General features: G+C 33.9%; 1 protein-coding gene and 1 pseudogene across 1 annotated transcript; both read left to right on the top strand.

The window, feature by feature from the left end:
* The first annotated feature begins 11,114 nt into the window (after window positions 1–11,114).
* On the top strand, window positions 11,115–12,081 carry LOC144254793 (olfactory receptor 6C2-like; annotated as a pseudogene).
* A 23,274-nt stretch (window positions 12,082–35,355) lies between these two features.
* LOC113189612 (olfactory receptor 6C6-like) lies at window positions 35,356–36,318 on the top strand. Its single transcript, XM_077799010.1, has one exon. It carries the CDS (start codon window positions 35,359–35,361, stop codon window positions 36,316–36,318), a length of 960 nt encoding a protein of 319 aa, XP_077655136.1. The 5' UTR covers window positions 35,356–35,358.
* Window positions 36,319–65,673: the final 29,355 nt, after the last annotated feature.

Here is a 65,673-nt window from a genome sequence, read left to right as displayed (position 1 = left end):
AATTAATGTCTGTCACAATCTATTTTCATGCTGTTTTCTGCATGTGTCCAATTATTTCCAGACACTAATGGACTTGGGCATTTGTTTTTCCCCTTAGAAGTAATTGGAATATATTCTGTATTTCCTAGTTATCCTGATAGTATATGTTCTATGCAGTTTTATATGTTCTCCTTTATATATTTGTTCTTCAAATCTGTATATAAAAAATGAATGTTTAAGTTGCCACCATTGCTCTTATGCAACATGCAAATCTGAGAGAAATTTATTTATTTTTTATTGTTGTTCCTTTTAGAAAAGTATTATTTATAAAGGAATTGCTATTTTACAAAACACACTATTTCATATCTTTTTTTGGACTATGTTTGTTCTGTATCATATCTTACTCAATCATCACAGTTATGTGGCAATTTAGAAGAGGTTATGTCCTTTTTATAAATATGAATATTGATGCTTTAAGAATTCAGTTACTTAAGATTATTGAGCAATAATAGCCAATAAAATAACCTGATTTAAAAACAAACAAATAAAAACAGTCTTTGCCATATTTTTATATTGTGTACTGTTATTTTTTGCTTTTATTCTATCATTTCATTTCTTTTAAATATGACTATTATTTCTTTTAAGCATTACTATATTACAGTTGTTTCAGAGAGGATACTAGTTTAAAATATTATACTTAACATATAAATTACAGCATTAATGAATCAAAAAAATCTTTAGTGCTAATGAGCAATCGAATAAACAAGAAAATATATAAATTATGAACATTATTATGATAGCTAAAATTATTAAATGAAGACAGACTAAAAATAATGAATATAATAAATACATTTAGTAAAATATAGCAGTTCCTCAATTTGAAAAGTGTCATGGACATTAAGTAGAGATCACAGTAGGAATTAAGATTCTGTATTTTGTTGCTATCTCTATCCCAGAAAATATCATCAAGGGAAAAAATTTTCCGACTTTGTGTTGTATTATTCTTATTTTTTGGTTGGGCTGGGGATTGAACCCAGGACCTTGTGCATGTGAAGCAAGCACCTTACCAACTGAGCTATATCCCAGCTCCCCTGACATTGTTATTTTCTTATTATCATTTTTCTCTCTGTCTCATTGGACACTGTTCCCCAGCTCCCTTTTTGAAATTCAGTTCTAATTTATATTATGCCTTACAGTCCTTTGAGTATGGTGCACATTCTTCTTCCGATTTTTACTCACTGAATGAGTCCCTTGAGCCAGTGGAGATAACATGGATAAAACATTAAGTAGCTCATGCTTCACACAATTTATATATAAAACATGCTAAATAATTTTAAAACACATTCTGATATTTTCTGTATTTTATATTTTTGCTTCTTAATCTCCAAAGCCAAAGAAATAGATGCACTCTGAATAAATGGAAAAAGAAAGATAAAAACATTGATGGCCAAAAGCATTGATGAAAGAGGGAACATTTTTTAGAACTTTAGAACTGCTAGTTTTACTAGATTACATTAATGGCATTGTTTAATATTTCTACTGTTCAATAGCCATTCTGAGTAATAGTGAAGTTACAAGAAAATCAGAGGTAAATTGAACATATAGAAGGCAGAAGAAGACTCAAATTTCAGCACTGTTGCAATAACATTCATTCAATCATATTACATTCAATCATATTAAATAGAATATATTTGGGTTATATTTTAAAATAATATATTAAAAATATATAAAATGATTAGTATATTTTATTATATTAGGTTATTCATTTTCCATTGATAAAACCTGGAAATCACTATCTGTATCTCTGTGTTTTTAATTAAATACAAACTTGTAATACTGTGCTTAAGAGTATATAGACTTTACTTTTGGATAGTCTGAGATTATATTTGACATTTGCTAGTTATATGAATTAAAGGAAATTACATATCTATGAAGTTCAATACTTTATTTAGCTTTAAGGACAACAATTTCATATTGTTTTATATGAATTGAGATAAAATATAAGTTTTCAGTCACTGGAATAAATAGTGCATTTAGTAAACCACAAGTATGACAAATTCACTTTCCAGAGTTGAGAATTATTTTTGGCTAAAAGAAAAATAAAATAATTAACACATCTACTCTTAGAATCTAAGTGTCACATGATTTATGGAGCACATTTGCTTATATAATTCATTTAATTATCAAAAATACTCCTAAAATTCCAACTACATTTTTCAAGAGAGAAACTAAAGCTTAATGAAATTGAGTAACTCAAAGTAACAAATCCATTGCATGGTACATTTGTATTTTAAATCTATGCCTCTCTAACAGAAAAGCACAAATACTTTCTATGAAAAAAAATGGCTTTATGTCACAAATGCGAAATTAAGCACATTTAGATATGATAATTTTATTATTATTTCCCCTTCCTTTCTTGTTTAAATTATAGATGGCTAATTAATGGAATAAAAGTATGATCCCTGACATATATGAGTGTTAATATATATGAAATAATCATCAAATGTTATTTGATAATCTATTTTTTTCCATGGGTTGTTTTTATATGCACTGCTACAAATGCACAGAATTAAACTTGCCCATCATTACCAAAATTAATAAATATAAATTATTTTTATTTATCTACAGAAAGTCACCTAAATTATTGTGATGAACAGTAAAAAATGGATTCTAATAAGTCTTCTAAATACCCAATCAGTGCTCCTGAGGAATTTTTGCTTTATTCATGCTGACAGACATTCTCAAAGGAACCAACTCCCATGGCATGGCCCAGAGCCTGGAATGCTTAAGCAATGCCAGGAGTGCATTTTAGTGTGGTTATAAAGATAATCTAGAGTTGCCCACACATTGTATTAAATAATTAGACTATTCTCTAATGAGTTAACCTAGACTCTGACAGTTTTTAAAAGTAGCATTTAAGTTATTGCATTGCTAAGAAAGATGTGAACCCCATGCAAAAACAAAAAAATTATTACAAACGAGAGAGAGAGAGAGAGAGAGAGAGAGAGAGAGAGAGAGAGAGAGATCAGAAATCAAATAGAACCAAAGTGTCTTATCACAGTCTCTAAAGATAAGGATAAAGAATGGGAGAGCAGAGCAGTGTCTGAGATTGGAGTCTCTGATGACCTCATGGCTGTGGCATGCTTAGTGCCTGGGAAAGTTTCTGTGCAAAAGTGCAGGATACCTAGCTGCTATGGTAATGTCCTCCATAAGGAGGCTCTGTGCTAGAGTCTTACTAGCCTCAACCTTCATGTCAGGCACACAACTCCTGGGAATAGAGGAACTTTCTTGCTAGACAATCACAATGTTTCACCAGCTCCACTGCTCCCGAACCTGCCTGCCTAACAGTAACTTCAGACAACAGACTTTCTTGAGAGCTACACAAGAGAGAGCACATTGCAACTGTAGAATGCAACATTGAGAAAGTTGCATGATGTTGCTAATGCTATAAATTTCCTAAATACAAAGAATAATACTGCAAAGTCTTAAATCTAATAATGGTACATATATAAATAAAAATTGCTGGCATAACTCTTTAAACCTGATTCTCCATCAGAGAGCAGCACTCCACCTGACCCCAGCTATTATCTCAAAATATGCATCTGTGAGTTTTTATTTTTCTTATCCCCCTTCATCCCTGCCCAGAACCTGCTAGATTGGTAGCTCTGATAGAGGCACTAAAACATAATGGATTCTTTAATGAAAATTTTTTTTTTCACATTGGGCATCAAATATATTGCCCACATATATTGGAGGACCATTGTTAATATTATTCTTGATGGTAAGCATTAAGAAGGAATTGGAAAGTCCTGACCATGTTTTGTTGCCTCTTATTTAACAAATATTAAATATCACTATTCATTTTCATTTTGAATAATTAAAGGGATCTGTCTGATCTTTGAAGGAGAAATAAGAAGCCATTCTGATGTAACTGGTTAAAGAAAATGGGATTGAAGTAAGTAATTGAAGTTTCTTCAATAGAAACCATAACTTGTTTCTTTAATGAAAATGTAGTTTGTGACTTCAGGGTGTTTTGCTTTTAATCTCTCTCTTAACTTCTAAAGGGTAAAACTAAGCACAGAGGACTATGTAGTTTTCTGACCTAGAAAATGCAATGGGTTCAAAGCTGTATGTTCTCATTCCTTTCTATGGAAATATGTATGGCAATACAATTTACCTTTCTTTCTTTCTTTCTTTCTTTCTTTCTTTCTTTCTTTCTTTCTTTCTTTCTTTCTTTCTTTCGCACTGTGGATGCAACTCAGGGGTGATTTAAGACTGAACTATCTCCAATAATTTATCTATCTATCATCTATCTATCTATCTATCTATCTATCTATCTATTTTGATAGCAGAGATTTAACACAGCCCATTTTATCTTTTATTTTGAGAAAGGGTCTCACTAAGTTGCTGAGGCTGGATTTGAACAAGTGAACATCCTCTGTGTCAGTCCCCTAAATTTATAGGATTACAGACATGTACAACTCACCTAGCCAAATCACTTTTCAAAGGATAAAAACTTACCATTTTAAAAAATAAATAAAGGCACAAAGGTCATAAAACAACACTTAGATCTACCAAACCATCATGAAATTTTACAAGAAGTTCACAGGATATAGAACTCAGACTCCAGCCTTCCAAGATATATTATTTTTCTACTTCTTTCTCCCTTACATCCCTGACACCTGAGGTTGTTTATGGCAATGCCTTTAGTATTTCTGACTTCCAATGGGTTAATAGTAAAGGTTGGAAAAGCTCATGAGTGGTAGTAAAAATTGATAGATTGCTAAAGAAAAAGCACTCACTTTATAAAAATAATGTATCTTTCCTATTTTTGATAATTCTCAAAGTAATTAATATATTTATTTTTATTAGTCATTATAGTTGTAAATAGGTTCATTTTGCTACAATCATACCTGCAGGGAATTTAATTTATTCCACTTCAGTCCCAAGTGCTCCCTCCCCCATTCCCTGCTCTCCTCCCTTTCCCTATTCTCCTTCTCCTTCCCTTCTGGTTTTACTTTCCCTAACTTATTTATTTATTATTGTTTTGTGCTTTATAGATATGCATAAAGGTGGAATTTACTGTGGTATATTTATACATGTACATTGTTGCAAGCCATCCATGGGTTGTGTGTGTGAGCTCTGCACATTTTAGTGTATGAGGGAACTGGACTGACATTGCTGCTTAATTGGGCTGTGCGACCTATGTGTGTCATTTCTCTCTGCCTTCCATCCAACACAACACCTGAGATGGGTGTGGCCTTCCAAGATGTCAGTCAAACTGCTGACCACAAGACATCACCAAGCAAGACTGCTTGCTTTGAAACCTTGCCTTATTTGGCTGGAACATTTTTGAATATCTTTTCCCCAATAAATAGAAGGTTTCAGGTGTGCTTGCTGTATTGCTTCTTCCAGCACTGGAGCTGACCCTTGGGGTCACTTAGCAGAGCTGAGCCATTCTGCCTTAGAAACTTAGGTTTGTGTGCTGTGTGGTTTCGTCACCCTTTTATTAGTTATTGATACAGCCAGCCCCTTTCAACCCAGGTCATATCGCCATTCAACATTTCCTCCCCTTTTCCTATCACTCCTCTCTCTCTCTTTCTTTCTTTCTCTCTCTCTCTCTCTCTCTCTCTCTCTCTCTCTCTCTCTCTCTCATCTTCCTCTCCTCCACTAAATTTTTCCCATACCTTTATGACTCCTTACATTTTTCTCTTATTTTTCTCTACCTTCTGCATATGAAAAATAAAAAATAAAAATCCAACCTTGATTGTCTGAGTCTGACTTATTTCACTTAGTATGATGTTATACAGCTACATCAGTTTACTAGAAAATTCCATAATTTCACTTTTTTTATGGCTCAGTAAAACTTATATATATATATCACATTTTCTTAGCATATTCATATGCACTGCTTTTGTACTTGGCTATTGCAAATTATATGCTATAAAAATGATAAAACTATATCATTATCATATGCTGATTTTAGTTATTTTGAATAAATACCAAGGAGTGGAATAGCTGGGTCATATGGTGGCCCACTCCTGATTTTTTGAGGAATCTGCATACTGCTTTCCAAAGTAGTTGTACTATTTTACAGTCCAATCAATATTATATGATTGTACCTTTTTCACCACATCCTCTCTAGTGTTTATATTATTTCACTTCTTGATATTGCCATTACAACAAGAGTAAGATAAAATCTTCTGGTAGTTTTGTTTTGCATTTTACTGATCACTAGAGTTTTTAAATACTTTTTCATATGTTGATCATTTGTGTTTTTTTCTTTTGAGAAATTTCTGTCTATCTTTTGCCCACTTATTGATTGATTATTTGGTTTTGGTGTTAAGCATTTTGAGTTCTTTATGTATTCTAGATATTAATCTCTTATCAGAGGAGAAGCTGACAATGACTTTCTCCCTTTATTTAGATTCTCTGTTCATGCTCTTAATCATTTCCTTTGCTATGTAGAAGCTTTTAATTTGAAGCCATTCCAAATATTGGCTCTTGGTTTTATTTTTTGAGTTCTGGTAGTTTTGTTAAGGAAATTGGAGGCTGTACCAATATGTTGGAGTGTTAACCCTTTGTTCTATTCTAACAGTTGCAGAAATTTTAATTTAATTCCAGAATTAGGTCTTTGATCCACTTTGATTTCACTTTTGTGCAGGGTGAAAGATTGAAATCTAATTTTATTCTTGTCCATATAGATGCTCAGTTTTCCCAGCACCATTTGTGAAATAGTCTGTCTTTTCTTCAACATGTATGTTTGGGCACCTTTGTCAAGTATCAGACAGCTCTAAGTATGTGGAATTTTTACTATGTCTTATGTTTTGCTGTGTCATATGCTTTAGGACATAGAAATTAACATGAAACCATACTGTTTAGAAAAATAGAAAAAAATCCAAAACATGAGTTTTTATACATCATAACAACATAAACAACAAATTTTTAAAAATGATAAACTGATGAAAAATTGTCACATTGTATGTGATCACGAGAGAGTCCTAAGTGTTAGATTAAGTGTGTTACATAGCTAGGTCATAAATAAAATTCAACTGTATAATTTGGTTTAACCTTTTTGAGGGCACTTTAGTAAATAAATATCAAAGCCTCAATATGTTAATATATTTTTATTCTGAAATTTATTTATTTAGTTTAGGGTTTAACAAATAAATGCAGATTTTAAAAGTGTAAAAAGCCTTCACCCCATCTAGAGACCACAATACCAATGCCTTGAAATCAAGAGAGGGAAATACTTGAAACAATATTTTATTTTCAATCCAAAGAGAACTAGAAAATATTTCCTAGGTAAAAATTGGACTAAAGTCATTGGTTAGAAAATCTTTCCAGTTTGTTGGAGATGAAAAACTTGAAGAAGCCAGGCATGGTGATGCACACATATAATCTCAGTGTCTCCAGAGGCTCAGGCAGGAGAACTGCAAGTTACCAGTCTTAGCAACTTAGCAAGAACCTAAAAAACTTAGTAAGACCCTAAGCAACTTAGTGAGACCCTGTCTCAAAATAAAAAAGGGGGGTGGCTACGTGGTTAAGTGCTGCTAAGTTCAATCACTTGTACAAAAACAATAGCAGTCAAGAATTCTAACATTTTCCAAGCACCAATCATAGGAAATGGGGACGGAGGACATACACTAAGACAAGAAAATCATTCATAAACTTTTGCTATTAGGTCATCTTCATCAAATTACCCATTAGGACTCTTGTTAAAGAATCAGTTCAAGCTATTGTTAAGTCTCAGAAGAATAAATACAATGGCTATTTTATTTCATTTAAGTTCATCTTTTATTAATTTGTATAATGATTTTATCTAAGAAGCTGGTTTGACATGATTTAACCAAATTACATGTGATTAGTTATTTGAATTATTATATAAAGATTCACAGGTCTTATTGGGTTGTCTTTTGGAATGCTGATTTTTATTGTTATGTAACAATAATATGAAATTATAGGTGATGGAACATTATTACTTTCACACCCTAACTTTCCTTTTTAAAGGAAAAAAATGAGTATCTACACTAAAAATATCCAATGTAACACTTTATTTGCTATTGAAAAAATTAATTATCCCTGCATTTTAAAATATAAAAATCTTTAAACTTACAACCATTTCCCTAGTCTTTGCCTCTTAAAAACAAGAAGTATTAATGAATGGAATAAGTAAGGGACATTTGGGGGAAAAGGGCTAACATGCAGGAAAGAGTTCAGGAAAGACCTTACTACCATATGATACCTCTAGGAGCAACTGGATTGAGAAGAAGGAAGCTGAAAAGAGTATCCTTCCCTTCAATAAAAATGATCCATTGTAGTTATTGTGTCCCATAGTTCTTCGGAATGACACAGGTCTTCAAAAAGTCTTTTTTGGCTTTTCTTCCCAATGGTGGTGTAACAGAACTTGAGATTTAATTGCAGTAACTGTTCATATAATTAAGAGGTTATCCACCGTGATCTCTTCAAATAGTGACTATTTTTTAAAAGAAATAACATTCACAATATATGCTTATTGAGTCTTAATAGAAAATGGTGGTTGGTGGGAGGCTGTTCCTGTTCATCTACATAAGATAAATACTGGAGATATTAATCTGAATATGGTAATAAAATTGTGTGACACCTGAGGAAAATCTCTAGAAAACTTGATTCAAGAACTGAAAATTTCTTAACTCTCATTTTGAAATAGTATTAAAATATTGATTGAAGAGGCATAAGTAAAAAATCTAGGGGAAAAATTTTTTGTAGAAGACAATGATGAAATCCTTAAATATAAACTGAATAGAGAATTAACCATGGTGTAATTGTATGAATTAAAACCAAATGTGACCAAAACCTGCATCAACTAAAGGTGTCAATAATTTTTCAAAAAGATCTACCATATGGTACAATGATTTGAGTGTTGCAACTATAACAGTCACATGTGAGTTGAAGAAAATTAGTGATAGGAACTTTATAGATGATGCCCTGGTAAATGTACACAAAAGTGTCATATATATATATTTTTTTCTTTGAAATTACATTCCTGAGAATCATGAAATTGTGCATTGTGCAAATCATAAAATGTTTATAAACATATGCTTATTTTAGACATCTTAACAATTGTGGAAAACAAAAAGATGTATAATATCTTGTTAGGAATTAGTTTAAAACTTGTGGTATATTCATAAGTTTATTTTAATATAGGTAAAATTTTGAAAAAATAAGAATTTGCAAAACTAAAAAAAATTTATAAACTGATAACAAACATACAATGGGCTGAAATTAGAATTAATTGCACTTATAGATATGTAAAAATATTCTTTTTAAGTATTTAAAACATTCATTTTAAGATGTCTAGCATGTAACATTGTGAATTCATATATGCAAATTTCTTGCCTTCTGGTTTGAGTACATTACTGACAGATGCCTTAAGAAAACAAAAATTCACCAAAGATACATTTTCTGTTCAAGAGCTAAAACAAGGAAGAGATGACAATCAACAGTTTTGTTGGCATGGAATATAACAACATAAGCACATGAGTGATTCTTTCACAGTATGATACTTTCACAGTAGCCAAGGAAAAAAAATGTCAAAAACAGGGACATATAAAATTTAAATAATTAAAATCAATGACAAAGTAATTTCAATATGAAGCCCAAATAGAACTTAAGCTAGCTTTGAATGTGTAGGCAAATTATATAGATATGTATCTATTCATATGATATTTCTTACACACTGCTCATAAATCTAGGATTGTGTTAGTTTGGGTAGATATACTAGTTTAAACAAAAAAGATAACATCCTAATTTCAACAATCTCAGTTTCTCAAGGGAAATGATAAAATTGAAATAAAAATTACTTGTCACAGGAAAAAAATGAACAATTAACATAGATTTTTAGAAGACTTTCCAATAGAGCAGATGCTGAAACTGAAAATCACAATAAGTAGATGTACGCAGGCAGACTGTGGAGAGTTTATTTAGCATTTGGAATTTGATGTTTTACTTGATCTTATTGTTATCAAGGGGTTAGAATATTTTTCATCCTTAACAGGCTGAAAGTATATAAGTAACTTTTTTCCAGCTGTATATCCTTGATCAAGCATTTCTTCATTTATAGCCACATTTGTATCCCAGTGGACACTGCAATAAATTACATACTAGCAGAGAAATGTAAGGAGAATCAAAGGAGTGAGCCAACAATGTGGCAGTTACATTTTAAAATACAAAACAAACTACATACACACAGGCTTTGTCATAGTTGGCAAAACATGAGATTTAGGTCATAGTGGACTGACAAACCTATTCATGAAGTCCAGATGAGATGTTAGATGTTTGCATTTTAGACCAAATATTCTAGGAAAGACTGGAAAAAAATAATTACATTTAAATATTCACCTTTAAAATACAGAAGATCTTAACCATAAAAAGAATTTACAATTTTATTGAATCACAAGAGATTGTGAGCCAAAGCCAACAATGCAGAATAATCCAGTTATATATAAATTACAAATGTAGAATAAAAGGAGTAGCCACGCCCATCAGGATATTGACAACATCAATTGCAACTTACAGAAGAAACTACATGTGTGCTGCAGTCTGGCTGGGCACAAATCACAAGCCACTCAAGGAGGAACAAACTTTATTTCCAAACTCACGTGAACGCCACCCACTCAGCCCTTCCAGGAACTCCACACACCAATCGGAACTCCCTCCACTGGCACTTTTCCAACCAACACAAACTCTCCAGGAATCCCCATGAGAGCTCAACTGGAACTCAAGGGTAACTTCCTGGAGAACTCAAAAGTAGCTGGCACCCAAGGCAGCAGGAGCCGCCCTATTGCCTGACAGCAGGGGTCTGTATACAACTGAATACATAGCCAGTTTCATTCCAGCATCATCCAGTTACAGCAATTATACACAGTTTAACTTAATTATCATCATCTTAATGGCTCTCTGGCATCACCTCTCAACCACTCCTTCTGGCAAAATGCTAGGCGCCATCCCAACTCGGCTGTGGCTCTCAACACATGTGCATTAATTTTCTGTCTCTAGTAGTGACTATTTCTTTCGGGCTTTCATGTCACTCTTGTCAGATAAAATAGCTCTAAATTTTACATGAAGATTGACTAAATAAACATCAGTAGTTAGTGATGAAAAACTACACAATAACAACTTTCTCTCTTTTGGGACTAACAGATGACCCTCAACTTCAGATTCCAATTTTTGCATTTCTATTTCTCACTTACATGTTGAGTATAACTGGGAATCTGAACATCATATCCCTCACTTTATTGGATCCCTACCTTAAAACACCTATTTAATTTTTCCTATGAAATTTTTCCCTATTAGAAATTTCATTTACATCTGCTTGTATCTCTAGATATTTGTACAACATAGTAATCAATGACAGGTCTATTACTTATAATATTTGTGTCGTTCAAGTGTTTTTTTATTGACATCTTTGGAGTAATAGAATTTTTTTCTTCTGGCCATCATGTCCTATGATCTCTATGTGGCCATCTGCAAACCCCTGCATTATGTCACTATCATGAGCCACAGAGTCTGCAGGAAGCTTGTCCTCTGCTGTTGGATGGATGGTTTGTTGACCATACTCCCACCACTTATTCTCTTCCTAAATCTGAAATATTGTGATTCAAATGTTATTGATTATTTTTTTTTGTGATGCATCTCCTATCTTGAAGATTTCATGCTTGGACACAAGGCTCATAGAGCAGTTCATGATTGTTTGTACTGTGCTGACCTTCATTCTGACCCTTGTGTATGTTGTTCTGTCCTATATATACATCATCAAGACCATTCTAGGATTCCCCTCTGCCCAGCAAAAAAAAAAAAAAAAAAGAGCCTTTTCCACTTGTTCTTCTCACATGATTGTGGTGTCTATCACCTTTAGAAGCTCTATCTTCATCCCTGTCAAACCTTCAGTAAAAAAAATCTGTGGCTATCAATAAGGATGTGGCAGTGCTAATGAGGTCCATTGCTCCCATGTAGAATCCATTCATTTACACTCTGAGAAACAAACAGGTAAGACAAGAGTTCAGTGATTCCTTCAAAAAACTTGCTTTGGTCTCAAAGAGGAAAGAAAATGCTAAAATATAGAAATAAAATATTAACTAAGGATAAACCATTAAATTCCATATCTATTTATCTCTGCTTGATCTGAACTCAATTCACATAAACCTTCTCAAATATTTTTTACACCCAGAACAAATAGTCTCCATCACATAAATTCACTCCTTTAGTCCCCATTTAAACAAACCCTTTTCAAGCTAAGTTCCCAATCTAAAGAAGTGATAATGTTTTTGTAATTAATGTAAACCTGCTTCACTACTTTTAATCTACCCCCCAAAAAATAAATAAATAAAAGAAAGAAGAAAGAAAACAAAGCAAGATAATACAAAAGCAAAACCCAACAAGGAAATAAATAGCTTAGCTTCTATGTACTTGTACTTCCAAGAAAATAATTCATATAGATTTCTCAGTACCTCTTCCACTCTAAATGATGCCATATGGTTTTAAAAATAATTTTTTTGAGCACCTAGCTCCTGATGTTACCGCTGTTGACTGGTGACGAGTTCTTGCTCCCTGATGTTGAAGAATAACACCAAAGAATCACGCCGAGGCAAGGTCAGAGTAGAAATTAGAAATTTATTAAAGGACAGAAGAAAAGACTTCTCCCAGAGGAAGAAGGGGACCCAAAAGGTGGAATCCATGGAAGTGCAGTTGTCTCCCCTTTCTATAGTTCTTTCAGTGATGGAATGTAGGTTGGAAGGCCTGAGGGGTGGGACACAGGTGGGCCAAAGAAGTAGTCTGAGCAGGAAGGACTTCATTATCACTTCTTGGTGATGGGCTATCTCTAAATCTGCTGGGGGCTATTCATTAATACTTCTTCCAGGTGGACTTCACTAACATTCCATGAATTGTCTTGTGTTTCCCTGAGTCATTCTCAGCATGGCCTCCATTTTAGATTTCACTCGGTATTAGACCCGATTTACCTAACTACACTGACTACCTAACTTTAAATCTGGCTTCACTGACACCCAAAAAGAAAAAAAAAAATTATAATATTCTTCAATTTTTTTAGCTCACTAATAATCCTCTATATCTAATTTTTTTTTTTTTAATTACCATTGAAAGGGTAAAGTTTCTAAGCTGGAAAGCTTGAATGTAAAAGATTAGGTATTATTAAGTTCCTCTGTTACACCCAGATTCCTGAGATAGTTAAGACAACACCCTACTGGCCATTTAGCCTAGGGCCCTGTGCAGTTCCTCACAGGGCCCGGACCAATCAGTTTGAATGTGTAACCCTCTTACAAATGACCAATCAACCCCCGCCCAATCTGTTCCCACCAATGAATGTGCCAATCACGTTTCAGAGTTGTTGTTCAATTTCCCCGCGCCTCATGATGATTTGTTCTGATGTATGCAAAGCCTCCCGCCCTCCCCAAAAAGTGTACTTAAGCTCTGTTTGAACCTCTGCTCGGGGCTCTGAGCTGCGCTCCCTTCTTGAGTGGGCACAGAGTCCCAGCGCGCTGGAATGGATCCCCAATAAATCCCCTTTGCCAATTGCATGGAGTAAGTCTCTTGTGTGGTCTCTCCCTCCGACGTTCCGCCGGATCCCCCCCTTACACCATTATCTATAAGGGACATGATATAATTAAAAAGTAAAGAAAATTAAAATAAATGCATATCCAAATAAACGTGTTTTAAATAAAATTAGATTTGATATTTAGGATCCTAAAGTTTATTGCTAAGTATGTAATATTTGCATACATATAAAATGCTAAAATTTTAAAATTAAAGATTCGTAAATTATACAGACTAATAATGCTCGGTGTGCTAATAGCCACCATTGTGTTGCTTCTTCACATGGTCATTCCTTTATGTTAGCATATCCCTGGTAGTATCTCTCATTGCAAATTAAAACAACATTGAGACCTTGGGCCTGCAGCATAGTGGAGTATACAGAAACTGAAACACAGATTTGTGAGTTAGCAGCTAAGTCTATGTGGGCCAAGCAATCCTGAAGAAAGGCAGATGCTGGCAGCATTTTACCCAGGGGAACACAGGTTAGAGAGGCTAAACACAGCAAGGCTCTCCCCGACAACACAAGTCATAAGGTGCAAAGGGATGGTTGCCTGTAGTGGGTTGGAAGGTTAGAAGAGGCTCTCAGCTCACCCATTCAGCTGGTCCAGCACAAACTGGTTTCCTGGGGCCCACTTTGGGCAGCACTCAATGGACCCTGACACTAGCCCAGTCCCCATCTTCCTCCCCAGCCCAACATCCACCAATCCCTTGGTCCTGCCAGGTTCAGCATCAGTCTGGCAACCAATCCTCAATCTCCCTAACCCTCCCGAGCCACCACCCCAGCCCAGTGCTTGCATCTACATGGCCAGCCTGCAGATTTCATCACCTCGTCTTTATCTACCCAATACTGACCAGCTCTCTGAGACAGGCACAGAAGTCCCAGTGCTCAGCCATCAGCACCACCTGGGAGAGTAGTGCCTAACTGGAAATTCAAAAGGGTGGGAGCAGGAAAGATTAAGTTCGTAGACTACATCCGGGACCAGGAATTGTGGGGTCCACAGATGATGCAAGGGCTAAGGTCAGGCTCTTACATCACATAAGTGGAACACAAAGGAGATTCCTGGGGAGCAGTCTTCTAACATGGAATGGCAAATGCTATACCCTACCTCCAGGAGTTCCACTTCCAGGACTAAACCTTCAACCCAAGCAACTTGAGGGTGGAGCTACCAGCAAAGTACAGACAACTCCACCTATTGGCTGAGAAGGGAAACTGAGAAACTTGAACTCCAATGGAAACAATTGTTTAATTTTCTGTTGAGATCCTGTTTTTCCCTTTCTCTCTCACATTTCAACTATTTTTGCAACCAAGTATTTTCATGCACCAGTTATTGAGGATGAGCGTGTCTGAATAATATATTAAGTTTTGTTATGTATTCTTTTATTTTTACTTTTTCTTTTAAATTTTTTTTTTTATATTTCTCATCTCACTTATCTGTCTCCCTGGATTCTGTTTCTCTCTTTTCTCCTGCTAACAGCCAATCTCTATTAATTCCTCTTCACTCTTTCTATAATTATTTACTTCTATCTTACCTTCTCCTTCTTAATACATCATAGCCTATACCACTTCGTTCTCTCTTTGTTCATCATTTGAAATCATATACCCACTTGCAAACATAGTATTTATATTGTAGAAAATAATTGAACATATTATTTCTGCTTATTGTGACAAAACTGTAGATGTTTAATATGATCTATTTGGTTTAAGGTTCTATGATGTTAGTATTGGGTGCAGTTAATATTGGTCTCCCCCTTAAAGATGAGGTACTGGAAAGTTTCAGGGACACTGCAAGTCTACAGAGTAAAAATCAGACTACCAAGTGCCCCAAATAAACCAAGATGCTCTAATCATAGAATCCATTAACAACATAGTAGAAGAAATGTTATTTTAAAATGTTCATAGTTAAACTGATCCATGACATAAAGGACAATGTAAGGAGTAAAATCAGAGATAAACTTCAGGAGGTGAAATATCACTTCAATAAACAGAAAGATTATAAACAGAAATCCTTGAAATGAAGGAATCAATAAACCAAATTAAAAATTCAATAGAAAGTATCACCACTTGGAAAACAGAACCCTAGACAATGAAGAAAAAATACACAGTCTTGAAAATAAAGTTGACCACACAGAGATGATGGTAAGAAATCATAAACAAAAATTCCAAGAATTATTTGATAGCATAAAAAGGCCAAATTTAATATTTATCAGGATAATCTGTAGAGATACAAACAAAAGATGCACAATATTTCTAATAAAATAATATCAGAAAATTTTCCAAACCTGAAAAATTAAATGGAAAATCCAATACAAGAGGCTTACAGAAACCCAAATGTACAAAATTACAACAGACCCACACCAAAGCATACTATAATGAGAATGACTAACATATGGAATAAGGATAGAGTTTTAAATGCTGCTAGATAGAACAACAGGTCACATTTAGAGGTAGACCAATCTGGATATTAGCTGATTTCTCAATCCAGAAGCTCAAGCTAGGAGATCTTGGAATAATATGTACCAAGCTCTGAAAGAAAATAGATGCCAGCCAAGAGCACTACACCCAGCAAAATTAAGCCTCACATTTATAGATGATATATAAAACTTCCATAATAAACAAAAGCTAAAAGAATTCACAACTATAAAGTCTGCACTACAAAGCATACACAATAAATTATTTCAGGAAGAAGAAACAACAAATAAAAATGAAAAACAACAGTTGGAAAAACTATACTAGAAGAATAGTCCATCAAGGGAAAACTATTACAAATTAAAAACAAGAAATAAATCAAAAAACAGGAAATAAAAGTCACTTACAATAATGAAAATGAATGTAAACAGCCTAAACTCAGCTGTCAAAAGACTTGGCTTGGCATATTTTATTAAAGAATAAGACTCATCAATATGTTGCCTACAAGAAACTCACCTCATAGGCAAAGACATCCACAGACTGAGGTAAAAATTGGAAAAAAAAACCCAAATATATCATTCACATGGATCTCAAAAACAAGCAGACTTTCTATTCTCATATAAGATGAAATGGACTTCAAGTTAAGTTAATCGGAAGAGACAAATAAAGTCACTTCATACCACTTAAGGGAATTTTATGTTAACAAGACATAACAATTGTAAATATTTATGCCCCAAACTATGGAGCACCTGTGTACATCAAACAAAACATTATTGATACCAAGGATCAAATAAATCACAACACAATTATACTGGGTGACTGTGCTTCTCTCAACACAGGACAGATCTTCCCAAAACAAAACAAACAAAGAAAAAAAAAAAAACTAAGAAGCTATAGCTGTAACACTAAAAAATACAATTTATAATTTAGACCTAATAGACACTATAGAATACTTCATCCATCAATGGTGCTTATACTTTCTTCCCAGCAGCATATGGATTATTTTCTAAAATAGATTATATGTTAGACAACAAAGTAACTCTTAACAAATCCCCCCGCCCCCAAAAAAAGATACAGATAATACCTTGTGTTCTGTGAGATTAAATAGAATAAAATTTGAAGTCAATGATAAAATTAAAAAATAGAAGCTACTGTAAAACCTGGAGACTAAAAATATGCTATTATATATTTATAGTGATAAATGCATAGCAGAAGAAGTCTGGGGCAAAATAAAAATACTTAGGTAAATAAGAATAGTGATACAACGTACCAAAATCTCTGGGACGCTATGATGGTGGTTCTAAGAGGAAAGTTCATATGTTCCATTGAGCTTATTCATTAAAAGAATTGAAAGACACTATATATACAATCCAATACTACATCTCAAGGCACTAGAAAAAGAAAAATTTCACTAAAATTAGTAGAAAACAAGAAATAATTAAAATCAGAGCCAGAATCAGTATATTTTGAATAAACAAATTCAAAACGCTATGAAACAAAATGTTGGCTCTTTGAAAACATAAATAAAATTTATAAACCCTTAGACAAGCTAAAAAAAAAAAAAGAAAGCAGGGGAAAACTCATTATTAAAATCAGTAATACAACAGGAAATATAAACACAGAATTTACTGAAATACAGAAGATACTCAGAAGAAATTTTGAAAATTTATACTCTAATAAATTAGAGAATCATTGATAAATTTACAAAGACATATGACCTACCTAAATTGAACCAAGATAATGTAGAAAACTGTAAATATCAATTTTAAGTAATGAAATTGAAGCCACCATCAAAAGTCCACCACCAACAACAACAAAAAAGCCTACAACCAGAATGGAATCACAGGTGAATTCTACAAGACCTTTAAAGAACTGATACCAGCACTCCTCATATTATTTCATGAAATAGAAAAGGAGGAAACTCTTTAAAATTCTTTCTATGAAGATAATATCACCCTAACACCCAAACCAAAAACACATCCAAAAAATAACACTTCACAACAATATGCCTCCATGATGAACATAGATGCAAAAATTCTTAATAAAATACTGGCAAATCACATATGAAAACATCTGCCTCCAGATGGTTCTCTGCTCTTGGCTTTGTGGCTTCCTGATCATCTTGTTCCCAGTCATCCTGACCAGTCATCTGGATTTCTGTGGGTCCAATGTGCTAAATCATTATTACTGTGACTATGGACCCCTCATAGAAATCTCTTGCTCAGACACTAGTCTACTGGAACTATTCGACTTTATCTTAGCACTTCTGACACTGGTAGTCACACTGGTGCTGGTGATCCTCTCCTACACAAACATCATCAGGACCATTCTGAAGATCCCTTCTGCTCAGCAAAGGAAAAAGGCCTTTTCCACATGTTCTTCTCACATGATTGTCATCTCCCTCTCTTATGGAAGCTGCATCTTCATGTACATAAAGCCTTCAGTGAAAGAAGGAGTTGCTTTCAATAAGGGAGTAGCTGTACTCAATAGCTCTGTTGCCCCTTTACTTAATCCATTCATTTACACTCAAAGGAATAAACAGGTAAAATAAGGCTTCAAGGATATGGCCAGAAAAATTGTGCATCATCATTTATTTTAGTGGCTTCAAAACAAATGAAAATTGTTAAAGATGTTCCTGAAGGTGCTCTTCATTTGTTAAAGTGATTTCTTAGATTAATTCAATGTAAGTACCTATTGAATTTTCAGATTAAATTTCCACCAAGAAAGGGTTAATTAAAGAAGGTTAATTCAAATTTGTCCAGGGGATAACTTTTAGATTTAAAAAAAAAAGAGGAAAGTATTTTTTAGACTATGCAAACACAGACAAAATGAACAAACAAAGAAACAAACAAAACCCAAAAAAAAAAACCTGCTTGAAAACTCTTTTGCTTATCATAAATATGAAAAGCTGAATGATCAACTCTCTATCCCCCAAGGAGCTCTAGGACTCATCACTAATTATCAGAGTGTTTATACAGGTCATAGTGATAGAACACTTCTCTAGAATGTTCAGAAGTAAAAAAAAAAAAAATAGTAATTATTTTGTTCTTATCAAAAAGTTGTAAATGTACTGTGTTAAATATGACTGGCTGTTTCTCAGAAGAGATTTTTCATTAACTATGCTCCAAAATACTCTACAATAACACTTTTTCTATGATTTTAAACAGCTTTATTTCTGAAGATACTCCTTTTTTTATTTTACTTTTTTTAGATGTACACGAACACAATAAGTTTCATTTATCTATCTATCTATTTATTTATGTCATGCTGAGGATTGAACCCAGTGCCTCATATGTATGAGGCAAGTGCTCTACCACGGAGCCACAATCCCAGCCCATGAAGCTACTCCTTTTGATGACTCCAAAAACTGCCTCTCTGCCACCACCTACAGATGGTGTTAGATGACATAAATATTTTTAAGGACATTTCTGGCTGTCTTATTTGAGTGCTGAAATTAGAATGAAGGGTGTTAAGTGGAATCATCTTGTTTCATTGAAAAGGAGACCCAGGCAAAGAGAAATCACAGGGAACTTGGCAATGATAAAAGTCCAACAAGGCAAGAGTGTAACAGGGCTGTGTCTGACATTTAGAGGACACATTTATAGATGATTCTGGTGTGGTTAGGGTGAATAATAAGGATGCTATGTCATGGTCTATTAACCCTCTCCAGAGCTCCTGCCTGAAGGTCCTTTGGATACCCCTTTGACCTTGCCCATCTTTGTGAGGATGGTAGACCCCTGGCTTCTCTGCTTAAGTGGAACCACCTGGCATCTGAAATCCTCAAGAATATTAACAATCACAACTCTATGGCTATTTATGTCCCCCACGACCACCTATCTCTTCCACCATCCCATGTGGTGTATGAAAGCCACTATTAAATATTAGCGATGTTTGTTCCCCTCTCAGAATCCTAGTCCTCATGCCCTTGGAGAATGTGGGACCTCCTCTGGAATGAATCTTTGTAGGGCCTTATAAGATATTTCCACATCAGTGAGCATTGCACATTGCTTTTTCCAGGCTCTATGGGACACCTTAGCATGAAATGAGGTCCTTGCCTAGATATTAAATTCCATGTCTTTAGAAAGTTTCCCGTGTCCATAAATTTTAGCTCAACACTCTTACATGCCTGACCCCGAAGCAGTATCTATATCTCTGACTCCACCCAGGACAAGTTGTCTGGTGATTACAACTATTTCAGTGTATAGATTTTTTTTCTACCCCTTAAGTCACCATGTCTCCACATACATGATATGGGATTTAATGCATTAGCTTAGCACCTAGGAAAGGAGATGAGAACAGCTCCAGAGGGAAGTCTTTCCTCTCTTGCATAGTGTAGACCCCTGAACCACCTGCTTACCACTTCTAACTAAGGAAGAATGCATCGCAGTTATAATTCCAATTGTTCATAGGGTTCAAAATGTGAAAATACTCAGGCCTATATATCCAAACATCCTTTTTCTCATATTTCTAGTCATGTTCCCCCCATCAGGGTCATTAGCTTTATAACACACCTGTGTTGTGAAAAATTCAGAGGTTTTTGGAACTCCATGACTAGAACAAGCAGATCAAGATGCCAATCACATGCTTGTTCTTACATGACAGAAAATACATCCTCCTTTGAAAGCTATCATGTAGATCCTCTGGCTCTCACAATTAGCTACTAACTAGTTATTACACTCTTGTGATTCATCTTTAGGGCATCAATATAACTTACCTTTAACTATTCATTACACATGCTCTCCAACATAAAATAAAATACTACATGTCAAAAAGAAGAAGAAGAAGAAGAAGAGGAGGAGGAGGAGGAGGAGGAGGAGGAGGAGGAGGAGGAGGAGAAGGAACCATTTTTGCTTTCTTATGCAAAACATAAAGCACTAAATATAACTATTCTCAGATATGAGAGATACTCACATTATCAGACAGGAACTTGGAAATTATTTTGATGACCATGCTAAGGATTTAGTGAACAAGGGGGCAAATATGTCTGAACAATTTGGAAACTTTGTGGAAGCACAAAGTATTTTTTAAGAATGTAATTGAATGTTAAAACTATAACACATAGTAACAGAATTAAAGAATTTCTAATTAACCTAGTGGACACAGTTCAAGAAAGAATTAGTATTTAGTTAAGAGAAAATATCCAAATTAAGTGCAAAGATAAAAAACTGAATTGAGGGACAGACTATTCCTGAATCATGGCACAATATCAAATACTATAAAATATGTGCAATATGTGTTCCAGAAGAAGAGAGCAAAAATAAGGGAAATGAAATATTTGCAGTGTTATGGTCACACAAACATTTTTAGAAAAAGGAAAAAGAAGACTTATTGCTTTGCTAGCAAAAGACAAGCACAGAGGACTATTGTCCCAGTGGCTGTGATTCTGCTTATCAAATTGAGCAGGAGATTTTAGCTTCTGAAGAGGTGGTTCAAAGGTTACATTCCACCTGATCTCCGTTGTAATTCACTTGTTAATTTGGGAGAGGTTCTTCTGCTATCTTCAATGAATTACTTCATTCCTATGATGGGTGTGTTCTCAAGGACAGATAACTCAGAATAGGATGCAGAAGAAAGATAATCCTATTTCCCTGAAATTAGGGAGGGGAATAGATTAGGAAGAAGAGGGGAGAGAGGAAGAGGAAAAACAATGTTCATTTAAAAAATAGGTTGCAGTGGCAGAGCAGATCTTCCAAACAAAACTTAAACAAAGAAACAATAGAACTAAATAATACAATCAATAATTGAGACTTAAGGGAGATATGTAGAATATTTCATCCATCCATCCATGACTGAATGTGCTTTCTTCTCAGCAGCCCATGGATACTTCTTTAAAATAGGTCCTTTCTCATGCCAGAAAGCAACTCAGAAAATGAAAAAAAAAAAAAATTGAGATACTACCCTGAACTCTATCAGATCATAATAGAATAAAATTAGAAATCAATGATAAAATTTAAAAAAAATAAGATACCCCTGAAAAACCTAAGAAACCTCATTTTACTAGGGAGCTCATTTTGCTCTGAAACTAAACCCCTGACCTACTGCAGTCCTAAAGTCAGGAAATACCACAGAGATCTCTGCACAAACAGTTCTTGGAAAAGCTGCAGATGATGATTGCCTAAGATAGGCCACCTGTTGAAATATTTGAAATTCTAGACACCCCCCCCCCCCAGGTTCCGTGACCAATATCTAAATCAGAAGCCCTGCAGCTTGGCACTTACCCCCCTTGCAACACCCTCATGGTTTAAACCAATCATTTTTAAGTGCATCAACTCCTTGAACTAACCAATAATTCTTTCCAGATTCTTTCTGGCCACTTGATATGCTAATCATGTTTTAGAGTTGTTTTATGATTTTCCAGTGGACTGTGATGATTTGCTAACAGATGCTATGATGTATGTGAAGTCCCTGCCCTCCCCAAAGAGTGTATAAAACTGCTGCAATCTCGGGACTTGGGGCCTCTCAGCGTCACAAATTTCTGTGTGCAAAAGACCAAGCTAGCTCGAATTAAACACCTCTTTGCTGCTTACATAGATCTTGGTCTCTGGTGGTCTTTTGGGGGTCCGGAACTCAAACATATCAACCCCAACACTTGGAGACTAAGCAAGACATTTTTGAATGACAAATAGATAACAGAAGAAATCAGGGATCAATAAAAAATACTTAAAACATATAAAAACCTCTGGGACTCCATGAAGGCAGTGCTAAGAGGAGAGTTCATGCAATGACTCATTCATTAAAAAATGGAAAGTCAATGAATAAATGACCTAACATTACACCTCAAAGTCCTAGAAAAAGAACAACCAACCAACACCAAAAGCAGTAAAAGACAGAAAATAATTAAAATTGGAACTGAAATCAATAAAATTGAAACAATTTAAAAAATTGACAAAACAAAAAGCTGGTTCTTTGAAAAAATAAAATTAACAAACCCTTAGCCACAGTAATAAAAAACCAAGTTACTGAATTCATGATGAAAAAATTAATATCACAATGACACTACTGAAATACAGAAGGTAATCAGAAAGTTCTTTGAAATTCATACTGAAAAAAAAAAAAAAAGAAAAGAAAAAAGAAAGAAAATCTTTGAAGCAAAAACAAAGGTCAGGCAGTTAGTGTAGGTAGATGAATCCAGTTGGGTAGGAAGATGGAAGCTGAATAGGGTTGGGAAGGTGGACACTGGTTCAAAGGGGAATGGAATGTTAATACCTTCAGGACACTTCACATTCCCCTAACAGATATCCAAACAATACCTGCCACCCAGGAGACTGGCCCTCCCAGCAGGGAATTATTAATGAGTATTTCCTGGCTCACTCCCCCTGAATTGCCTCTTTCCTGCTTTTTCACCACATGGTGGGATAAAAGGTAGGACATGAGAAGTAAAAAACACAGAAATTATAAGAAGGACATGACTCACCCCCTCACATAATTATGAGAAGAACATGACTCACCACGCCAGCTCTGTTCTCCTTCTCTGCTGAGAAGACTGCGTTACTATTCTTTAAATCAAACTTGTTGCTTCCATATTTTCCTGTTGTTCAATCTTCACATCTGGGGAGCAGAACTCATTATCACCAGTAACTGGCTATAATATCTTGATGACATCAACAAATTTCTAGAGACTTACAATTTACCCAAGCTGAGTCAGGAAGACCTACACAATTTAAACAGATCAATTTCAAGCAAGGAAATGTCAGGTTGATGGTGGTGACTTAGGAACAAAGCACCAAGCAGCCCACTGAGCCCAAAAGAAACATCAATCAGGCACCCACAGAACCCCCTGTCAATCAACAGGGTCTCCTGGCCAATCCTGGATCTTAGCCAGTTCCTCTGACCAACTCCACTGGGACAAGGGACTCTAAAAATCCTTTTTCCTGTTCCAAGCCTTTCTCTTCCTGCCATAAGCCCCATAAAATTCTAGTCCAGTGGAGCCTCCACTCAGTTTCTCCTCAGACCCTCTTCCTATCCTCTCTGTTGGTCTGATAGAGTTCTGCCAGGGAGTGGAGTCTCAATAAAGCCTCCTCAGCAGCCTTTTAAAATCTGCCTCCTATACAAAACATCTTTACACTGAAAACTAAAAATAAATAAATATTTTTAAAAAATAAAATAAAATAAAATAAAATCTGCCTCCTTTTGGTTGCCGCCCTTGCCTTACCTTATAGGAAATAGGAGACAGCATCAAAATTCTACCAAGAAAGAAAAGCCTAGGACCAGACATATTCTCAGCCAAGTTCTACAAGACCTTCAAAAAAGAATTAATACCAATACTCCTCAAATTATTCCATGAAATAGAAAAGGAGAGAACACTTCCAAACCTATTCTCATATATATATATATGAGAATATATATATTGTGGTTGGACACAATACCTTTGTTTTATTTATTTATTTTTATGTGGTGCTGAGGATCAAACCCAGCCCCTTGCACATGCTAGGTGAGCACTTAACTGCTGAGCCACAACCGAAGTCCCCCAAATCTATTCTATGAGGTTACTATCACCCTGATACCAAAACCAGACAAAGACACATTAAGGAAGAAAACTTCAGACCAATACCCATGATGAACATAGATGCAAAAATTCTTAATAAAATTCTGGAAAATCTCATACAAAAACATATTTAAAAGATAGTTCACCATGATCAAGTGGGGTTCATTCCAGGGATGCAAGGTTGATTCAACATATGGAAATCAATAAACATTATTAATCATATCAATAGACTAAAAGTTAAGAATCATATGATTATATCAATAGATGCAGAGAAAACATTTGACAAAATAAAACCCTTTTATGTTCAAACACTAAAAAACAAAAACTAGGGGTAGAACATTGTAAAAGCTATCTCTGCAAAACCCAAGGCCAATATCTTTCTAAATAAAGAGAAACTAGAAGCATTCTCTCTAAAAATTAGAGCAAGACAGGGATCCCCTCTTTTACCACTTCTATTCAACATAGTCCTTAAAACTCTAGCCAGAGAAATTAGACAGATGAAAGATATTAAACAGACATGAATAAGAAAATAAGAACTCAATGGGGCTGGAGTTATAGCTCAGTGGTGAAGCACTTGCTTCACAAGTGTGAGGCACTGGGTTTGATTCTAGCACCACATACAAAGAAATAAAGGCATTGAGTACATACATACATACATACACACACACACACACACACACACATATATATATATATATATATATATATATATATATATAATTTAAATAGATATACATACATATGTATTTCTGTATGTATTTAAAGAACTCAAACTATCACTATTTGCCAAAGACATGATTCTATACTACAGGATGAAAAAAATTCCACCATAGAACTTCTAGAATTAATAAATGGATTCAGCAAAATAGCAGTATATAAAATCAATACCCATAAATCAAATACATTTCTATACATCAGTGATGAATCCTCTGAAAAAGAAATTAGGAAAACTCTCCCATTCACAGTAGCCTCAGGGGAAAATAAAATACTTGGGGGAATCGATTTAACAAAAGAAGTGAAAGACCTCTACAGTGAAAACTATAGAACACTAAAGAAAGAAATTTAAGAAGACCCTAACAGATGGAATAGTCTACCATGCTATTGGATAGGTAGAATTAACATTGTCAAGATGGCCATCCTACCAAAACCATTATACAGATTTAATGCAATTTCTATTAAAATCCCAATTACATTTTTCATAGAACTAGAAAAAGCAATCATAAAATTTATTTGCAAAAATAAGAGAGGCAGAATAGTGAAAGTATTTCTTAGCAAGAGGCCTCACAATACCAGATCTTAAATTATACTACAAAGCCATTGTAACAAAACTGATATTGTATTGACACCAAAACAGACACATAGTCCAATGGCACAGAAGAGAAGATACAGAGACAAACCCATATAAATACAATTACTCCATACTAGACAAAGGCACCAAAAACATACATTGGAAAAAAGATAACCTTTTTAACAAATGGTGCTGGGAAAACTGGAAATCCATATGTAGCAAAATAAAATTAAACTCCTGTCTCTAACCCTGCATGAAACTTAACTCAAAGGAAATCCAAGTCTTAGGCTCTAGAACAGACACCCTGTACCCTGTACCTCATAGAAGAAAACTTAGGTCCAAATCTTACCATGTTGGCTTTGGAACTGACTTCATTAACAAGACTCCTAAAGCACAAGAAGTAAAATCAAGAATCAATAAATGAGATGTAATCAAATTAAAAAGCTTCTTTTCAGCAAAATGATCAAGAAGGTGAAGAGAAAGCCTACAGGGTAGAAGAAAATCTTTACCACATGCACCCCAGAGATAGTATTAATCTCCAGGATATATGAAAAAATTTTAAAAAAAAGAAAAGCTTAACAGGAAAAAAATAAACAACCCAATAAATAAATAGGTAGGGAAATGAACAGGCACTTCACAGAAGAAGATACACAATTGATCAACAAATATATTTTTAAAATGTTCAGCATCTTTAGCAGTTAGAACAGTGTAAATCAAAACTGCTCAAAGATTTTATCTCACTCCAGTCAGAATGGCAACTATTGAGAACCAAGAGACAATAAACGTTGACAAGGATATGGGGAAACAGGTACCCTCACACATTGCTGATGGGACTCCAAGTTGGTGTAACCACTATGGAAAGCAGTACGGGGATTCCTCAGAAAACTAGGAAGGGAACCACCATTTGACCCATCTATTCCACTCTTCAGTTTATACACACAGGATTTAAAATCAACATATTACAATGATGCAGCTACATCAATGTTTATAGCAGGTCAAAGCACAATAGCTAAACTATTGAACCAATCTAGATGCCATTCAACAGATGAATGGCTAAAGAAAAATGTGGTATATATGCCCAGTGGCATATTACTCAGCCTTGAATAATACTGAAAGTATAGCATTTGCCAGTAAATGGATGAATTTAAAGAACATCATGCTAAGCAAAATAAGCCAACACCCCCAAAACAAAGGCCAAATATTTTCTCTGATATGCAGATGCTAATCCTCAATAAGAGTGAAGCTGCTAGGGAAGAATAAGAGTACTTTGGATTAGGTAGAGAGGACTGAAGAGACAGAAGGGGATGTTGGGGAAGGAAGAATAGTAAAATTACTTGGACTTTAATGCCCTATGTGCATATGTGACTACATTACCAATGTATTTCTAAAACATATACAACCAGAAGAATGAGAAATTATACTCCATTTCTGTATGATGTGTCAAAATGCATTCTACTGTCATGTATAACTAATTAGACAACTTCTTAAAAAGAAAAATCAATAAATATGGTTTGTATTACTGTACAATAAAGACCTTTTAATACTAGAAGAAATTACCAATAAATTTTCAAAATTAGAATTATCTAAAAACATTTTGGAATAATGTCAAAGATAACCCCACGATAATAATATACATCCATGAAGTTTCATTAAAATATGTGCATGTCATATTTTTATGGAAAAATACAAAAGTTACAAAACAGATGGAAATGTATAGAAATAATAAATACAGCTTAGTAGTAGAGCACATGCCTAGACACATAAGGAACTGGGTTTGATCCTAGTATAGGAAATAATAATAACAATAGCAGCAGCAACAACAACATAATCAAAACTACACAAGATTAAAATAGGTGACATTGGATTTATGTACTTAAATTCTATTACAAGTCAATCATATTTCATTCAAAAATTTCAAATCCAAAGTGCCCTGAAATCTGAAACATTTTACACACCAACATGATGCCACAGGTGGAAAATACCATACCTGACTCTCACTCAGGCAAGGGAATGGGTTTTTCTCCAGAGGGATGGGCTAGTTGAGAAATAAAAACTAAGAAAATAGTGCTATGAAATAACCAAGGAACAAAGAACAGTAGTTTCAGAGTGGGGGCAGCAATAGGCAAGGCTGACCAGACAGGTCTAACAAAGAAAGGAGTCTGTGTTTGCTTTATTTGTATTGGGACACATCAAGGAAATTCTATGGAAAGTTCTTCACCAGAACAGGATAGAGGTGGGGGCAGGTAAGCTGCTGGGTTCTTAGGGGGTCACACCCATCTCCAGTGCTGCGTGAGACCTCTTAACAGAGCTGAGGGGAAGTTCACTTGCATTTAGGACTGCCACAGGGAGTTCCCAGTACCATATTTACCCCCTCACCTGCTATGATACTGAAAAATGTCCTCATGCATTTCACAGATGTCTTCTTGCACCTGCCCTGTATCACTGGCCACAGTCAAAACACAGGAACACTAAAAATACTGCCCCAAATTACCTTCACATTATGTGTGTAAGTTGTATTTGAAACATCAGTGGATTTCATGGTTGGACTTGGGTCACATCCTAAAAATATTTCATTAGGAACAAGCAAATATTTCAAAATCCAAGTAAATCTCAAAACTGTGCTTCTGGTCCCTAGCATTTCAGATAAGGGATGTTTTCAAACTATAATTTCCTGTATATTTTTTCTTCAGTCCTTAAGGATCCAGCTCATGACATGGGTTTGGGTGGAGGATGTGGGGCAGCACCAGCAGGTCTAAACTGGGGTAAGTCTCTTCTAACTGCACAAGGTAGATTTCTGCCTACCTTGATATGAATGGCATATTTCACACAGTAATGCAGCTTCACATAGAGCTTGGGAAGCCCATAAGCGCAGAAGACACTGGCTTTGGAAATGTCCAGGATGGCTGTAGCCTTTGTTTCAAATGAGTTACTTTTTGTTTCAATCTTTGCAGTAATACAAATGCATTGTATTTTAATTATTAACATACATTGTACAAATTGATGGGACTCATTGTGATTTTTTTCATACACATGTATGTGGGGGGGCAATCATCCCATTCACCCTTTTTTCCACCCTCTCTTCCTTCTCTTCACACCATTTCCATCCTTCCCATTTCCTCATGGTCCCTCTTTCTACTTTCATGTTTGATTTTGTTTGCTTGCTTGTTTGGTTTGGTTTCCACGTAAGAAAAAAAAAAAAAAAACATGCAATATTTGTTTTTCTGTCTTTGGCTTATTTTACTTAACATAATATCCTCCAATTCTATCCATTTGTTCACAAGTGATGGTATTTCATTCTTCTTTCTGGCTGAGCATTCATGTATGTGTGTGTGTGTGTGTGTGTGTGTGTGTGAGCGTGTGTGTGTGTTGTGTGATATTTTCTTTATTCATTAATCTGTTGATAGTCACCAACATTTATTCCATATCTTAGGTATTGTGAATAGCACTATCATCAACATGGGTATGTGGGTGGCTTTTTCCTATGGAACTTTGTTTTCTTTCAATATATACCCAGGAGTGGGATAAATGGATCATGTGGTAGTCATATTTTCAATTTTTTGAGGAACTTCCATGCTGTTTCCACAGAAATTATACTAATTTACAACCTCACCAGCAATGTAGAACAATTCCTTTTTGTCCACATCCTTGCCAGCATTTCATATTTTTGTTGTTTTGATAATAACCATTCTAACCATGGTAAGATAAAACCTTATAGTAGCTTTGATTTTCATGTACTTGGTTGCTAAAAAGATTGTGTAAGGGAAATAAAAAAGGGACACAGAGACAAGATGCAAAGGCAGGAGAGAAATATGGCAGAATGGCAGAATAGCCAAGCTCCCAGCTTTATTTATATCAAGAGGTAAGTCATTGGCATCATTAGTACACATTGTTCATTGTGTTACCAGGCAGGTTATAGACCTACCAACATTATGTGGTTTATTCCTCAGTTACATACTAAGTTGCAATGTGAAATGTTAGGAGCTTAGTGTAGCTCTCAAGAAAGTCCACTGTATAAATTTACTGTTATGAGGACAGGTTTAGGCTCAGTGAACACTGTGGTTGTCCAACAAGAGAGTTCCTTTATTCCCAGGAGCTGTGTGCCTGAGATCAAGGGCAAGGCTGGTAAGATTCTAGTGGCATTGCCACAGCAGCTAGACATAGCACATGTGTCTTACTAGTTCCTAGGAGAAACTGCAGGGTGTTTTTTAAGGGTGGGAAACAGAGTGCCAGTTACCCACTGGGAGTTTGCTCATCAGAGGAATGCTTCCCTGGATGTGTCAGAATTCCAACAACATTGGGCATTTCTTCATTTATTTTTTGGCCATTTTGTTTCTTCTTTTGAGAAGTGTCTATTCAGATCACTTGCCCATTTTTTATTGGATTCTTTGTTAAGTTTTTTGAGGTCTTTATATATATTCCAGAAGAGCTGGCAAGATTTGCTTCCATTATATAGATTGTCTCCTTGATCTGCTGATTGTTTTGCTGAGCAGAAGCTTTTTAATTTGAGCACAGCCCTTTTTGTTGTAGTTTTCTTTCTTCTTCTTGGAAACAAGACTGGAGAGATAAGGGATATGTTACCTGCAGTTTCACAGATATATGGTTAAAGTACATTTTTTAATAAAAAATATAGTAAAATTTGTGAAATTTTGTGTGAGTTATGTAAAATTCTCAGTTGTTGTCTTTCTCCTCAAAAAAGGGGTATTACCAGTTTCAAACATGTTCATATTAAGCCATGTTAAATTTATCCTTAAAATTAATGAAATGGTATACTAAAAAATGTTAAAATCATGTATTACTGTGAAAAATTATGAAAGAGCTGTTGGTGAGAACTTAGAACATAACATCCTTAAACATTAGTATGTCGGTGAATGATTGAACAAGGATAAACAGCAACCATGAGGGGAAGATTAGCTATCTGTGTAAGAGGTAGGAGAAACCAGTATCATTGTTTTTCTTAGATTGGATATTATGACTAAGCTTACACAGTATCAAATAGATTTCACAAACAGATTGATTAAGAGTTTTAAATCAAAGAGCATATCAAAAATTATACTTTGCACAATTTTTCTGTTTAATGTTTGCATTTCTGTAAGTACTACTTATAATATACCTAGGCATATCTGCAGAAAAATATAAAAACATATGTAATGAAACATCAGTTACTCATTTTATATTCTTTTTCCATATATCAGACAAAATTTTCAACTTCATAAATTACCCATATGAGAGAAACAAAAGAATTTTCAGGTCTTATGCTTTCCAATTGCCTAAATGATATAAAAACAAGTGAAAACAATTACATTGGTATTTAAAAATTTTGTTCTTGCAGTCAGTGGCAGATGATACTGATTACTTCCTCTGAGAATACATCATTACTACTGACTGTTAGATTTTATTCATTGGTGCACTCTAATTGTCAATATTGGAAAAAATCTATTAGGCAAAATATGAGAGCAATTAAATATATTATGACACATCCTTACAGAGAAAAACTATGCAGCCATTAACAAATTTAAAATATTTCCATGAGTTGATGTGGTTGTTTGACAGGATATTATGGTTTAGTGAATAATCACAAAGAAACAAGATAGCTGTAGTATAACACATTTAACCTGAGGTTAATTTGTCTATAAGAAGCTATATTTTTTCCATCTTATATACTCACTTTTCCTGTCAACTTAAAAATATTTTTCTTTGTCTCTGTTTCTAAACCCTAAACTGTGTATCTGGGACTGGGTGTGTGATAGGCTGTCAACTAGTACAGCAGCATACACAGAATTCTTTGGAGACAAAGTTAGAACATGTAAAAGTGAGTGTGTTTGTGTGTGTGTGTGTGTGGTATGTTAGTAGAAAACACTTCTGTAATTGACAATTTAGCAATCCCTTAGGAAATGATGTTTGGGGATCTCAGTTACCCTGAGAATTCTTTGTTGTTGTTAGATATTTTCCTGTAAGACAGAGGACATAAATTCTTCATGGTATCAAGAGATGGTTAATTTTCATATTTCATTGCATATCACATTTAGCAAGGAGTACGATACTTCAGATAAGTGGGTTATAGTAAATTTTAGAAAAGAAGATAATTTGATAAATTTTCTAAGAGCATGTAATAAATTAGTCAAAAATAATATTTCTAAAGTAATATTTAAATAAATTATATGTTTTATGTAGAATTAAGTGCTTTGGGAGAAAAACAGATCACCAGTGCTCTCTGCTGACCAAGACGATGAGTTAAGCATGGAAATGCAGAAGGTTGGCCCAAATAAGTGTGTACCAATGTGTGTTAAACTGCTAAATGGTTAGTGTTTTGACTACTAACTATACTTCAGCTTGTATATACTGATGAAATATTACAGATAAGATAAAGATAAAATAATAATTTTAAACATGCAAGACTTTTAATTTTTAATTTTTATGGAGTATTCACTATTTTCAAAAAATTGCATACAATTGCATTTATTGGCTCCTGTTCACATGATATTATATTATTTTCCCTCACAGCTTGTGTTGTACAGATACATGGTATGTGTGATTGCTAAACCAGGACAAATCAATAGTTTGATATGAGGAAATTCTAGTTTATTACAAAATTGAACATTTATATCAGTGCTGCCATTGAAATGATTTGTGTAAATGAGATAATTTTATGATATATAATTTCACAATCATCTGAATGTGATAAAGAACTCTGGGAATGGAATGCTGCTCTTTCCAGTGTTTTATGCTTTTATTAGATTCGATTAAACAGGGGAACTCTGGATACTCTTTACAACCAAATTAGGCTAGAGCCATTTCTTTTCTTTGGCTTATCCTACTTAATCTGCCTAGCATAACTTTTAATTTCTTCTAAGGCCCATCTAAAGATCCAAATACTCAAATATCTCCTTCTTTAAATTCCTGTAGAGGACAACGGGAAAGACCTCTTTTGTTTGTTTGTTTTTCTATTGTCTTAAGAATAAATTATGCTTTCAATGTTGAAAATAATTCTGTTAATATCCTCAATGCAAAACACAAGATTTTACATAGCAACAATTTAAAATAGGTTTGATTATTTTGTTGTGATCATGAAAACACCTAAGAAATAATTTTTCTATAGGGATATTACTAATTCTTTTTAGAAATAGTGTTCCATCACTTAGCTTGTAGTTAAATCTTCTATGAAAACTTGAGTAAGAACTTTTAGAAAACTGTGTGATTTTAAAGCCAGGACTTCTGAAAATAACCACTATTAATCTGACCCTTTGCTCTGAACACAAGCCTGAGCACATTTTTTAAGTGTTTAATCTAATTTGTCCAACATAATACATGCAGAGGATCGAGAATAGTAATTGTTGCATATAGAGTTCTCAATAAGCACAAGATTATTGACTTAGCAGTTTGTTTGCCTGACATTCAAATATCATTATTTTGAGAAGGCTGTACATGCTATCCAAAATTCGTTTGAAAAGCAGTTCAACCACCCAATGGAAGTTTGAACTTTATCACATATTTTTATCCCCCCTAGATCATTCTGACTTAAATTATACTCATGATTATAATCTATACTTTAAGGAATCAGCAAATGGGTGTGTTTTAGTAACAGAAGCATATTCAGTTTTAAAAGTTTTTTCCTTATTACTTCTTTACACATATATAAAATTATCTTTCTTTTTTTTAAAAAATTTTTTTTTTTTTAATATTTATTTTTTAGTTTTTGGCGGACACAACATCTTTGTTGGTATGTGGTGCTAAGGATCGAACCCGGGCCGCACGCATGCCAGGCGAGCGCGCTACCGCTTGAGCCACATCCCCAGCCCCTAAAATTATCTTTCTTGATCTTAATGATTTAATTTTTTCTTAAACTTATTCACTTCCTTTTAAAAAATGTTATTTTCCTTTAGGTTTCTATTACCTTTTCTTTCTCCTCTTGTTGTATTTGCCTCTCATAACACATCCCAAACTCATTTTTATATTTATCTGATTCTACAAACATTTACTATACATTTCACATCACTGAATCTCAACTGTTTACAAAACTATAACTATAAGAAGAAATATATATCTATTTTTTTCTTATATAACTACATCAGCATTACCAAATTATCTATAAGAAAATGTATTGGGGAGAGAATTATATTGAAATAGGTGTCTTCAGACAGAAAGAGTTTGATTTTCCCAAGAAAAGTACATATATTATTATCTGTTCATTTAGAAATATTTGAGGACCACCAGTATCATTCACCATAAAAAGCACTCAAAAGTCAGTCATCTTTCATACACTGAATAAAACAGCAGAGGGGTTCACAGTCGGGTTATTTACCTCAACTAGATTTGTTTCTGAGAATGTGTATTTTAAAAGTCAAATACAGAATATTGTACGTGTTGTTCTACTTTACAACTTCTTAATCAAGAAATAATATAACATCTTAACTCTTGTATATTACGTAAAAAGTTTCATTATTCAAACCTTATGGGTCTTCTAAATATTTATATAAATAATCAATAGTCACTACATTTATAGAATTATAATTTTATTAGAATATATGAAGTTTTAATTTTTCTGTCAAGAAATTCAGGAAATACAATCTATTTTTCTTAGCAGCACACTACCTGCAAAACATGAAGAGTATTGCATACCTCTACCTGAAACATAATTTTGCTAACTCTAACTTAAGCACTAGTTATCACTGTTATTAGATAGTACTACTCCCTAACCTCCATCATTTAGACCTGATAAAAGACATAGTAATGGAAAACCATAAAGTCGTGACAGTGTTCATTATAGTGGGTTCAAATGATGACTCACATTTGAAAATTGTGTCACTTATCTTTCTGTTTCTCAATTATTTAGGCACTGCTTTGATCTGATCATTCCTGCACTCACCCTGCTGATTACTCACCAGAACCTCGTATAATGTTTTCCTTCTTACAAATTTCCTGTACTATTACATGTATCCCTTAATTTTTAGTTATTATATCTACTAGGAAGAAAACTATTTCTTATAACCATTGTGTCACTTGAATGACTATTAACTTGAAATATTAGCTAATTTCAGAAATTAAAAATATATCAAGCCAGGTGGGGTGGTGCAATGCCTGTAATTTCAGTGGCTCAGGAGGCTGAGACATGAAGACCTCAAATTCAAAGCTAGCCTCAGTAATTTAGTGAGGCCCTAAGCAATTCAGTGAGAACCTGTGTCTAAATAAAATACAGGAAAGTCCTGGGGGTGAGGCTCTTTAGTTAAGTGTGTATACGTTTAATTTCTGGTACCAAAGAAAAAATAATTGAATATTTGAACAGCCCATTGTGATAAAGCACTTTAAAGACTGGTCATAAATTAACATGAATCAAATTGAGGAGCTACATTTCAAATGACAATTAAGTGTCCTATAAACTGGAAAGTAGGACTTGCTCTGCTCTGGACAAGGGAAGGATCTCTCAGTGTTCTCATAAACATGATGAATGAAGTGGGATTATGTTCATTGTGATGAACTCTAAGCTGATTTGAGGAATGTCTGTGAATTAGAAGTTTTTGAAAATTGAACTTTATATCTCTGAAAAGGAAGAAACAACTTCTTACTTGTGATACTAGTTTTTATTTTCTGTAAATTTGATAGGACAAAAGAGAAATGAAGAATCAATCAGTGGAGATACAGTTCATTTTGCTTGGACTCACAGATGACCCTGTGCTACAAATTGTGATTTTTCTGTTTCTATTTTTCAATTATATCTTGAGCCTGATGGGGAACTTAATCATCATCCTCCTCACCCTGATGGATCCCCGCCTCAAGACTCCAATGTATTTCTTCCTGCGAAATTTTTCCTTCTTAGAAGTTTTGTTCAGAACAGTCTGCATTCCACGGTTTCTGATAAGCATTCTCACAGGAGACAAAACAATTTCCTACAGTGGTTGTGCAACTCAATTATTCTTTTTTTTCCTATTAGGGATTACAGAGTTTTTCCTCCTGGCTGCCATGTCCTATGACCGCTATGTTGCCATCTGCAAACCTCTGCATTACCCAGTCATTATGAACAGCAGAGTGTGCTACCAACTGGTGCTCAGCTACTGGACAACTGGACTCTTAATCATCTTTCCCCCTTTGCTTCTGGGACTCAAACTGGATTTCTGTGCTTCCAAAGTGATTGATCACTTCCTGTGTGACATTTCTCCAGTTCTGCAAATCTCTTGTACAGATACACGTTTAATAGAATTGATGGCTTTTGTCTTAGCTGTGATGACACTTGTTCTCACATTGTTTTTAGTGGTCCTCTCCTACACATTCATCATCAAAACCATTCTCAAATTCCCTGATGGTCAACAACGAAGGAAGGCTTTTTCTACCTGTTCCTCACACATGCTAGTTGTCTCTATTACTTATGGGAGCTGTATCTTTATGTATATGAATCCATCAGCAAAAGAAAGAGTGGCTTTAACTAAAGGTATAGCTGTGCTCAATACCTCTATTGCCCCTTTGCTCAACCCTTTCATTTACACCCTGAGGAACCAGCAGGTGAGAGAAGCTCTCAAGCATTTGCTCCAAAGGTTTTGTTCTTTTCAAAACAACAAGACAGAGTTTAGACATAAATAACATTTTTGGGAATACAAATGAGAAAATTCAATATGATTATCTATTGCATTGCTTCAGATCTCTGCCATTTTTTCCCTTGACTATTTATATCTCATTAGGTTTGCTATCTCTATCTGCACCTCTCTCCTTTTCTAAGTGGATCTTTCTAATCTCTAGGAATAAATTGCCTTTTTCAATCCAGAATATCAAATTCCATCTTTACCTAGAAATGTCTATTCTCATAAAGGGCTGTTTTATATACTGAATGCTTTTTGCAAGTGAAACTTGCTAGACATAGTTAGTTAAATATTTTGATACATATCTTAATCAATAAGCATTGCATTTGCTCTTAAGTATTTTGCATTGCTAAAATTGACAGATACACAAAACATGATGATTTATTATATAATGTAATTGATATTGTAATAGAAAAAGTAAAAAAATCTAAGTAATTTTACAATTTAAAGTCATCTTTCAAGAAGAATCATCACTTATAATGAATCTTGAAAAATGAATAAGGAAAATAAAAATTCAAGGGTTTTGCAATGAAAAGGATGGATGTTCTACTGAAAAAGTTTCTCTTGTGGAATCATAATAATTACAATAAGTTATTTGTAAACATAAATAGATGTCATTTGCACTAACAATATTTGAACACTAGGCTTTGGATCTAAATTTATAGTCTCTGAACACTACAGATGATACTAACTCATGAAAGAAATTCAACCTACAATTCATTTATATCTTGGCTTGTGGAAATATTTATATATTTAAGGCATGTTTATAAAATAACCTCCACCTGCCTTTGAATCAAAGTATACACAGATGATCTTTAGTCACTGTAGATTAGTCATGCCCGTTCTAAAATTTCATTTGAAAGAAACTACACTGTTTTAATTTCATGTCTGACTTCTTTTTTTCAACATAGCAAAGTTCACCCATGCTATTGCATGCAACCATAGCTCCTTCTGTATGCTGTTGTGATTTAGCAGCATGTCTCCTGTCCTTTGGAAATAGTCCATTTTTCCTCCCTTATTCCAATATGGTTATGCATTACTTCATACCTCTGCCATTTTTTTCCCTTGACTATTTATATCTTATTAGGTTTGCTATGTGAATTGCTAAGAATTGCATCTACTCTTAAGTATTTTGCATTGTTAACATTGACAGATACACAATTTTATTCTCTGAAGGAATCTCTCCACAAAAGTGAATCATTTTCTTTGGTGTGAAAAGTGAGTAAATTGAAATGCAAATCCTTAAAAATTATCCTCCCATGTGTCTTTTTGAAATGAAATATGTCAAAGAGGTGTTAATAGGAATAGGCTGTTCTCATGTCTTGTTGAGTCCACTCCTCAATTTCCATCATCCAGGAAGAGAAGTTTAAGAAATTATCCCTCAAGGAAAAGAAGGACATCTGTAGAGGAATACATTCCACATTTTGTGGCTCTGTTTATGAGCCCACTCCAGCAAAATAAATAAATAAATTAATAAATAAATTAACTAATTAATTAAACGAGATTACTTGTTTTTATAATTCAACAGACTCCAATACTCTACTTGCTTTTCAAGACTTGAGGGAGCCAAAATCCAAACTTTGAGTGTTGATGACCGAATGTTGAGAAAACTAATACTGAAGATTTCAGGTTGGAGGCCTGCAGAGAAGGTGCAGAAAGTGTGAAAGGGAAATGGCAATGAATTTCTGTAATTTCTGAGTGAGTGCTTTGGATACTGCTGTTTACCAGGTGACGAGTTCTGTTTCCCCACATGTTGAAGTACAACATTAGAGAAGCACCTGAGACAAGAATATAAAGCTGGGTTTATTTAAAAAGCAGTGACATAGACTTCCCCTGGCAGAGAGAAGGCAGCCATAGCTGGTATCCTGGTATCCCCAGAGCTGAAGGCATTCTGGCTTTTTTTTTTATAGGCCTTAGGCTTCCTCTGTTCTCCTGCTCTCTTCCCCTGCATATCTCTCTCCTTCCTGCTTTCATGATTAAACCCAGGTGATTCTCTGTGGGATGTCAAAAAATGAGAAGCAGATAGGCTGGAGGGGCCAAAGTGGGGTGATCTGGGCAGAAAGGGGTTGTAATTAACCACTCCCTGTAGGGAAGGACAATCCCTGGGATAGGTTACCTTAGCAACAGGTTGGTGCAGGGGCAGGTTATCTTGATAAGGGCAGAGGAAGGGCTCCAAAGGCATTAGCATTTTGATCCCTCTACAACTTCCAGATTCACTCAAATTGGCCTCCTTGATCCAACCTGACTAAATTTACTTATATATACTGACTGCTGTCTAATTCTGGCTCCACTTTTCAAACCTTAGCAGCAAATAAGATAATTCTCAAACAATTAATTAGAAGATACTCTGGATGTCCTGTTAACTCAACAGCCTGACTACAAACCCCTCTGGAGAACAATAACTTTTGCTTCTCTTCTCACTTCCAAGTTTTGCACAAAGTCCTCTCATGACTTTAATATACCATACTGAGAAGGAAACTCTGAGAAGTGGCCTCCTAGTTGGTCATCTTCTCTTAGAGAATGACTAGGAAGGTCATGTGTGAGGTTGACTCAACTACATATAATTCAATGTAGATTGTATGAAAACCAAAGCCATGGTCAGGAGTGCAAATCACTGCTTCTATCACTGGCTGGACTCAAAGTGTGATATTGCTGGTGCAGTGGCACATGCCTGTAAGCCCAGCAGTTCAGGAGGCAGAGACAGAAGGATTGTGAGTTCAAAGACAGCCTCAGCAAAAGTGATGTGCTAAGCAACACAGTGAGACCCTGTCTCTAAATAAAATACAAAATAGGGTTGGGAATGCGGCTTAGTGGCCAAGAGTTCATTCCCCAGTACCAAAAAAAAAAAAAAAAAAAAAAAGAGTGATGTCAGTGTTGTGGACAGGTAGAGAGGGATGAGAAGTACTTTTAATCAAGTTTCCTTGATCATATAGTGTTGTTTGAAGTTTCTGGCCATTATGAATGCTTAAATCCATGAAAATACTCATGTTGATGTCCTGGTTCATTTTACAGGGCATAGTAGATGATTTCTGATACAGGGAAGAATCAGGAAAAGGAGCAAAAAGCATAAGAAAATATTTTACTATTAAAGCAATTGTATTTTGCCAAGCTAAAATAGGTCTGGGTTTTAAAATCTATATGTGTTCCATGTAGAACAGTATCTCTACTCCAAGATCTTCTAGGACAAATTCTTCTCAGTCATTGATTCACAAACCCTGGGATGAAAACTATGCTCATTCATACATTCATTCATTCATTATCTCACCAAACAACTACCCAAGAATTTGTATCATACTAGACAAAATGGACAACTCTTCGAAAATGAATAACAGTAGAGTGAGGTCTATAAAATAAAATGTCATAGTACAAAAAATATATATTTGGATACTAAAACATGTGATAGAGAATTTTAAGTATTTAGAGAGTTAGGAGATTTTTTTCCTTAATAATTTTTTTTTTTTTTGCTTACTCCTTATCTAAAGAAGCCAAAGTCCACTAACATAAGGAATTTAAGTTTCAACTATGAGAAAGTTAAAGATCCTCTCTAGTCCAGTAGGGCATTGTTAGTAATGGGTAGGATAAATATGAATAAGCAGGAGGTCACAGGGACACAATCACAGAACGAGATAAAATCAGCTTTCTCAGGCAGATAGAACATGCAGTCAGCTTTCTCTAGAGAACAGGGTGTCTCAACCTGATCCCAAGGGGGGAATCACAAACCCCAAGGGCAGAACAAGGACTGCCCCCCTTCCCACATGGAATTCAGGCCTTGAAACAAAAACCAATTGGTAAATATTCCCAGGCAAACTGAGCACTTATCAACATACCACCATGGTCGTACTCAATTTGGTCTGTAAGTCTGATATATCCAGGAACTAAAGGAGTATATGGACTCAACAACCAGGAAACACAGGGAATGTTCTCTCTCTGGAAAAGGACCATTCAGTGTCTACACTGAATATTCTTTTGCTTTCAATAAACCTTTTTGTGTGAAGCCATGTGAGGGAGAAAGATCAGGCTATCACTAATCTTGCCTAATCAGGACACAGGAAACAAGGGACCCACTCCTTCCTGTGATATTCCTGGCCTTCCCATGACATTAGGACAAGGTGGACTTGACACTCAGGCAAATACTTCTTGTTTGTGCTCTATGGCTTCATACTTTCTAGATAAACATCTGTGATATTCTCTGTAATGAACCCAGTGCCTCACACATGTAGCCAAGTGCTCTGCCACTGAGCTACAGCCACAGCCCCTGATCCATCTTCTTATGCTTATCTGTTATTTGTATAATTTCTTTGATAAAACCACTGCTTAAATATGTACCCATTAAATGAAGGAAATGGACTGAGTGTTATTTTTAAAAGATCTTCATAATAATCTTGTGTTCTGGGGAATCAAAATACTCAAAAGAAAACAATTCAGAATAAATTGAAAATAGTACTCTAGGAGTTCTATTTTTGGCTGGTACCCACTATTTGGAAGGTTTAGAAGATTCTAAGTATTAGTAATGATACTAATCAGGCATTTAGTAATAAGTAAAAATTTTACAAATTTGAATATTAAATGGGAACTCCAGGTTCCTCACGAATTGCTATAGGGGTCCAAAATATAGGACATAACTAATCAGATTCTAAATATAGTCATAAAAAATGCGGAAGTATTAATCTTATAAACAAATAAACAAAAGAAGTAGATTGCAGAAATAATGTGGTTCTACCTCCTTCCTGAAGCTGGCTGAAATATTGAATGTACAGAGCCACAGTAGTGAATACCTGAGAAAAGTCTGTGTGTTTTGCCTCCAGATCACAATTATTTAATTTTTTTAAAGGTAGAAAAGGAACTAGGTTTGGGAGGAAGATTTTGTCTTTTGAGAAATAAACCTTATATGTGCTAATGGTTTTAATTGCCACTGTCCTTATATGATACAATATTATACTTTTTGTTAACAGTACCATTTTAAAAAATGTTAGATTGCACTGGCAAAAACCACATGCTTATTCACCATGATGGTTCAATTTTTGTCAATACATTTAAAAAAGTTTTATGAAGGTATACTAAACAGTAAAGCACTCTCTCAGCATTCTTCTGGAATGGTTGATTCACTTTAGGTCTCTGTAGATTGTTTTCCACTTTCTAGAATATTATATAAAGGATATAATATCATATTCATTTAAAGTAGTCTAATTATTTTGATATTGATTTACACTGTTCCATCTATAGTTGAACACATTTCTGATTGCTCACCAGTATTCCATTTAATTGCTCTACCTCAACTAGCGTCTATTGAGGGGCATTAGGTTTGTGTCCTATTGTTGGTTACAATGAGTAAAGCTTCCATGAACCTTTGTCTACAAAAATCTTATGGGGTCATAAGCTTTCATTTTTCCAGAGTAAATATTCAGGACTGTAATGGCTTGCTTATATGATAGGTAGATGTTTGATTTTTTAAGAAAGTGCCAAACCATTTTCTAAAATGATAATATAATGTTATATTCCATCAGCAGTTTGTGAAGGATTCAGTGGCTTCACATCCTTAGCAACACAGTGATCTCTCAAATTCTGGGGAAGAATTCTTCAGTATTTTTTTCTACATCAATTCACCCATGCCAATAATTTATTAAAAGGGTCAAAGGAAGAAAATAAAACAGAATCAACAATATGTGAATAAAATCGATTATATTACTTATTAGTATATAGAGTTGGGAGTTATTCCTTATTTGTTTGCCTTGGTTTCTGATTTTGAAATTAAGTCAAAATTATCATGGACTTACCTTTTTTGAGCTATAATTAATTCCCTTCTATGACAATTTCACTTGTTTATATAGTAATATTTTATAATCCAAATAAGGAGATTTATTACCAATGCTTTTGAGGAGAGAGGTAAAGAAAATAATTTCTACCTTTCCTCAAATTCATACATATTTGGAAACTTGAGATTTAGATGTCAAAAACTTTAATAAGAACTTAGTTTCCATTCCAAATATGCTGAATGCTTGAAATTTTGTTCTTAAAATTGAGATTGCTATTATTCCAAACCTCAATTGGATGCATGCTGCTTAAAATAAAAGAAAAAAATGGGAAATAAAAACTAAATCACTGTGGAAACCTAAATAACTCTTCCAAGAAAGAGAGACCACTTATAAATTCTGCAGTCACATCATTTTCTATTTACTGCCACCTCCAGGGAATCTCTTGAAATAAAATAAAACAAACTCTTCTCTGGGGACAAGTGTGACAAAAGTACTAATTATTGGTGATAAGATGCCCCCCAGTAGTTTAAGTCAAAAATGAAGAGAAAATATCTCTGAGAAGTATCATAAATGATTAGGGAAAAATAATAAAATATTTAAGAGGAACATCAACAATTCACTGTCTGAAGCAAAAATGGAAAATCCCAAAGTGATTTACACATACAATTGAATGAAATACCAATATGTATAAAACATGAATGAATCCTAAAAACTGTATACTGAGTGGAAGAAAAGTGATTTAAATTGGTTTTATAATCATACAAAATACTATATACTTCCATTTATATAACTCTGGAAAATATTGAACTATTGAGACAGAAATATAATCAGGGAATGGTTTCTTGGGCTGGAGGCAGACTGACTAGAAAAGTATCATGAGGGAACAATTGGGAGTGACAGGAATACTTTTTATTCTGATGTTGGTAGTAGTTGCATAATTTTATATATTTGTCAAAGTTAATATAACCATATAACCATAAAGGATGAACCTTGCCATTGAAGTCAAACTCAATCATCTTTCCAACACAATCATTTGTATATTAAATATGTCTTTTTTAACCAGCTGTTGAAAAGACAAGACAATAATGCCTAAGAAAATGGCTACTATGCCCATATGAGGAAGGATATATATTTTTAATTCAAGTTAAATATTCAGTTTCTAAGTCAAACTAACAACATTTTAACCACTAAATAGATATACTGGCAATAAAAAAGGTAATTTTGCCAATAAAAATGTAATTGGAATTTTGATAGAGTTACATTGACTCTGTAAATCATGATGGAAAACTTTGTATGGATATTTTAACAATAACAAATTAACTAATCCATGGACATGGGATGTCTTCCATTTACCTATGTATTCCTAATATTCTTTCATCAAGGTTTCATGGTTTTCAGTGCACTAGGCTATCAACACCTTAGTTAAATGTCTTCCTGAAATAGTCCTTTTCATATTATTATGAATGAATTTTTAAAATTTCCTTTTTATATTTATCTTTTGCATTTTTATCCCAGCCATATTTTTCTTGAGAGTTTTTATTTACACTTGATTCCTTAACATGATGATTAATGTCATCAGATTAATTTATTTTTTGGTGTCTTAGTGTAAAACACGAGGATACATATCTGTTATAGTTAACTTTTCACTGATGTGACCAAAGTACCTACAAGAACACATTGCAGTGGTGAATTGTATGGGGCTCATGGTTTCAGAGGCCCCAGCCTAAGATGGACAACTGCTTTGCTCTGAGCTTAAAATGAGGCAGCACATTACAGCAGAAGGGCCCAGGAGAGGAAAGCTGATCGGATCATTTCAGGGTTAGAAAGCAGAAGAGGGTAATAAGGAAGATTTACCTTTCGATGGCCTGCACTCATCTCTTCCAGTCATGCCCCTCTGACTACAACTACCACCCAGTCCATTCAAAATAGGATGGACTGATCAAGTCACAGCTCTTATAATCCAATCTTTTCATCTCTGAAAATCCCACAATTAACAGGAGATTTGAAGGAACACTTCATATCCAAATGATATCAATGTCAGTGAAGATTTAAATAATAAATTTTGAAATTATAGCTTCTCAAGTAATGCATAATTAATGAGCCCTTTGAACAATTTTAACTAGAATTTTTTTCATTGAGAAAATTAAATTTTGGAGAATTTGATGTTTCATTAATTTTTTACTGAATGATCTATCTATAGGCTTAATAAGATCATATTATATGTTTCTATTCAAAGATAAACATATTTTTAAGTAGTAGTTCTACTAAATCACCATTTTTATTTAAAAAAATAGTATCTAAAAGACATTGCAAAAACAGCAAATGTTTTTCTTTAAAAAGGTGCTCTGTTTTGCTTAAACATGGGAATGATTAAGATGAAAAGTTACTAAAGTAAAACACATGAAATAAATGAAAAGTGAAAGGGTAGACATCTAGGAATAAAAGTTATCTCGTTGAGCATACAGTAATTTTGTCATGATGTCTGAGAACCATCAGATTTTTAAATAACAGTTTTCTTCATTAGGTTTGGAATTTCGAACATGTTGTCAGATGATGCCAATATTAATGGGCTAGATCACATTTCTAGCAAGTTCATTGGAAGTACTGAATAATTTCTATAGATGTGTTTATGATTAAAAAGTTGATAATTTTTTTAAGAAATCCTGCAAATAAGAAATAAAATAAAGGTTAAATTTCTGTGGTGTTCAAACTCTTAAATATTCATTCATATACTGGACCATTTTCTTCCAGTTATTTTTGTTTAGGTATAGTTGAAAAAGACATTGAGTTAAACATCTTACTTTGTTATTCGCCAAACTATAGACATTTTCACCATGTATTGATTATTTTTCCTTAATTTTTGAAAGCATTTTATTTTTGGTAATCATGCATTAATTGTGGGTTCAAAATAATAACTCAACACATGCATTCAGTGTTTGCTAATCAAATCCAGACTCCTTTACTCACTCTTGACACACTCTAACTCTTATTAAACTCTGCTGGTCACTGTTCTACATTCAAGTTAACTTTCTTAAGTTTCTACATCTGAGACAGGACATGTGATATTATCTTTCTGCATCTGGCTTCTCTCTCTCTCTCTCTCTCTCTCTCTCTCTCTTTCTCTTTAAGATTTTAACCTTTTATTTATTGATATTTTATGTGGTGCTGAGGATCGAACACAGTGTCTCACCCATTCTAGGCAAGAGCTCTACCTACTGAGATACAATCCCTTCCAGGCTTATAATTCCTTAACATAATGTCCTTCAGTTACATCCACTTTTCATCCAAAGACAAAATTTCATCATTTTTGTGGCCAAGTAATATTCCTTCGTATGTGTGTATTTATGTATATTTTACAACATATGTGTATGCATACACACACCCCATATTTTATCTATTTATTGATACCCTGATGAGCAACTAAATTGATGTATACCTTAGATATTGTGAGTAGAGTCACAATAAACATGGGAGTGTACATGTTTCTTTGTTATACCATTTTCATTTCCTTTTAATACATAACCAGGACTATGAAGGAGTGTGATGACTGGACTATAAAGTAATCTGTTTTTAGTTTTTTGAGGAACCACCATACTATAGTCCCAAATTGCTGTACTAATAATGTACATTCTCACCAACAGTGTTCAGAGTTCCCTTTTCTCCACTTCCTTACCAACACTTGTTATCACTCATCTTTCTTACAACAGGCATTCAAAAGTTTGTGAGGTGATATTTTATTGTGGTTTTAATTTGAATTTCACTGATGATTAGAGAGGCTGTGCAGGTTTTCACAAACTTGTTTGCCATTTGCTTTTTTTATTTAAAGGAATGTCTGTTCTGATTCTTTGCCAATTTTTAAAAATATTTTTATTACTTGTTGATGGACCATTTTTATTTATTTATATATGGTACTAAGAATCAAATCCAGTGCCTTGCACATGCTAGGGAAGCACTCTACAAATGAGCCACAAGCGCAGCCCCTCTTCATCAATTTTTAAATCTAATTATTTGTTTTCTTGCTCTTTAGTTGCTTTGATTCCTTATGTGTCTTGGGTATTGGTCCCTTGTCAGATATATGATTGGCAGATATTTCCTCTCATTCCATGGTTGCCTCTTTACTCTGTTAATTGTTTCCTTGACCATGGAGAATATTTGTAGCTTGTTGTCATCCCATTTTTGTCTATTCTTGCTTTTGCTGCCTGTGTTTTGAGAGTTGTTTCCAATAAACCATTGTCCAAAGCAATGCCCTGAGCTCATCCATGTTTCCTCCTGGCACCTCAACACTTTTAGTTCTTACATTTAAGTATTTTATCCATTTTGTGTAGATTTTTGTTTAGAAGTCCAATTTTACTGTATGAGATGAAACTTCAGCTTTGCCCTTCTGTATGTGGATATTCAGTTTCTCCAATACTATTTATTTAAAAAAAAATGTTCTTTCTCTGTTTTATGTTCATGAAAATTTTGTAAAAGATAAACTGATTTGGGGTTTATATTTGGGCATTTTATCCTTTTCTGTTTCTTGTCATTTCTGATTATATATGCCAGTGTCATGCTGTTTTTAATATAATGCTTTCATAATGTGTTTTTAAATCAGGGAACTTTAGGTTTATAGTTTTGTTCTGTTTGCTCAAGATTGCTTTGGCTTGTTGGGGTCTTTTCTGAATGCATATGAATTTTAAAATTAGTTAAAATTGTGATAAGATAAGCATTGGCTATCAAACAGATACCTGCACCCTTGATCACCCTTCTCATTTTCAATCTAGAGAGATAATTTGCAAATGTTAAATTCACCTTTTTATTCTTCATAATTTAGGAGATGCAGGACTTCTGAACTCTGTCAACTCCAAGAATACAGTGATTTAGTAACAAATAACTTTGGTGAATACTGAAAAATTGAGACACTGAGTGTTTGCAGAAACTATATGCAGAGTGAGTTTAAAGATCTGGATTTATTGCTAGAGCAATCCAGGGAAGAAGATGTGGAGAGTACCCACTCTCCTGCCTAAATAAGCAAAGGTCTCACATCCTTCTAGTAAGGGTATGCTTCTGGTATATACTTATTGCTAAAGCAATCTAGAGAGGAAGGTGAACTTTGTCTTTTAGGAATGTTGAGGTCTCTCTGCCTTTTTTCAGTGAATGATCATAGGAAGAAATCTCAGGAACAAGTCTGGAGAAGTAAAGACAAGGAGCGGGCGTGCGTGTCCTTTCTGGTCTCACTGATGGAAAACCTTGATCCATGGAGAGATTGTAGGGCTGTTATTATCCCTGAAGGAAGCAGAAGAAGAATGTGCAAAAAGCAAGCAGAAGTCTCACACTCTGGTAACAAGGGGAGACTTGTGGTCTGCAATTATTGCTGAAGCAAACCATGGAATATGATGTACAAAAAGCCTCCTATTTCTTTTGAGGCAGGATGAAGGTACTCTAGCCTCATTTAGTGAAAGATTACAGATATTTATGCCAGGAGTAAACCATCGATGAAGGTGTGGGGAGTGTCATCCCTCCTGTTCTTGGTAGCAGCACCCTCCAACTTCTTTCCATGAAGAGATTTTAGGAATAGAATTATCATTGGAGAAATCTAGGGAAGAAAGTGCAGGGAGTGCCAAATGTCCCACTTGAGTATTCTTATTGGATTTGGGGTGTTCTCCCCAAATTCCTGTGACAATGTGGGAATGTTTGTAGATATAATTATTAGATCGTGAGTGGTATAACCGTCAGTCCATCCTTGTTTTAATTGAGTGGGTAATAACTGTAGACAGGTGGAGTAGGGTTAGAGGAGGTGGTCACTGAGGGAATTCCCTGAAAGTTGTTCTCTGTGTCCCCTTTTCTCCCTCCCTCTCTCTGCTTTCTGTCTGCCATGAACAGAGTAGCATCCTCCACCATGCCATTCTGGTATGATGTTATTCCTTACTTCAGATGTAGCAATGAACTCGGCTGACCATGGACTGAGTCTCTGGAACCATGAATCAAACTAAACTCCTCTCCTCCAAGTTGTTCTCTTGTCAGGTATTTTGAATACAGTTGCAAAAACATAGGGTCAGCCAGGCACTGTAGCCCATGTCTGTTATCCCAGCAGCTCAGAAGGCTGAGGCAGGATGATTGGGAGTTCAAAGCCAGCTTCAGCAACATTGAGGTGCTAAGCAACTCAGTGAGATTTTTTGTCTCTAAGCAAAATACAACAAAGGGCTGGGGATGTGGCTCACTGGTTGAGTGCCCCTGAGTTTAATCCCTGATAGAAAACAAAAGAAAACAAAGAAATAGGGTTAAAAAGTTTTATTCTTCATTCATATGTAGGCTCCCAGATAGTGCATTGTAAGAGTCCAGAGCCACAGGGAACTGCTAGAAAAGGTTGATGCGAAACCTTACCATGAGGAAGTTTGAAACTGGGCTGATCCAAGAGGTACAGCTTCTAAGAGTGCTTTAATGGTTGGGAACCTCTACTTTGCTCTTGGGTGTCAGGAGAAACCTCCACTTTTCTGTCCTTGCCAATCCTCAAGTGGGGCTTATGTAGAAGATAAGCTCTTTGAAAAGAACTGTTAAAGGTGAATACTATATGTGGGTGTAAGCTGTTCACTTTTTGTAAAGAAGCTGAGAATTGGAATTTCTATCCCAATTATAAGGTGACCTACTTAAGTTTAGAGCACAAGACTATCTCTGCTTTTCCTACCCACTTTTGGTATGTCAGTTTTCTCTGTTGTCTGGTCTGTAAGAGTTTTTCAACTGGATTCTGGTTTTCTCTTAAATGGAACTGATCTATTTGTACTCAGTGTGACTGTAGGAGGAGGGAGACTCCAGGGCCCACATTTCTCATCACATTTCTGCTGTCTTAGAGTCTCAGATTGTTTTTAGTGTACAGAAAATTAACTGCTTTTTGTATGTTCATTTGTATCCTACAAATTTACATTTAGCAACAGTTTTTTTTTAATTTTCTTTTTTTTAAAATTTTTATTGGTTGTTCACAACATTACAAAGCTCTTGACATATCATATTTCATACATTAGATTGAAGTGGGTTATGAACTCCCAATTTTACCCCAAATGCAGATTGCAGAATCACGTCGGTTACACATCCACAATTTTACATAATGCCCAATTAGTAATTGTTGTATTCTGCTACCTATCCTATCCCCTACTATCCCCCCTCCCCTCCCCTCCCATCTTCTCTCTCTACCCCATCTACTGTAATTCATTTCTCTCCTTGTTTATTTTCCCATTCCCCTCTCAACCTCTTATATGTAATTTTGTATAGCAATGAGGGTCTCCCTTCATTTCCATGCAATTTCCCTTTTCTCTCCCTTTCCCTCCCATCTCATGTCTCTGTTTAATGTTAATCTTTTCTTCCTGCTCTTCCTCCCTCTCTGTTCATAGTTGCTCTCATTATATCAAAGAAGACATTTGGTATTTGTTTTTTAGGGATTGACTAGCTTCACTAAGCATAATCTGCTCTAGTGCCATCCATTTCCCTGCAAATTCTATGATTTTGTCATTTTTTATTGCTGCATAGTACTCCATTGTGTATAGATGCCACATTTTTTTTTATCCATTAACAAAGGTTATTTAATTTTGGAATGCTTAGGATTTTCTATTTATAAGATTATTTTGTCATTAAACACAAGTAATTTTGCTGGCCATAGGTACATGTCTATTATCATAGGTTCATGCCTAGTATCATAGCTACTTAAGAGGCTAAGGAAAGAGGATTTAAAGCATGGGTAATTTAGTGAGACTCTGTCTCAATATAAAAAATAAAGGGAACTGGGAATGTAGTTCAGTGGTAGAGTACCCTTTAGCTCAATACCCAGTATTTAAAAAAAAAAACATTATTTTATCATATCTGATTTGATTTCTTTTTCTTGGCACTGGATATTCCAGCTAGAATTTACAGTACTATGTTGGATAGAAGTGGTAAGATTGGTCAGCAATTCCTTTTTTCTGTTGTTGCAGAAAATTTTGCTTTTGTTTTTCACCATGGAGTATGAGATCATCTGTGAGATTATAAACATGGGCTTTTATGTTGAGCTAAATTCCATCTGTTCCTATTGCTTGAGAGTATTTATTATGAAAGTCTTGAGTGATCTTCATATGGGGAAGATCTTGGATTAACCAGATGAGCCCTAATGCAATTATAAGTGTCCTTTAAGTGAGAAGAGAAGAACAGAATAGAAGAATAGAAAATGACGTAATGACAGATTTGGAGATTTAATAAGGTGATCATAAGTCAAGTGACAATAGCAGCCCTCAGAAACTGGAAGAGGCAAAGAATAGACTTTACTCTAGAACAGCAACATGCAAAGGGCATGTTACTACCAACATCTTGATTTTTGCCCAGAAAGTTATTTTAGACTTATGGACTCCAAAATACATGAAAAGATAATTTTTTTTATTGTCTCATGTCAGTCAGTTTGTGATAATTTGTCACAACCATCATAGTAAGCTAATACAATGGTCAACAAAATAAGTTAGATTATATACATAGTTACGCTATCAATAATATAAATTAAAAAGAGTCTTCATAAAGTAAAGAAATCAGATTTTTCCTTGAAAAAAATCTTTCTGTTGCCAAAACATGAAAGTTGTGAAAGAAACTGATAATATGAAGAGATAAACCAAAAGAAAACCAAAAGAAAAATGAAAGTTTGCAATGTCCAGAAAGACAGAAAAGTAAATATATAAGAAATGGAAAATGACAGACTCCAAAATAGTGTGGCTTGGGAAGAAGGAGTGAGAAAGATCATTGATAAGATTGATCCTTTCCCAATACATCCTTTCCAGTGACAGGACAATCCCTGGGAAGGAGATATCCATCAAGCCTAAAATGGCAGTTGCTGAGAGAAAGCAAAAGCATTGATATTTTCCCCAATAAATCTTTTCCTAGTGACAATACAATGGGACTCTGAAGAAAAAGAGATAAGCACTAAATACTGACCCCAGATCCTCCATTCTTCCCCAAGTAAAAATATTGCCCAGTTAAAAAAAAATATTCAAATTCTCACAAACCTTTTTCCTGAGGGCTCAAACTGACATGTTCTACCAATAATTAAGTCTTCTCCAAAGTAACATGTGTAAACTCAGATTCCACCTTTGGCCAGTGTCTTATTTTCCATCTGGGAAGTGGGTCTGTTAGTTACATGACTCCATTGCTGAATAAAGTCTTTGCTGATCAGTGATGGTTGCATCCAGCATGGTCATTTTGTACTAGCAGAATGAGTCCTGAAATAGATCATGATAGAAATTAAAAATGAAGTGGTAATTTAGTGATTGGGTGTTACTCAGATTAAGGGAAAAAGCAGGATAAGAAAAGACCAAGATGTCATCAAGACGGTGTAAGAAGAGGTGCCCTGCTCATAATTCTCAGAGGAAAAATAATTTGGGAGCTATCCACTAAGTGCCTATATAGGATCTTTCAGAGGTAGATAGGAGCTTGTGAAACCCTCTTGAATCCCAAAATAGGGGAGGGATATTTTAAACAAGATAAAGGACAGCATGGTGTCCCCAAAAGACATGGAAACAGTTTCTTTCCCTGTGAGTTTGACTGAAATGCCCTGAAATAGATCTCTGTTACAGTTTCAATACCATTGACCAGGTCTTAGAGACATCCTAAACTCCTAGTTTGACCCACCAACTGTAGACCCCACTAAACACTGAGAAGCAGCCAACGTCCTGGTTCCCATCATATTTGGCTATAATCCTACAAGTAATATTTTCATCAGTATGAATATATGCATGATGGAATTCAAAAGAGAAGAGAAAATAAAATAATGGATGGAAACCTCTCAAAGAATCATATACACCTTATTCAGTATTGAATTATTCTTTCAAAGAATTATGAATGCTCATAATTTTATCATGTTTATTTTTATTAGCAAATAAAAACAATTCATTGAATCTTTATAAATTTTTACATAAAAACATAGTATACCACCCCAAAATATTGATATTAGATCTACTGCTTCTAGTTTCATTAAGCCTGTTTCTTTGGTCTTTGAAAACTTTCTATAGAAGTATTCATTCTTGTGTGATGTGCTCAAGAAAATGTTAGTTTTTTTATGTCATCCTTCACAGAAGATTCTCCTGCATTTCTTCAGATTTTTAATCTTAATATATAATGTGTGTTTGTTTTATGTACTATAATGTTTTCCCACTTACTTGTCTACCCAAAATTACTTCCTGACTATTCTCCTGCTAATAACCTTCTTCTTTAGATTTCTCTTCCACGCTTCCTAAGATATGACAACTCTATATCCTCACCTCCTACTGCCTCAGCACATATTCCTACTCTTCATTCTCAGTTCTGTGTCCACCATCAGAAAGTGTAAACCCTTTTACAAACCTACTGATTATATTGTAGATAATAATTGAATTCACTATTTCTGTGCATTGTGATCAAACTTTAACATCTTAATAGAAACTAATTATTTTTAAGGTTGTATATTTTTTATATTGGGGTCTGTTAACATTGTCCTTCCCCTCAATGGAGAGGTATTGGAACTCTACAGGAACACTATAAGCCTATAGGGTAAAAACAGTAATGCCTTGGGTCCACAGTGCTGGAAGGGAAGACACACAAGCAACATGAATAAACAAGGGAGGAAAGTGCCCCAAACAAGTCAAGGTACCACATTATTAGAACCCATGGATAGAACAGCAGAAGAAATTACAGAGAAGGAGTTCAGAATGTACATAATTAAAATGTTCTGTGAATTAAAGAATGATGTAAGAAAGCAAATATAGTCAGCAAGAGGTCATTTTGATAAAGAGCTATGTAAGCAGATATAGGAAGCAAAATATTACTCAATAGGGAAATAGAGGTTTAAAAAATAACAGAAATTCTTGAAATGAAAGAAACAATTAACTAAATTAAAAGTTCAATTGACAGCATCACCAACAGATTAGACCACTTGGAAGATAGGACCTAAGATAATTAAGGCAATATATATATAATCATGAAAAGAGTGTAGACTACATAGTGAAAATGGTAAGAAACCATGAGTAGAACATTCAAGAAATATGGGATAGCATAAAAAGTCCAAATTTAAGAGTTATTGGGATAGAGGAAAGCATAGAATTTCAAACCAAAGAAATCTATTCAATAAAATAGTATCAGAAAATTTTTCCAACATCAAGAATTAATTGGAAAACCAAAGTTAAGGGGCTTAGAGGATACCAAATGTACGACATCACAACTGATCCACACCAAGACAGATTAGAATGAAAATGTCTAATATACAGAATAAGGAGAGAATATTAAAAGCCACAAGAGAAAGGAATGAGATTACATATATGGAAAACCAGTTATGTTATGTGCAGATTTTTCAAACCAGATTCTGAAAACTACAAGATCCTGGGAAAAGATACATCAAGTTCTGAAAGAAAATGGATGCTAACCAAGAATCCTGTATCGAGCAAAATTAAGCTTTAGATTTAGTGATGAAATAAAAACCTTCTATAAAAAACAAAAGTTAAAAGAATTTACAACTCAAAAATCTGCACTATAGAACATCCTTGACAAAACATTCTATAAATAGAAAATCAAAATCAGCAGAGAGAGCAAAATCATCAGAGAGAGGTGTTACACTAAAGAAAAAGCTAATCAAAGAAGAAAACACATAAAGTTAATTATCAAAAATAAACAAAAATGGTGGGAATAGAAATTATGTCTCAATAATTACCCTAAATGTTAATGGCCTAAACTCATCAATCAAAAGACATAATCTTGAAAAGAGTGTAGATTGGATTAAAAACTTTAAAACATAAAAGAAAAAACAACCAATATGCTGTCTCCAGGAGACTCATCTCATAGGAAAAGTCATACACAAACCAAAAGGAAAAATTTGGGAAAAATCATACTCACATGGACCATGGAAGCAAGTATGGGTTTCCATCCTCATATCCAATAAAGTAGACTTCAAGCTAAAGCTAATCAAAAGGTATAAAAAAGAACATTTCATACTGCTCAAGGGAACCATACACCAACAAGACATAACATTATAAATACATATCCCCCAAAAAATAGAGCATTTATGTTCATCAAACAAATTCTTCTGGAGTCTAAGAGTCAAATTTACCAAAACACAATAATCTTGTGTGATTTTAACACACCTCTCTCACCACTGGATAAATCTTTCAAACAAAACCTGAACAAAGAAACTATAGATTTCAATAGTACAATTGAGAATTTAGACTTAACTGACATACATAGAATGTAATGCATCAATGAGCAAATAACACTTTCTCTCAGCAGCACATGAATCCTTCTCTAAATTATACCATGTATTATACAAAAAAAGCAATGTTTAGCAAATACAAAAAAAGTAGAGATACTATCCTGCATTCTATCAGATCAAAAGTGAATAAAATTAAAAATCAATAATAAAATAAAAAATAAAATCTACTCCAACACCTGGAGACTAAATAATTGAATGAACAATGGGTTGCAAAATAGATCAAGGAGGAGATTAAAAAATCCTTAGAGATAAATGAGAAAACTGATACAACATGTAGAAATCTCTGGGACACTATAAAGGCAGTACTAAGAGGCAAGTTCATTGCATGGAGGTCATTCCTTAAAAAAAGAATAAGTCAACAAATAAATGACCTAATATTACATCTCAAAGTTCTAGAAAAAGAAGAACAAATTAATACCAAAAGCAGTAAATAATTAAAATCAGAACTGAAATCAAGGAAATCAAAACAAAAGAAACAATTGAAAAAATAAAAAGTTGCCTTTTTGAAAAAGTAAATAAAATTGACAAACCCTTAGTCATGCTAATTAAGAGGAGAGAAAATTCAAATTACTAACATATGTGATGAAAAAGGTAATATCACAGCAGACATTACAGAAATACAGAAGATAATTAGAAATTATTTTGAAAATATTTACTCCAATAAAATAGAATATATTGAAGACATCGACAAATTTCCAGAGCCATATGATTTGCCCAAATTGAGTCAGGATGATATACAGAATTTAAACAGACCAATTTTAAGTAATGAAATAGAAGATGACATCAGAAACTTACCAACCAAGAAAAGCCCAGCACTGGATGTGTACACAGCCAAGTTATGCAAGATCTTTAAAGAAGAACTAATACCAATACTCTATCTTAGGAAATAGAAAAAGAGACAGCACTTCCAAACTCATTCTATGAGGTCAATATCACTCTGATTCTCAAACCAGGCAAAGACACATCAAAGTAAGAAAACTTCAGACCAATATCTCTAATGAACATAGATGCAAAAATTCTCAATAAAATTCTGGCAAATTGAGTACAAAAAAACATACCAAAAATATAGTACACCATGATCAAGTGGAATTCATCCCAAGGATGCAAGGTTGATTAATCATTCAGAAATCAATAAATCTAATTTATCATATCAATAGGCTTAAATAATTTTCTTATGATTTTCTGACACCCCATTTTTCTAGTGCTTATTTATCATAACTTCTTAATCAATAATTATTTTTTTAAATATTTATTTTTTAGGTGTAGATGGACACAACACAATGCCTTTATTTTTATGTGGTGCTGAAGATCAAACCCAGGTCCCGTCCATGCTAGGCAAGTGCTCTACTGCTCAACCACAATCCCAGCCCCAATCAATAATTATTTTACAAAGAAAATTGCAATTTGAGTTCTGTTCAGGAAAAAAAAAAACATACCCCTTATATAGGAGACATCACTTAAAGATATTGATATATTTTTAACACACCTAAAGACATAAATTGCAATTTCATATATATTTTACAGAAATTCCCTTGAATTTTCTTGCATTTTTTTCTAGGAAATACCTTAAATGCTACATAAGTGAATGAAAAAATGTAATTTTTTTTCATATAAAACAAGAAATGGGATTGGGGTTGCAGCTCTAAGGTAAAGCAGTTGCCTAGCATCTGCAAGGCCCTAGGTTCAGTCCCCAGCACCACAATAATTAAAAAAAAAGAATCCTCATAATATTAAAAAATTAAAAATAAAAATAAACCAAGAAACATGTTATTTTTCTATACACAAAGTAACATGGACCATTAATAATACATCTTTAGACTTGGGTGGTAAATAGACTTTCATATTTCCAAATCCTACAATCTCTCCAGAGATGTATAAGTAGGCATACATACAAATATATACATACATATTTATATAAACAAACATAAAGATCTAATGAACACATGCTATAGAAATAGTGAAGAAATAAGCATTACATATATGCAATAAATTTATTTTCTCAAATTCTATTGTAAGTTCCTTTTTGAATGTGAGTGTGCTTATATGTGTATATATGTCTTTGTGTGTGTGTGTGTGTATACACATGTGTGTATGTATGTGGATATATATACACACACGTGTATATATATGTGTGTGTATACATATATCAATATATATATATATTCATAAATGCATACATTGTTTGAAACTAATCCAAAACATGATATATGCATGTATGTATGTATATGAAATCTCTTAAACATATAATCCTTTGAACATATTATATATGTGAAGAAATATTTAGGTATGGGTTTAGATAACCTTCTCATGTTTTGGACTAGTTAGAAACAGGGCATACTTCCAAGTTTTCTTAAATAAAATATTTTAAGTTACTTAAGTAAATACTTAAATACTTAAGTAAAATATTTTACATTTCTGTTTTGTATCAAATACAAACTTCATTGCAAAATATTTCATTATATATAAAGTTATGGTTTTATATGTTAAAATTTCTATTCCAGGTTGTATGCTTAAAAATCTAAAATAAAGTCTAAGGTAGAAAAAGAAAGTTCTGAGTGCGTCTCTGTGTGTGTACAAAACTTAAGAATATGGTACTGAAACCTATTCTAACATTTGAGAAAACATACTGTAATTCTATCAATGAAGGTACATTCTTAATGTTATAATCAATTGAGAGATTGAGTATGAAATTTACTGAGAGATAAAAAGTGATACAACCTTGAAGGAGACTCTAAATTTTGGAGGAAATTATGAATGACTTCTAAATTACATTTCTTCCAAGTGAATTACAATTTTTATGTTAAGAAGTAAATAGTTGAATAACTTTAGGTTTTTATAACCTCTAAGTACATACTTCTTAACCAATAAATAAGGTATGCTATCAGATTAATTAAAAATAAATAACTTATTATGATCATGAAACCAAATCTGTAAAGCATATAGAATGATTATCTATATTACTTAAACTACCAGTAATTATTATAGTTTTCTCTAGATCCCACTGACATAGTTTTGAACATTTTCAGATACAAATTGTTATTGGGGTAAGAACAAGTGACATGAGATCTAACCACTTGAGCACGTTTTAAAGGCATGATATATCATGTTTAAATATAGACACAATATTGTACACTATATCTCAAGAATTTATTATTTTGCATAAGGGAAATCCTATGGACCTCTTCAATGATAACTCCTTTTTCCTCTTCTGCCAAACATGTAGCCACTACCATTGTACTCTCTGCTTCTATGAGTCTATGGCAAGATTACCTTTTTACAAAATAATATGTGTGTGTGTTTAAAATGAAATATATCCACATCTTTGTTGTGTATGATGCTACAATGAACATGATGGTGAGATAGTTCTTTATGATCTTCATTTCCATTATTTTGGATCTATACAAAGTAGTGGGATTTCTAGATCATAAGTTCGTTCTACTTTTAATTGTTAAAGGAGCCTCTGTGCTGTTCTCCATAATGACTGCACCATTTATATTCTCATCAACCATGGACAAGAATTCTGATTTCTCCACATCCTCCCCAATGGTTGTACATTTTTTCTCTTGTATAATAGCTCTCTGAACTAACAGGTGTGACATGATATCTCATAGTTTTGATTTAATTTTCCCTAATGATCAATAATGTTGAGCTTTTTTTCCATATACTTCTTGGCCCCTTATGTGCTCTTTTGGAGAAATATCTATTCAAAACCTTTCATATATTTTTTAAATGAGCACATATTCTGGCTACTTCCCAGCAGGTGTCTACTGAAGTTGAGTTTTTCTAATAAAGTGCTGAATGCATAGTTTCTTTCAGGCAAGTTTGGACCATTTTCCAGGCCAAAATTCTACATATTTTTTTTCTTTACAATCTCTAGAGAAAGCTTATGATATGAAATTAGACAGAACCCAAATGTAATGTATGTTTCAGATTTATCAGCTATTGTTAGAATAGTTTAGAGATGAAGTCATTGGCTGAAAAAGATTGCCTTATAGATGGAAATGTTAGTCTGTAATGTAGAAATAGGTTCTATCTGCATTGTGTGATTAGTGATCCTTGAAATTTATCTCTCTTGTCAACTAGAGTCCGCAACAAGAAAACTGTATTTTTTTATTAATCTCTTTTATAAATATAACAGTAGATTTATCACTTTAAAAAATTTTGCCCTAATTAATATTTTCATAAAGAGTTGATCATGTCCTCTAAGCATAGTTATTATATGCCAGGTGTCCTGCTTACCATATATTATCTGAAGAATACAAATCAATACATTCAATTTTCAAGAAATTTTTCTGAGCTAGTGCATATACAGAATGAATCATGATAAAACAAAAATAAACTCTCTGGATGCCAGGCTTTTTTCTTTACCAATATGTAGTCTTCTGAAGGTGTAGAGTAGTTTAAGCACATAGATCTTATAGAACAGTTGTTTTAAATCACCAGTTAGAAGAGAGATGTGTCAGAAATCACTCCCAGCATGTAAATAAGGGGACCTAACTCCTTGAGCAACAATGGCAAGAAATAGACATTTGCCAAAAAATAAATATTTCAAGAAACTACAAAATAGTATGCACAAAGCTGACAAAATGGACATGTTAAAAAGCTAAACAATATTTTGGAAAAAAAAAAACAAACATAATCTCAGATCTCATAATCTCATTAAGTAAGTATAAACAGAATTCATTTTAAGATACATTTCTAACATTGAACTTAAGAGGAAGTTGTAGAACACCCAGTTTTTAATTCCTGAAAAATATTTTCTCGAAATTTCTGGAAAGGAGAGTGTATTAGTAAAAGTTCTCCAAAGAAACTGAAGTGATAGGAGATATAGGTACAGATAGATATATGGAAAGACTTTTATTAGAAAGATTTGACTTATGCAGCCATAGTTACAGATGTCACATAATCTGCCATCTGCAAACTGGATGCCTGTAAGGCCAATGGTGTAGCTATAACCCATGACCAAAGATCTGAGGTGGGGGAGTACATAGCTGAAGGCCTTGTCTGAGTTTTAAACCTTAGAATTGTCCAAGGGCAAGAGTAGTTGGATTTCTCAGTTAAAAAGAGAGAAAATTCCATCTTTCTTCTACCTTTTTGTTTTGTTTAAGCTCTCAACAGATAGAATGATGTTCACTCACAACAGAAAGGCCCTTCCTGTTTAAGTCAGTGCATCAATTCAAATGGGAACACCCTAACAGTCATACCCAGAAATAAAATTTTATCAGTCATCTGAGTATCCCTTAACCCAGCCAGGATGACACATATAATTAACCAGCCCACCCTTAATTCTTCTAGAACCAGGTTAAGTGGGAAAAGGTATTTGAGAAGGACTAACAAAACAAGCCATAAACTGATTATTTTTAATTGACCCTATCATATGTAACCAGGCTTTGTGTGGCATATAAGATAAAATATTGAGTCATACAAACAGCCTGTCAGTAAAACTTATAGGTCATAAATTCTATGTGATCTCAGTTCTTGGGTTTTCTTGACACAGTCAAGAATATTTCTGTCACTGAAATCTTCTTAATGTCTTTGTTTGAGCATTGCTATTTTAATGAGAAAATCCTAAACATCTGACTTAATCTTAAGCCTATCTGTACTGCAGGACTGCACATAATCCTTAGCCTAGTCTGTGTGTGAGCTTCTGTCAATTTTTTATAGCATTTTATCACCTAAAAACATAATTTAAAAATTATTATGCTTAATTTTTAGTGTGCCTCCATCCGGTTCATGCAAATTAAAGTCTCTGTCACTTTTCTTGACTATAGTTTCTCAAGCATGTAATAGAGTGCTTGAAATGAAGTTTGTACCAAAAACAAACAAAAATAACCTTTGCTTACTAAATACAAGTGTAGAGAGACCATAATAAACTAAAGGGATCAATAAAGCTAATGAAAAATGAAAGAAAACAACAGCATACAAAAATATATATGGTCAGTCAAAAGTTGAAAATTTTTACTGGAAAAATGTGATTACAATTTTAGGAGATGTTGACAATAAGTCTTGAGTTTCTCTTCATCTCAGTACTCAGACAAGACCACTAGGAAATAAAGCTTCAGAAATCTTTATAATGATGTTTGAAAATGCTGGGAATTTTCTTGGGATCCCCATTACACTTTTCCCCCCTTATTTTGTTTTGGCTTCTGTATGAGACCAATTATTTCTGAATCTGGCTTATTTCACTTAGCATTATATTCTCCAGGTCTATTCATTTATAGCAAATGTCATGATTTCATTCTTCTTTATGACCGAGTAACAACTCCATTGTGTTTATATATCACATTTCCTTAATCCATTCATCTGTAGACAGGCACTTAGCCTTGTTCTGTGATTTGGTTAATGTGAATTTCACTGATATTAACAATGGTTTGCATTACATTTCAGTGAGACTAACATTGGCATGCATATATCACTGTAGTGTGCTGATTTTAGTTCTTTAGGATAAACTCTGAAGAGTGGGATAGCTGGGACATATAGTAGTTCCATTCCTAATCTTTTGTAGAACCTCCATACTGCTTTCTTGAGTGGCTGTGTGAATTTACAGTCCCACCAATAGTCTATCAGTATACTTTTTTTCTTCACATTCTCAACAGAATGATTTATTATTTATATTCTTTTATGATTACAATTCTAATTGGAGTGTGATGAATTTTCAATACAGTTTTGATTTGCATTTCTCTCATTTTCATGGATGTTGAATATTTTGTGTGTATTTGTTGGTTATTTGTATTTCATCTTTTGAAAAGTGTCTGTTTAGTTCTTTTGCCCAGTTATTAATTGAGGTATTTATTTTACTGGTGCTGTTTGTATTCTTTATATGTTCTAGATATTAATTCCCTGTCAGAGGAGTAACTGGCAAAATTTTTCTCCCATTCTGTAGGTTTCCTTTTCATGCTCTTAATTCTTCCCTTTGTTGTATAAGAGCTTTTCAATTTGATTCCATCTTACTCATTCATTCTTGGTTTTGTTTCTTGAGCTTTGTAGATCTTCTTTGGGAAGATGATGCCTGCACCAATACATTGGGGAGTTGACCTCATGTTTTCTTCTTACAGTTGCAATGTTTTGGATCTAATTTCTGGACCTTTGATTCACTTCGAGTTGGCTTTAGTGCAGAATGAGAGATTAGGATCCAGTTTCATTCTTCTATATATGGCTGATCAGGTTTCCTACTACCATTTGTTAAAGAGGCTAGCTTTTCTCCAACAGTATATATATAATTTTAAAAATTTATTTGTTCTAACCAGTTATACATGACAGCAGAATGCTCCTTGATTCATTGTACACAAATGGAGCACAATTTTTCACTTCTCTGGTTGTTCACAAAGTAGGGTCACAGGGTCACACCATTTGTGCAATCATACATGTACCTAGGATAATGATGTCCATCTCTTTCCACTATCTTTCCTATCCCTCTTCTCCTCCCCTGTTCTCCTGCCCCTTTGGCTAATCCAAAGTTCCTACATTCATCCCCTGACCCTTCCCCCCACTATGAATTAGCATCCACTTATTAAAGAGAACAATTGGCCTTTGGTTTTGGAGATTAGCTTACTTTCTTAGTATAATATTTTCTAGCTCCATCCATTTACCTGCAAATGTCAAAAAAATTGTGTTCTGTTTTATTGCTGAGTAATATTCCATTGTGTATATGTACCACAGTTTCTTCATCCATTCATCTATTGAAGGACATTTAGGTTGTTTCCACAGTTTGGCTATTGTGAATTTTGCTGCTATAAACATTCATGTGGCTGTGTCACTATAGTATGCTGTTTGTAAGTCCTTTGGGTAGAAATCACAGAGTGGCATACCTGGGTCAAATAGTGGTTCCATTCCAAGTTTTCTAATGAATCTCCATACTACTTTCCAGAGTGGTTGTACCAATTTGCAGTCCCACCAGCAATGTTTGTGTGTACCTTTTCCTCCATATCCTTGCCAATAGTTATTGTTGCTTGTATTCTTGATAACTGCCATTCTGACTAGAGTAAGATGAAATTTTGGAGTAATTTTAACTTACATTTCTCTAATTACTAGAGGTGTTGAATATTTTTCTCATATATCTGTTGATCAATTGTGTATAATCTCTAGGATATGTAAAGAATTCAAAAAACAACACCAAAAACCAAAAACAAACAAACAAACAAACAAACAACTTCCAACCCCATCAATAAATGGGCTAAGGAGTCCAAGGTATATTTTTGACACCTGTGTCAAGCATCAGATGGCTCTATGTTTGTGGGTTTGTCTCTGTGCCTCCTATTCTACTTCAATGATCTGTATTTTTTTGATGGTGGTAATAACATGTTGTTTTTGTTATTATAACTTCATAGCATAATTTTGGGTTAGATATTCTAATACATCCAGTCTTGCTCTTTCTGCTTAGGATTGCTTTTGTTATTCTGGGTCTCTTAATCTTCCAGATGTATTTCAGGAGTGTTTTTTCTAGTTCTGTGAATAATGTCATAGGTATTTTGATGGAAGTTGCATTAAATCTGAATTTTGGTTTTGATAATATACCCACTTTGACAGAATTAATTCTGCCTATCAAAGAATATAGGAGATCATTTTATCTTCTAAGGTCTTCTTTAATTTTTTCTGAGTTTTATAAATTTTTTTGACTTACTATGAATAGAATAGTCTCCTTGATTTCTTTCTCAGCAATACCACCATTCATATATAGGGAATCTATTGATTTATGAACTTTTGTCTTGTATTCTGGTACTTTGCTGAACTCATTTATTAGCAATAGAAGTCATCTGTTGGAGTTTGTTTGTTTGTTTGTTTCTTTCTTTCTTTCTTTCTTTCTTTCTTCTTTCTTTCTTTCTTTCTTTCTTTCTTTCTTTCTTTCTTTCTTTTTCAGGTGAAGTCTTGTAGACATAGGATTACATTAGCAGCTAACAGAGATTATTTGACTTCTTTCCATATGTATCCCTTTAATTTCTTTCTCTTCCCTGATTGCTCTGGTTGGTTCAACATACATAAATCAATAAATGAGATTTGGCACATAAATAGAATTAAGGACAATAATTATAGTATCATCCCAGTAGATAACAAAAATAGGTTTGAACAAAATACAGCACCTAGTTATGTTAAAAATCCTGAAGCAACTAGGGACAGAAGAAATTTACCTCAGCATTTTAAAGGCTGTATATGATAAAACCGGGGCTAGATTCTTATCTCACAATTTCTAATAAATGTAAGAAGACTTCATAAATTATTAATTGCAGGTACAATGCAGGAAAGTGCTGGAACAATCTGGAAAAAGTATTAGATAAGAAAAAAGAAATAAAAAATTAACAAAACAACAAAACAACAACAACAACAATAAAATACCAAAACATTTTGCCCTAACTGAAGCACTCCACAGAGGTAGAATTGTCAATTTTAATTTTCCTTGATATGTTTATGTAAAACACTATGAAGTCTAAAAGAACTTTTTAAAGTTATAAATTTATATGTCCATATAATTAAACATAAAATACAAGAGAACCAACTTTATTTTGTTCCCCCAACTCCTCTCCTTTCCCTTTGCCATTTCCTTCTTTCTCTCTTTCTCTTCTTCTTCTTTCTCTCTTTCTCTCCTCCTTCTTCCTGGCTTCCATGAAGTAAGAAGTTCTACTCCACCATGGCCCTTTGACTATGATATTCTGTCTCACCGGGGCACAGAGTAATGGAGTTCACAGACCATGAACTGAACCTCTGAATCTGTGAACCCCAAATAGCTTTCCTCCTTTCAGTTGGGTCTTGTCAGGTATTTGAGTCACAGCAATGAAACACTGAAACATCTGATATTTTATTTTTATTGTAAAAATATTTGAGAAGCATGAATAACATGAAAGAGAATAAATAGATATAACCCACTAACCAGATTGTCATATAAATAAAGGTTTATCAAATTGTGGTTATTTCTTATTAAAATGATGAAATGATTTTAAATAAATGTAAAGCCAAGATGAATCATAAGATGAGGAAAGTTGACATGGCAATTAAATATTCTACTTTATAATGAGGATTAAATTAGTTAAAATAAGTAATAAGATTTTCTTAAAGTATGAGGAAAATATGTACATTATAATAGTGATTTTTAACTCATTATAATAGAGTAATCCTTAGTTTACAGGTAACCAACATCTAACAATGACAGAGTATTAACAATAAAAAAGGCATACATAGAAAATTTTTATATTTTAAAAACATAGTTAAATATGATTTAGAGTAGGGTTCAGGCTTTGTAACAAAGTACATTTCATAGTTATTTTTGTTGTTCATGAAATATTACATAATAATAAAATATTACATAATTGCAATCAATGGAAATAAATAATTTGTAGAATAGCATTGAGCATTGTAGATTCTCTGTGGTATACAAAAGGAATGTAACCATTCTCAAGGGAGATCCACAATAGAGAAAAGTTAGGAGGCTACTGAGAAACTGAAGGATGGCTAACAGAAATCCCTCAAGGTCAATAAGATAGAAGAGATGTGGCTTGGACTTTATCTTGTTCCCATGAGATCAAATCTTCAGAAAACAAAAGAAGTAGACTTGAAGTATTTATATTTGAGATATAAGGTACAACCAATTGAAAACAGGATTATGATGTAAGAATCTATACTTATAATACCCAATAATGTCTTATCTTTCTCTCTTCTTTATTTAAATATTACTTTCTTAAAATACTAGATCAAATGAATGAATGGGAAGATAGTATATTTTTACATTTTCTGAAGGTTTCTGATGTTACATTTTTATTTCCTAAAATATTTCCCTTTCATCATCATAAAATAGGGAAAATATAATATCAAATGTGATTAGCGTGAATTTTGCTAATGTCTGTCCTTCAGAGCATAAATTTGACTATATAAAATATGGAAAAATCAGATGTCAGGACTTAGCCAACCAAATCCACAGAATAGCATACCAGGCAGTGTTTGAAGAGTTGGGGACTAACTGAATGGGTTAAGATGAATGGGAGAGGTCTTCCTGTACATTTCTAGATATCCTGGTGGATTAGTGGATCCATGAAATGAGTGTCTCATGTGGGACAAAATGTCTAAGGAAGAAAACATTTTTCCATAAAACTTAATGGCTAAGGAAGGATGATGTTCAAATGGAAAATATACTGTGCTCTAATCCAAGTGACAGAGCTGCCAAGATCTAAGGCAAGTATTAATTTCAAATTTATGCTTCAAAGCAAAATGAAAAATAAATATCTGTTCCTTTAAGCTCATGAATGAAAAAGGTCTGTGTAATGTGTGCCCCATGTGTGTGTGTATATATGTGTATACATATATGTGTATATATATATATACACATATATTTCTAAAAAAATCATCAAAGACATCAAACATTAAAGATTTTAATAGAATTATAAGATAAATCAAGAAGTAA

The sequence above is a fragment of the Urocitellus parryii genome, chromosome 5, assembly GCF_045843805.1.
Source record: "Urocitellus parryii isolate mUroPar1 chromosome 5, mUroPar1.hap1, whole genome shotgun sequence".
NCBI lineage: Eukaryota > Metazoa > Chordata > Mammalia > Rodentia > Sciuridae > Urocitellus > Urocitellus parryii.
The sequence above is the reverse complement of the archived record's forward strand: the minus strand, read 5'-3'. Positions and strand labels throughout refer to the sequence as shown.

Bases quoted from the DNA above. Each gene is read 5' to 3' on its own strand.
- LOC113189612 (XM_077799010.1), top strand. From the start codon at position 35,359: ATGAAGAATCAATCAGTGGAGATACAGTTCATTTTGCTTGGACTCACA.